The 72,089-nt window shown below is 43.5% G+C and overlaps 2 protein-coding genes across 4 annotated transcripts; one reads left to right on the top strand and one right to left on the bottom strand.

The window, feature by feature from the left end:
• Window positions 1–26,075: 26,075 nt before the first annotated feature.
• LOC130172942 (teashirt homolog 1-like) lies at window positions 26,076–63,349 on the bottom strand. Of its 2 annotated transcripts, none has more exons than XM_056381925.1 (3): window positions 63,122–63,349; window positions 60,353–60,947; window positions 26,076–30,938 (listed from the first exon to the last, which is right to left on the bottom strand). In XM_056381925.1, the coding sequence occupies exons 2-3, from the start codon at window positions 60,390–60,392 to the stop codon at window positions 27,406–27,408; spliced, it is 3,573 nt and encodes a 1,190-aa protein (XP_056237900.1). In that variant the 5' UTR covers window positions 60,393–60,947; window positions 63,122–63,349; the 3' UTR covers window positions 26,076–27,405. The 2 variants fall into 2 exon arrangements, with proteins under 2 accessions (XP_056237900.1, XP_056237899.1); XM_056381924.1 differs by lacking the exon at window positions 63,122–63,349 and adding an exon at window positions 61,152–61,290.
• On the top strand, window positions 61,842–66,763 carry LOC130172943 (prostaglandin reductase 3-like). 2 transcript variants are annotated; one of them, XM_056381927.1, is made up of 2 exons: window positions 61,842–61,971; window positions 65,506–66,763. In XM_056381927.1, the coding sequence occupies exons 1-2, from the start codon at window positions 61,928–61,930 to the stop codon at window positions 66,434–66,436; spliced, it is 975 nt and encodes a 324-aa protein (XP_056237902.1). In that variant the 5' UTR covers window positions 61,842–61,927; the 3' UTR covers window positions 66,437–66,763. The 2 variants fall into 2 exon arrangements, with proteins under 2 accessions (XP_056237902.1, XP_056237901.1); XM_056381926.1 differs by lacking the exon at window positions 61,842–61,971 and adding an exon at window positions 61,987–62,934.
• Window positions 66,764–72,089: the final 5,326 nt, after the last annotated feature.

Raw genomic sequence — 72,089 nt, 5'->3', positions numbered from 1 at the left:
ATGTTAAATGTAATGGATTTTTCTGATGACTGGTAATTATGCCTAAGAAAAACTTTTCAGTGCCTCTTTGTGTCTATTATACTGGACTCAATAACATTTTACTTCAGTTTAAGTGTTATGATTTATTAATGAAACATTTGGCAAAAGCAATTTGAACAAAAACAAAAAGTTATTAATAAAAATACATTTCAAGTTCACAAATGTTCAACAATTCAAAAACTGAAGCAGAGAGGAAAATATCATGCAGTTAAAGGTTATATTAAAACTGCAAGTAGTCTAATATGTGTGATGTATAATGTGCATAAAGTAAATTTGGCCTACATGGTGGTGACTACATACCTATACATGTCACAAACAATTCGGTTTGATGTAATCCATCCATCCATCCATCCTTCCATTATCAGTTTTTAAGTTGAAGGTGGCTGGAGAAGTTTTCTTGTAAAAATACAAAAATTAAGTTTATATTCAGGATTTCAGGATCAGACTCATTGTGTGCATCGCATCTTATCTGCTTCCATTTTTGAATTGTTGAAAATTTGTGAACTTGAAATGTTGAATGCATTTCCTTCCCTCCGTCTTTTCTTCTACTGAAGTTAGCATGCTAACCAGCTAGGCCCGGCTGGTCTCATCACTTTCCGATAGTGACTGTAGCCTCTATTCTGCCCTGAAGATGCAGGGGTCATATTATAAGCTCTTGTATTATAAAGACAATGATGGCTAAAGCTCTTGTCAAGCAGCAATCACCACCCCCCACTCCTAGCAAGAAACCACAGTCAGTGGCAAAGAAAACAGCCCCTTCAAACCTATGTCAGGTGTGTACAATACAAATAAAAAGGGTCCCACTAATAAAAAAAATTGCATCACATGCTATTAAAGGTCAAAAACTCTACATGGTACCTTTAAGTAAGTAAATAGGCCAAGTAAATAGTCACCCATCTCAGATACAAACGGATACACCTTTATTTTGATATACAACTGTCTACACAGACCACATTACAGCTTGAATTTGATCTTCAATTTGTGTGTGTAATTGCGACCCACAGTATCTTTTTAGTGTGTGTAGTGTTTTTTCTTCCCTTTCATATATATGACCACACTGATTGTGTAGTGGGCAGGGAGTGTTGCCAAATGAGGGTGACAGCACAGCAGCCCTGAAAGCTTCGTGAACAGACAGTGAGAGAGGACTGAAGCTGCACTGCTGCTGTGCTGCTGTGCTGCTGTGCTGCTCGACATAAAATTCTTCACTTGTGCCGCTAATAATGTATGTTATTATCTCCACTGAGGAACAGGTTGGCACATATAATAAGCCATTTATGTATACACGGTGTCAACTCTTATGACAACATAGGTAGATGCACACCATTTGCCATCTCTACTTCTTTACAGCAGAGAGAGATTGCTTTACAGCACATAACAGGAAGACAGTGCTGTTTTCCTGTGCAGAGATTTTTGATTCTCTGGTGACAACAGATGGTGGAGGAAGTGAAAGGCTGATGGGAAAATATTTCCACAACATATTTGTCCTCTTCATCAACTCCAAAAATTTACTGGAGGGAAAATGAGAGAACGTGGCCCTTCAAAAATGCGGATTTAAATTGAAGAATGCTGCCATGAGCACGAGGCTATACCACTCACTCCATTCAAAAATATAAAATGTAAGACCTTTAACTTCTACAACTACAGTAATTTATTTCCATTCAGTATTAAACAAGTGTACTCATGCCGCCCCGTTGGTATTGACAGTGCATTGTTGTTTACTTGTGTAAAAAAACAGATGGCCTTAACATATTTGATGTTGGGGGAGAGGGGAGGGTGGCAGCGGGTTCATGCTAGTTTAGTTTTGTGTGTGTTTCTTGTGCAGGCGTCTGGTATTTTATTTGCCCTCGTCCTTTTCTGCCTGTCTCTTCTCCCCTTCTCCCTCTCTCTCTCGGCTCTCCTCAGCCTCCAGCCAGCCTTGCTGCAGACAGGAGGTCAGGCCATGCCACTCCGCTCTGCCTGCTGTGAGCGCTGGGTCACCGAGCCAGATAACACCACCAACTGTTCAATATTTGAAGAAATCAAGCATTCTGTTTGTTTGAAATTTCACTATTTGTTTGCATCTTTCCACCTCCCCTGATAAATCTTGCATTTTATGCAAAACATTGGAGCGGTTCAAGGGTGGAAAGTAACAAATTAAGGCTTTGTGAATGCTTTTGTATTATTGTACTTTATGAAGTAAGAAAAATGTATCTTTTGACTCCTCTATTTTGCTAAAGTTCAAAACCCATTCCTTGTTGAGTACACATTTCACTGATTTTGCATTACAGACATGCTGATCATATAGTTCCGAAACAAAGCTTCAAACTTGCTGTCTTCTTGTTCATTTACATTGAAATGATATCTGCAGCTTTATGCAAACATTTACAAAAGCTGGACTTTCACTTCATGTGGATTTTAAATGTGCCATTGGAATTCGAAGCAGTATGAGATTCAGTTAAGCAATGTTGCTTTCACTCAATTAAGACATGTTGGCACATCTCTGTTGCTATTTATCATATCAATCAATTCAATATTCAAAACTGCAATATAGTCCACACATCAGACACTCAACATGCAGACCAATGAGGACGTACACTCCACCACAGCCACAAATTAAAGCTCTTTTTCAACTCCTGCCAATGTGAATGTTTGCATTTCCTCTTTGGTCGACAGTGAAAGAAACCAATGGTAGACCAATGTTGTGTAAAAACATGCTGTTTAAAATGGGAGTGCTTTCACTCCATTTCCTCCACAATAAAAAGGTGGTTTACAGTCAGGTCAAGCACAACATTTCATGGAGTCTAATTTGATTTGAAATTGTTTGGCTACATACACTATTCACAGCCAAGGGAGGAAACACCCACACAGGTTTCCCAATAAAAGGATGGGAGGCATGTCATTCCAACAACATAACCCAGAAGTTGTACATATACAGACGCAGCCTATACAAATATGTGCCAACATGCCAGCATGTGGCAACACATACAGAGAAGAGATGGCTCATCTTCTACAGAGCCTAATAATGTTATCAACTTTTCCGTCTCTTTCATTCATTTACTGCCAAAAAGTCAACCGGATTTCTTAGGAACTGTAAACTGTAAACATTACGGTGAAAACACCGTTCAGATTTTCAACAGAGGTCAGGGTTTCAGATGGAAATAACTGGAAATAATGCATTGAACCGGAAATAACTGATTTTATAGCCATTTGCGGGTATAGGGGGCACAAGCTGTAAACACAACACTGACATATCTTTACCTCTTAAGTTGATATGGTGAACTTTTGCCTATTAACAGATTGAGTGCACATGGAACAAAATTAGCTCGATTCTTTTGAGTTGTGTTTTCTGACCACCTGGCAAATTTTGGTCTCCGCTGACCTTTGAGGGAAATATCTCCCTTAAGCTGCTAAATTCAATGTTCATCAGCTAGTCACTAGCTTTGTTTTGCTGCCATTTGGTGATGGGCACTTAGCAAACAGAACAGATGCTGCTGGAAACAACACTGAGAGTGAACCAAATCTGCAGGCCGGAAAACCAATGAGCTGAAAGATGCCAACAAGACTAAGAGACTACTGCTATGCTAGCGGCTCTGCAAGGCTGCACATAGAAAAAGTGGTGCTTTGAATTGAATGCTAATGCTAGCATGCTAACATGCCCATAAAGCTAATGCTAAGATGCTGATGTTTAACAGCTGACACTTAACATGTTGACACTCTTAGCATGATCGCATGCTAACACAACACACAAAGTACACTGAGATTTAAAAGTTCATCTTCAAAAACAGCTGCGTGTTAGAACAACCAATCAAGGGCCCTCTCACTTTTATAGTTTCACGCTGACTTAGCCTCTCTGAATCTTGTTCTCTTACTGTCCTGCCACCTTTGTCCAATAAGAGAATATCTGAGTTGATAAAAATGTTGATACACTCCCCCAGGTTTTACCATGCACTCAGAGCAATCAGCAGTAGGCAGCATCAAGAAGTTATGCAAACTTTGTTTGCCCCGGGTTTTGCCTCTCAGTTGACATACAGGCAGTTGTAGCTCATTGGCAAAAGGAGAAGACTGAATCAAAGACTCTTCATGTTTTGGGGTAATATTTTTATATGCAGATAATACTTTCCAAAAAAAGAATTAACTACCAGTTAAAGACAAGGCAGTAAAGCACAGTGCTCTTTGTAGTAAAACATTATTTTATAAGCTATTAGGTATCTATAAAAAAGAAAGAGAAAATGATTTAGTGCATTAACAATACAGAGATTAACATGGCATATTTTGATATAATACTACTATTATGAAAAGTATAACCACTTTATCCAATTTTTTGTTCAATTTAAGAACCTTTGCTGATCGCCAGCATGTTACTTGATGTGATCAGTAAACTACTGATGTTTTAGGTGCTGTATGTGAGCAGGGTTTGCTCCTCACTGTCAGATGATCTCACATCATCTTCTACTTCATATGGCAGCCTCTCTCTACAGGTTCTTTCTGCCTGTCTTACTAACTCTCTCTTTCCATAATGTCCTCTCCAGACACCAGTACACTTGAGGGGTTTAAGGTAATTACACTCAGGGCTTCATCTTAGCGCTGCTCTCTCACATGTGGAATCATTATCCAGGCTAACAATTACAGCCTGCTCTAGTAATTGATCAGAAAACTGTCTCGGGGAGGTTAAAAGGTATTAAATATCACCACTTTCTTAATTTACTGCGCCTGTCAAATAAAAAAGGAGAAAGAGGGGTGAAAATGAGAGTCTTCAGCCTTTTCCCTCTCTCGGCTTAAATAATGACCCCCAATTAGAGATCTTCTCTGTTACTATGCACTGCTCTAATGCAGGTCTGTTGGCCCTGTGGCTAATTTTTGTGTACACAGGGTCACGAAGATTTTAATTTATCGTCTTGGCATTGTAGATGTGTGTGTGTGTGTGTGTGTGTGTGCTTGCTTTTGTGCATGGGTGTATTTGTAGCTGCCTGCACAGCTTGTGTATGTGCATGCATTTATTTGTGTGTTTTCTCTTATTTTTCCACTTTACTTTCACCAAATCACCAATTCTAATGAGTTGCCACTGGCAATTATTGCCCACTTTAGCGCTGACCCTACAAGATGAGGGGGTCAGAGTGTGCTACTTTGTGCCTTTGTATGCATCAAAATGGGGAGGGGAAATTATCAAAATGTGCAAAAACAAACACAAGATGTTCATTGTGGCCTAAGTGGTCCATTATGTGCACAAATCTCCCTTTGTATGCTATTATAGCACCCTCTCTACTTTTATTACAAAAAATGACTTGTTTAATGGTAAAGCAAAAGCATAAACCATATGAGATGCTTTATAGCAATTAGATCATTCTTCTATTTTTTTAACCACTTTCTTTATATCATTAGGATGATGAAGCTAATTGATGAATTATAATTTCTACTTTCACATACTGATGTGCATACACGTGCAGTCAGGTAAAAATATCAGACCAACATGTCCTCATGCTATAGGATTTTATTGTCTTTGTATCACATTGAGGAGGTCTGGTCCTTAAACAATGGAACAGAACACATATACCGTACATATGTAAACAGAACCTTAAAAACAACTGTAACACCTTTGCCTGTCTGCTTATTCCTCTTTAGCTCTTTAAACAACCGGCCAACACATCCTTTACATCTCTCTCTCCCTCTGCCAGTAAAGACAGCTTACAATGATAGGCAGACAGGGTGAGGTGGAGGGGGTGATGGGAGGAAGACGAGGGAGGAATAGAGGGATAGAGGGTAACAGCAGGGGACAGCAGGGCTAGCAGGGTGAGCGACGCTCGGTGCCTCTCAAATCAGGTCCATTTTTTCATTAGCTCATATCCTTGCCAGGCTTTACAGCTGGCTGATCAGCAATCAGCGGCCGTTTGTTTCAATCAGGCAGCACCTCCACTGTTACAGACAGGGCCAGATTACCAAGAGAGGGAACAAGGGATGGATGAAGAGGGGAGGAGAGTAAGAGGAAAGTGAGGGGGTGAGGGGAGGGGAAGGGATGCAGTGGAGGAGGGGGGGGGGGTGTCTTTACCTCGCCATCAAGGAGATGAAAGGGGTGAAGCAGGGGACATGCAAGAGCAAAATTTACAAAATGGAGAGCAAGGTAGTTGCAAATGTAAGGTTTTGAACAATAGCATGAACTGTTCTGGAAATGAGAAAATGCTCCCTGTCACTGCAGAGACAATGGAGTGAGGCTAATTTTTTTTCCGTGTTGCCACTTGTATGCTGGAAAAGTTAAGGGAGAAAAAAAAGGGAAAGCTGAAAGACTGCTATAACTGCAGAAGGTAGCCTATCTCTTTCAACAAGTCTTTTCAGTGAAGTCTTTATTTTCTTTTTGTAAAACGGTAAAAAGAATCTGTCAACGGGCAAGATAGAAATGAGAACTTCTCTTGTTTTACTTTTTTTAGATTCCAGCAGAGAAATCTGCATATTTTGTGCCACGTTTCCATGTTTGCGGCTTGTTTATAACAAGAATCCCGTGACAGGTGAGACTGCATGAGGAATTATCTCATCTCGTCTGTCCAAATTACCCTTTCATTTGGAGGAAAATAAGAGTTTACTTTTAGATATGTGATTAAAAGATTTATTGAGAGTGAGGATTTTTTTTTTCTTTGTGAGGGGAAGCATGAGGAAATAAAGAGAAATGAGAATGATATCTCTCTCATCCCTCTTCCAGTCGCCGGCCTCTCAGCCTCTCAGTGTTGAAAGGAGGGAGTGAAAAAAGATGAGAATGAGGGATGATTTAAGGGGGAAAGCCAGCACCGTGCCCAGGGAGGCCTTGTGCCTACTGAGCGTGCCCAATGAGTGGCGGAGACTGAGGCGTGTTGGATCTATAAGCAAAGTATTTATCCTGCCAGAGACCCTGAGAGATTAGCCTCCGCAATGGTGATTTATACCGACACACAGCCATCCTTTACCTTATACTACAGACATCCTCTCTCTCTCTCTCTCTCTCTCTCTCCCTCTCTCTTTCCCTTCATTCCCTCTGGATTGTGTCTGTCAGTGGGCCCTGATGCCCAGTTAGCCTCCAGCTATGATATTTGATCATAGTAACTACTGACTCTGTCACCTCCATTTCTTTTCTGTTCAGATACATTATATATAAGGCTGCTGAGACTTGGATGTATGGTGGAGAGAGCAGGAATCATATGGAGATGGATTAAAACCAGTCTGATGAATAGAGCAGCTTCAGCGTCTGACACGTTGGACGCAGGTTTATTTAGCCTCTTGACAAGCTTGGTTGTCTCTCTGTATAAACACGACAGTATGGAATATATCACCGCAATCAAATGTATAATGTAGATGTGATTAGATTGAAGTTAGTATAAAACTGAGACTCAGTTACAGAACACAATATTTAATATAAGAAAACTTTGCTTTGTTTGATATGACATATTCTAACTATGCTATTTTTTTTTTTTTTGAACTGAAATATGTTTTAGTGCCTGCTCACACCAGCATTTAAAACTGCTAAATTTGGCGGCAAATTTTAACATTGACTATTGACACGTGAATTTGCACCTTTGAGCAAAAACAAACTGTCTTTTCAGGGCTGACCTTTGAGAGCCAGAGAGTCTAAAATGGATGAAGCCATTGTTGCATTTTTTCTTTGTTGCATCACCACTTTTATTTAATCCTCTTATGTTTGAGTATAAACTGCTCTACAAAAGAGGAATGGTTTGCAGACAGTTATGAGAGAGGAGCCTGTGGTACAAATATGTTTTGTGAATAAATTTCGTTAACTTATTGTCTCATTAGCCACAAAGCTACTGCAGTTAGCGCTTTCAGTATGTCTTTATTGAATGAATTGATGTATAGTTCAGGGGAGAAAAATTCCAGGAGGGAAAAATTGACAGTAAAATGAAGATAAGCTTGGAGAGCGACCATGACTGACTTGCACTAGTCCGGCTGGTGGTTAGCCCGTCAGCTACAGTGGTTTACCAGCTAGCTAGCCCTGCGAGTTGTCACTGTCACCAAACGTTTAGAGCCACATATTTTGGGAAGATGCATGGATAAATTAGTCCTTTCTTGTGCGACTGGGCATTTACACCAGTCCACAGCTTTCCTCACAAAGAACATAATTTGAAGAAAGTTCCAGACGCAATCATGGCCGTAACATTCACCCCCAAAATGTCACACTGCAATCATGTCAGACATGCTTAACTATATAGCCAGAATTAACATTATTCAATTATGCAGTAAATATGTAATCAAATAAAAGTCACATCCGTCCAGCTGGGTGATGCTGACCTTGACCATGTGATATATTTATTTAATAGAAAACCAGTATGAGTGATCTCACGTGCCATTTTCTCCAGATTCCTTTGAAAATCTACACGACAGCTTCCTCTCAGCTGATCTGATTCACAGTCTATTGTCAAGTCTTATGTTATCAACAATGCATTACTCTCCTATTGTCAGTAACAGTAACAGCCAGTGGGATGTGGCCGATCATGTGAGCCTCTATTTGCCCCCATCGTAGCCCTCTCCCCCACTACACCACTGCTGTAATTGGCCGGGCTCAGACAAATACAGTGTGACAGCTAAAAGCAGCAGACAAGTTGGGACATTATGCTAATTATGAGATGTCATTACATCTTTAAAGGAATGGCTGGTGGGCTCAGAGGGAGGAAGGAGGGTGTCAGCAGAAGCCATATCAACACAAGCTCAATCCATTTGATGACCTGCTCCATACCCCAACAACCCTCCGCCCAACCCCCTTCCCTCTTTAACATCTCACCCTTGACACCAGCACCCTAAAGCCCTGCAAGTGTCTAGTCTGACCCATTTAAGCAAACACACCATTGCTATGACATATTATCTCAAGGCCTAACCTCAACAGGTAATGATGAAGACTGTGACTAATGAAGACAAGCATGTAATTGACAGCTTCATGGTTTGACATCAGTATGTTATTATACAAATCTAGTCATATCCAAAGCTGTGCACACTCAAACAGCATGTTTTTTTTCTTTCATATATATATATATATATGTATATATATATATATATATATATATATATATATTATATATATATATATTTATTTTTTACAGTATTTAAAGTACTTAGAATTGTGAAGCAGGAGAGGCAGCTTGTCCTGTAAGTGTTCTTCCCAATACTGTATGCCCATTTCAGATAATTCTTTAAATCATATCCTCAATGTTGCTTAACACAACGATTACCTAACAATCCCATAGGTTTCTGTTATGACTAAATGACTAAACTATTTCAACTGAAAAAATTATGTTTCAGTCCTTCATTTTGGCATGGCAGATCATGATCATCGGCTGACATTGCTTTGGTGAAGAAGCCAGCCAAATCCAAGCAGTAGTTCAAAATGCTTTGTCATAGCAGTTTGAAAACCAAATATAGCATCATACCTGTTGGATTCAACCAAATTTGACCCAGTAATAACAAGTTAATGGATTTAATTGGTTGTAAAATCAGTTTTCTCAGCACAATTTTAAGCTTTGTGATTGTTGTAGGCCCATGACTATTTATTTAAAAAAGAAGAAGAAAGGGACTAGGCAGGATGAAGAAAAAGTTATTTCATTGCGATTCAGTGATAGTCTGATTTGAAAATTAAAATATCTGTGATCTTATTTATGGTTTAGTGATTGACATGTGTTTTTAATTTTTATGCAAACTTTTCAGGTTGAATTTTTTTGCAGTGTTTAAGTTTAAAAACTTCCAAACTTCCTAATACTGTATGTTTATTTTAAATGTTATAGTTTATTCTAAAGACTAACAGTGGAAGTGTGTGTTTTAACTTGCCATTAAATGGCTTTATGAAATGGGTTGGTGGCTCTCTCTATGAGGTCACTGAAAATGACTTGACACACAGCAGAGTGTCTGCGTAGCACGAGGTAGGCCTCGATGCACACACACACACACACAATTTATAGTCATAGTAATGAAATATCTATTGAGTATGACTTAGTGATGTTTTCTTGTCTAACTAAAGTTATCATACTGTGAATCTAAGTGTATTTGAATGGCCGAATTAGAGTGTAAACTACCATGGGCATTGATAGTGTTATTGCAGTGTCACTGAGGCAAATGAGACAATATCTGATATTTTCTCCCACAGTGACAACAGGTAGTGTGGGTAATCAGCAACAGCAAAAGCATTCACACTCACACGCACACACACACACATGCGGACTCGCACATTCACACTCAGGCATAGAGCATTCATCTCTCACTAATCTAACCACAGGGATCCCTCACAGTTGTGGCCCCTAATAGCAGGAGCTGTCAATATGGACAAGCTTAGTGAACCCAAGGCCATAACAAGCCAGACCCCCACTACCCACCGCCATACAAACACACACACACACGCACACCCAACATCTACACAATACACACACTACCTGGCTTTGAGCACATACATGAACATCAGGAATATAATTTAGGAGTAACAGACAAAATAGCGATAAATTTGTTGACTGTACACGCCGTAATACACCTCAGTCTGGTGCTAATTGAATTTTATCCATTATACTCCACAGTGGTATAAGGCACAACATGGCAAAGAATTAACCATTCATTTCCAGCAACATAATATTATATGGATGTTATCACCATGCCTCTATCAGGGGACTTGTATTGATGAGCTCAGTAAGCTCATCAGGACTAAAGATCTGAATTTGTAGAGAAAGTGCATATCTATAAATGTTTTTCTCTGCCCATAATTGAGATTAAATTTGAGTAAAAAAAAAAAAAAGTCAAAAGAAGAATCATCAAGCCGATAATAGGATTATTGTTTGTTGTTTGTTTGTTATGGATGGCGGATTAAAAAGAAAACCAGGGTTAAATGCAGGAAAGATTAGCACAAGCTGCGCAGTTATCGCCCTGCCGTTTCATAAAATTAGCAAACGCAACAGACTGAGAGCTCATTTGCATGAGGAGATAACGCTGGCATTGTTGTACGAGTGTTGCTGCTAATTAGAGGTTGTGCGAATACTGTTATGATGAATTAAACCCTTCATCATTAACACTGAGAAAACTCACAAATGATTGGACAGAGGGGGGGAATAGCTGAAACAGGAGCTTGAAAGAGTATTTACAGGGTGTCAAGTTGACTGACACCCCCTACCCCAAAAAGCGCCAAGGGAGGGGAAGCTTTCCCTTTCGAATATTATCAAAGTCGGTAAAGCCCCAGATTGAAATATTATGGGGTTTAATAAGACTTGGAGGTGTGACCTGCTTCTTTGCAATGGTTTGTGTGTGTGTGCCTTCTGGATGTGGTTGGTGTGTGTGTGTGTCTGTGTATGTGTGTGTGTGTGTGTTTGTGTGTGTGTGTGATGTGTATATGCGTTTCTGTACCATACTGTATGTGTGTTTGCTTTATCTAAAGTGGTTAATTAAATAGCAGAGTGGAATTGTCATTTAGTTTTAATTATGTGCCATAAATGAGGAGAGCAGCCGGCTCGCTCTCCCTCTCTCTATGAACTGGTCCTTCAAAAACATCAGTGAATAAAACCTAATATACGGTTCAGTTCGAAGTTATGCAATCTGATGAGGGTTGGGGAGGGGAGGGGGGGTTGTGGAGAGTGGGGGCGGTGGAGGGGAGGGTAAAAAGGGAGATGGTGCTAATTAAAGTCAGCTCTCTGTCAGTTCTGGTGGATAAACACTTCAAGAAGCTTTGCAGATAGACGAGAGATGCCTTTGTGTCAGGGAAATCTCTCTTACGTGGAAACGTACTCCGCAAAGGGTGACAATCCCCAGGGAGAAAGCGTCTGATAAGGACCTTGTCTCGGTTTTTAAAAAGCCAGAACAGGCCTCATTAAGGACCAAAGTCATATAGATATGCCCTTCGTCTGGTTTCTGTTCTATAACCAGCAACAAAAAACAATTAAAACACTTGGATTGAATGTTCCCAACAGATATAAGGTAGGTTTTGCCAGTGGAAAATATATATTTGTTTAATTTTTTTTGGTGAATATTTACTACATGATGATAACTAATCTTTTTTTTTTTTTACAAATATACATTTTTTTCCTGCAGAAATCAAACAATGACCTTATAATTGCCCTAAGATGGCTTCTAAAAGCCTTCATGTTACACTTCGTTCTAGCAACATGTTGCAACTGTTCAAGAACACTGAATCACCACCTACAGGTCTTATTTGTTCAGCACTTTCGGCACAAATTGGACTGATGCTCAAGAGACAGTTGACCAATCAGAGCTATGTAGGCAGCATTCGGAATGGGCTAGCCAACTAGCGACGTAGCTACATCCATAAAAATAGTGACTGATGGGATAAACTCGACGCAGCTGTACAGGTTGGTGTAAGCTGAATATTTAAAAAGAACTCCTAAACTAGCTTTTTGGCTGCAGCCAGATACACAGCCAAAGACAACCACTACCACAACTTCTGTGGTAACTACTGGCTGAATGACTGCAGCAAAACAAAATTACAATTCAGTCTGATGATCAGACTATGTTTCTTGATTAGCAACAGGTATGAAAAATGTTGTTTGTAGGTGGCCAAAATTTTACATTAAATTAAACCCAAACTGGTTGTTACTGTACTAATGATAAATGTGTAAATATTTCAGAAATGTAACGTATGACGCTGTATTATGGTCTCTCGCAGCAGTTGGACCGTGGCTACATGACGTGTAGCGCTCCTTCTCATACTGCTTAAATGAGCACCTTTTCAAGTGTTACCAAATATGTTAAAAATGTCATAAATGTCCAAACACGTACCATCCTGGGTTAATGGCAAAGTAACCTCTTTCATTTTGCGAGCCGTTAATCCTGTCCTCATTTGTCTGCTGCGGTTTGCTGATGTTATTGTGTTACTTCCTGGTCAGCAGATCTGCATCTCTGTTCTTGTAGATGTTGGTTGAGGGTCGAAATGAGCGGCTGCCGCGGCTCCGAGGGGCCTCCGTGCCTGCAGGCAAAGCTGACCCCGCTGTCCTCCTCCGACTGTCTGCGATGAGACGGCGATCCTCGCTTCAGGCTACAAACATACAAGGGGGGTGTGGGAGCGAGGGAGGGAGGGAGGAGAGCAAGGCTGCATGGGGCAAAGGCTTAATTTGCCTGTTTTGTCAGTAAATTTTAAAAGGGAGCTGCTTAGAAGTGTAACATTTTACACTGTGTTTAATCCCACTCTGTCATGGCAAACAAGGGGCTAATGGGGAAAAATGTGGTGAGGGAGTCGGGGGGTGGGGTGGTTAAGAGGTTTTCCCTGAAGTATGGGGAGCCAGTTGACTTGTGGTTTGCATGGATATTTTCATCCTCTACGCAGCCAGATCAACACCTGATTATTACATTACAAGCACATTTAACTTGTAACTGAATGTACTACAGATGTAGTGTAATAACCTGCAGACTTCAAATCAGGAAAATCAATGACTGATAATTTATGCATCAGTTTATTTATGTTATTTTCTAGGAATTTCATAACCAAAAGAATGACACATTGGTTGTCTGCTCAGAAGCTTAGAATGACATATGCTTACAAGTTCCTGGCAAGCCGCCTTCTTTTAGCAGCTAAAGGCTAAAGATGTTTGATGTTGTTTTACTCCCACAAAACTTCATAAGGCAGTTTACATACACAGTTAGCACTGATTAATTTCAACTAACCTTAACCAAGTGCTTTTAGTTTTCATCACCTAAAGGATCATGACTCATCCTAATATGTGGTGGTATAGGAATATTCATATGGATGGGTTTAAAAGGCACTGACAAACAACCCATTTTGTCATTTAGGTCGTGTATGAGGACTTATGTACGAGTGTATACTTAGGCTACGATTTCCGTCCTGACGATCGTTTTTAAGCTCCGTATCAGAAATATAAACGTGAGTGTGTACGTCATTGTTTCCAAGGTCTCCGTTATTGCCCATCCACACTACAACGCATCCCCAGAGTTTTCAAACGAAGACGGGGCCAGCATTACCACAAGTCTAAGATTTAGGCGCACACATTGTGCATAAGCTTGAGCTTTGACCCAAGACCCTACCACCAGACCGATGACGTTTGACCTTGGACCAATCGAGAGAGTATGCGAAGACAAAGAAGAGGCGACATAAAAAGCCAATAAAAAGGTATGTGCTCTTTTTTATATTTGGCTGTAGTTTTTACAATATTGTATAATGTAGCAAGCGTTAGTGTGCTTATATACAGTCTATGGGTGTTACACTTAGCACTCCCCGTAGAGGCCTGCAGCACTTCTGTCGTGTTGTCTGGATATTGCATATGTTTTGGGGGTCCGTGTGTTTACTGTTTTGGCTTCCTGCAACATGTTTTTTCATTCGCAGCACATATCCGTTGTTGTATTCCTTTTGTATTTTTGTTTGTGTTTCGTATTTACAATCTTCATCGTTTCTGAATTGGCAGCTCGTTTCTCCTAATGGAAGTTTTTTGGGCTGATGCAGCGCGGGTGCAGGTCAAACCAGGATGAGGTGTTTTGAGGAAAAAAACTGCAGTAATTATTCAGTAATTGTTTCTTATCCGTCTGATTACTTTACTCACCTTTTCATATACTACTGTGACAATGTGTCTCACGTTCTAGTGGCTGTGAAAAGGAGAGATAGCAAACAAAAAGGTATTTGGTGAAGGGTTTTTTTGGAACTACACCACATATCTCTTTGAGTGACAGCCAGCAGTATTTTCAAGGCTTTCCTTCCTAGTGAGGCCCGGGCGACAAACTGCACATCACAAGCTGGCCAAGATGGCATCCATCGCACAGCCCTGCCACTGATCTCACCGCCATCGGCCGCCAATCAGACTCATCACATAGCTGCCTTCTGCTTGCTGACAGCAGCCAGGGCCAAAAAAGTTAACTCTTCCTCCACCAGTCTGGACAAAAAAAAAAAAAAAAAAAACTAGAATAACTGGCTCTTTCTTTCGTCTCTGTTTCTCTTTGTGTCTGGTCAGATATTATCTGCAGAAAACAGGATTGAACCACAGCAAGCGATCACTCTCTCCAGGATCCACCTCAGCCTTCTCACTGTCACCAGGACAGCGAGGCAGCTGTGTTTTTTCTTCTCCCTTGTTTTTTTTTTTTTTTTTTTTTTACAGCTAGGCCAGCCTTATCATCTCAGTTTGCATACACAACACTGTGGTAAATTATTGTGTGAATGTGCATAGTGAACATCTCTAACTTAATTGGGAATATTGAATAGCAGATAATTAGATATTTGATGTGACACGTGGCGTCTAATGGGCTTGATGCAGTGGTCTCATGTTGTTCCCATAGCGAGAAGGATTTTTGATGTGTTGTCAGGCCCCAGTGTAAAAATAACTGAAGTGACAGCAGTGACTTGGTTGTCAGTGTTGTCGAGGCTGGTGCGGATTTTCACAGCCGTGGGTCCTGTGTATGTGTGTGTGTGTGTGTACAACTGTGTATATGCATGTTTGTGTTGTGTGTGTGTGTGTCTGTGCGTATGTGCACGCTTGTATACGTGTGTGTGTTTGTGCACGGCAATGTTGTGGGTGACAGTGCTGATCGCTGTGTGATGACAGCCTATCATTGTCGCTGTGCAAGAGTGAGAGTGGCAGGGGGGCCTTTTTGGCATGTGTTTTCTCCACGCCTTCATCTGTGTCTATGGCACTGCGAGCTTGGCTTAACAAAGGAGAAGCAGGGCGGGGAGGTGGTAGGTGGGGAGGGGGTGTACTGGGTGCCGGATGTCGGAGGCTGGGTGGGGCTAGCCGTGGAGAAAATGTGTTGGTAGCACAGTCACATGGCGTCACCTCCATCTACGGTTTAGGAACAGGAAGCAGAATTCACAGACTCTGTGGGGCAAAAAAGTCACCATGGCAACCAGCTTCTTTTTAAACTCTTCTTGTATGTTTGCATATTGCCTCAGTAAAAGCACAGCTTACTGATGTTTAACTATCAGTCATATTTAAAGTGTTTGCAGTGATTACTTGTGTTGCTGCAGGTTTATCAGATTAATTTTGGCGTCTGTGAATCCAGAAACCAAATCAATTGCACCAAGACCTTCTCTACATTTTTTTTTTTATTCTTATTTTTTTTGCACTGGTTTAACCGTGCTTCACGTGGCAAAAATACCAAGCATTCCTGGCATTTTCAACAAGTGCCACATGGGAGCTGTCATATCTTTCTCTGGTCAGAAACTTAATATGGGGAAGAACTTTTTAAAATAAAAAACTTGCCTTAAGCCATTGTTCGCTGTGTGTTTTAAGCACTCAGATCACATGAATCTCTGTCTAAACCAAACTCTGGAAGGCAGGTTTGGAAAAGCCTCTTTCATCTTGGTGTTATTACTGTGCTCATTTTTTGACAAACAAAGCAAAACGGCAAAATTTCTACTGCAAAAACACCCAGAGAGAGTGGCCTTGGTATACTTCTGAACCAGCCAATTTCATTTGAAATCACCCATAATAGACATACAGTGCGCACACATACAGTATGATGCACACACACGGACACACACACTCACACACACACACACACACACACAATGTGTAAAGTAAAATTATCTTGGTGACGTGACAAGGAAGTGACAGGCTGTCCATTAAGTCAACACCCAGGAACTGCAGATCCCTACCTTCCCACCACCACAGTGATGCATGGCCATTAACTAGACTGTCTGCCCATCTGTACTCTCTACATTCACCAAAGCATCTATGCATCTGCAGACTGTGACCAGTAAATCACTTTTCATACTTATATAATATATTTTAAAAGTGAATTTTTTTGTCTTTATACTTGCTCCTTCCTTACCCCTCATTCCTGTGCTTTAGCTTGATTTTTTTTGTTTTGAGTTTTCATTCTTCTTCTCAGTTATGTATACCAGACATACTGTGGCAAAACCTGTCATTCACTCTTTTATCAGAGCAGAAGACAAACTTTTTCAGATGCATCAGAGAAAAGCCACTGCATGTTGTAAACTCTGAAGATCGTGAGAAACGTACGCTTCATAAGTGTGGAGGCAGTTAACCTTTAATAAACAGATGGACAACTCCAACTGGCGCTGTGAAATTAACAAGCTCGAAATAACAACGGGACGATTACATGCAAGCTGCCTACAATGGCAGTCTGCTTCATTTTCCATTAATTTTACTTTTGTTTCTTAAAACTGACACAGTCGTGGTCTGGGGTTCTCAAGCTTATGTCTGGGGGTCCTCAGCACAATGAGGAGAGTGTGACATTTAGAGAATATACAAAAATCAACTGTGTTGAATGTAAAAAAAAAAAAAAAAACCCTGGGGCCTTAGTTGTACAGGGTCACATACATTTTTTAGATCTTATCCACAAATTAACGCTTATTTATGGTTTACACATGGAATCAGAAATAACAACCACAGCACTCATTCCAAACTGTTATTTATCACAGCAACAAAAAGGCCTCTGTTGTTACTCTCCTGTTATCATTGCAGTCCAAGAAACCCTGTCAGCAACCTCTGACTAGAAAAACGTGAACCAGTAATGTTAATGGTGGGTCACAAGGGAGCAGTGATAGAGCTGGGCAAAGCAGGCAAACTGCTTCCAAACAAACACATTGCAGTTCTTTAAAGAAAGGGAATGAATGTACAATACATGCCTCTTAGGTCTGAATCCACTGGGAGATGATCAATTTATACAAGTCTTGGAAACAGCATTTAGGCTTTAACAGGACACTAAAACTCTCCATTAAAATCCATTAGAAAAAAAAGAGCTGTCATTGCAGGTTTTCCAGACTGTTGAAAAAAATCCCTCACACAGCAGTGGAATTATTTCTGCAGCCATACATCTGATCTTAGAAATATATTAATAAAAACATATTGACTAGTTGTGGTCAAGGGAGAAACCACCATCAGCTCGCCTGCATCCTGTCCTGTGTAAGTTAATGTCTTTTGTAACACAGGTCTTGCACTAACTGAATATTCTGTTGTCGTTCGACATTTTTTGTATTCAGCACAAGAAAACCTTTATTTTGCTCTCACCACTTTTACACACTTTAAAAAAAAAAACAACTGCATCTTTGTAGTAGTAGCCCAGATTTAAGTCTAAACCCGACAGCTAATTTTCAAAATTCCTTACACTCTGATAGAACAATGTACCAATTGACAATGTGAATGTCACTGCCTTTGAATCACCATTAATCATATATTTTAAGAACTCATTATGAAAAATTTCACTGAGAGCAGCTCCTCTTCCCACGTGATGAGCAGTGATGAACTTCATCAAAAACTAATTTGAACTCATTTGAACTTTCTTGGTGTGTTGTTCCATCAGACATAATGAGATGCTGATTATGTTTTATAAAGTATGGACCACATTTACCACCTGGTGAATTTTATAAAGCTGCATCTCTTTTTTTTCAGATGTATGAATACTGGATGGTGTCAATAGAAAATAACTTTGCTTTTGCATGTGATATCAGTAATGTGGTGAAAGGTTGTTTGAATTCTTACCTAAACCTAAACCCTGAAGTTTTTTTCCTTTCTAGAGTGTCTGTGCATGGCAACCTCGATATAGATAAGATTTGGGAAATACTGCGGTTATGACAAAGGGATCGTCCATCGAATGTGAGTGTAATCCCTAAGGTGTGGGGCTGTAGCGCAAAATTTACAAAAAAAAAGTGTCAAGACTTAATAATGGACATTTGATTGTGGAAAACACATAGAGATGGAAGAAGAAAAAAAAACTTCTTTCCACAATAAAAGTCTGATCTTATATCTAAATTCCATGATGTAACATGATATTACATCTACCTGTATTGTAGAGTGCGGTGCGTTACATCTCTGCTGGAGGTCATGCTCCAGATAAATGTTGACCAGGCTTGTCAGATCATGGCTGTGTGGTTGAGACATAGGTGTGACCTTGTTTTGAAGGTCATGCACAGAGTTGCGGAACGCATCTTTAACAGGGAGACAACGAGACACAGGTGTACCGCTGAAATGTGTGTTAATCACACACAAGCTGCAATTGACCGACAAGATGCTTGTTGTTGTTTAAATTTCTTGATTAACATGACCCAAACCTAACCTTAACTAATTCAATGGTCTACACATTTTTAATCAGTTAACCTCAACCCTGATCAAGTTTACCTCTATCACTTGATGGACAATAAAAAAAAGCATAATTTGTATCCAGCTTTATGGAAAGTGGCAGGACAAGATGCAGGACAGGACAAAATAACCTCATAGTGGTACAGGACCTTCCTAACATAACAACACATTATAATTCTTTTCACTGTGTCAGTCTGTACCCTTGCCCGTTTTTCCTAGATCCCTCAATAGCCCTTAGGGTTTGTGGCAACACACTGAGCTGAACTGAAATTAATATTTCCCATCAAGCAGCAGCATCAGTACAGTAATATCAGTGGACAGGTGACCTACAGGCCTATAGGACCTCCGGATCCTCATTCATGCCTACCCAGGATCAGGCCTGTCCAGAAAAAAGGCCCTGAGGGCCCATACTGTACCTCACAGTCATGTCTAATCTGGTTACCACGGCAACGGCAGGGATTAGGAGCATGATGAGGGAGGGGCTCCTCTAACGAGACTGGTCATATGCATAATTCATGTAAACGAGCCAGGGAAGGAAGGGGGGGGGGCAGGAGTAGTTGATGGTTGATGAGCGTTCCTCGAAGACACACACACACATACACACAATTCACAAATAAAACGAAAAGCTAACCATAACGTAAGTGATATCTTATTAAAATGTTAATGTACACATTTCGATTTGTGCGACACAAACACACAATCATTCCAGGTTCCAGTTCGACCAAAAATTCACCCGTATGTCCTGTAGACTGTGTCCTTTAAAGCATTTACTGATTTACAAAAAAAAGACAAAAAAACACACTCAAGCACCTTTACATGTTCATCCTCAAATGCTTCATTGAGTCACTGAAGCAAAAATGATGTGAACCTGATGATATGTGGTGTCACTGCAGTTGAAGCCTGGAAAACAATCACATGCGGTGGAATGACAGCGGGTCATTTCAACATTGTTAGTCATTTTCACTCATGAGCAGATGTCTTAAGGGACAAAATTGTGGCTGTGATGTCACTGTGACTCAACATGCATATCACCAAAGCCTGAATGAGCTCGTGTGTGTGTGTGTGTGTGTTAGTGTGGGTATGAGTCTGGGTGTCGGCATTAGTGAATCTGAATGCACTTGTTTATGTATATGTTGCTTCTCAGTGGACATGACAAATGTGTCGCCCCTTCAGTGTGCGCTACACCAACATGCCGCCTTCCACCGCCCCTTGAAAGCACACACACACACACACACACACACACACATCCTGCCACCTATTCGCCCTTACCCCTCTCAACACCCCCACCACCCCACCTGCATAATAACCCCCCCTCCCTCTGTCTTCCCTGCCAGAGCGCCCATGTCCAAACCAAACACAACAGATCAACAACTCGGCATGCAGATCGTGTCACGGGATAAATTATGCGCAGCGTGTCAGCTTCATACGTGGGCTCTCGGCTGGCTGTCCGTGACATGTGTCAGGGTGCCCCTGCATCTCCGACGCACAACGCTAATGACGTGACGCCGGGTTAGCCTCCCATGCACCCCACCCCACCCCACCTCTCCCCCTGCCCTCAACCACCCCAACCCCTTCTACCCCTTCACCCACCCCTCTGCAACCCCCACCCATCACGCGACGATGAGACAGTGTGTCACCTCCAGAAGGGCGGAAGCGAAAAAAAAAAAAACCCCACTCAGGTTGTAAGGGGATAAAGATGGACAACAGTGTCTGGTCCAGTATGAGACTGTGGTGGCTGATGGTTGGGGGCCTTTAGGGAGTTGAGGGGTGGAATTTTATAAAAATGACTAACTGTCACTCAACATCTTTAATATCTGTCCATTTGTATGCGGAAAAATACATTTTCCCTCCAAAGTGATGTTTGTTTGTTTATTTTTAGAGTAGGAAAATGAAAACCAATCAGGAAATAATAATTAGATAATAGTTAACGATGTAAATAATAGAGGTTGTGCAATAAAAATTCTGGTTTACAACACTGAAGCAAATGCCAAAGGCCAGTATCAGCAGTGTATATCGGTCTAAACCTGCTACATACGCAATATGACATGTAAGACCTTTTTAAAAGAATTTACCGGTCTCCCCTTCCCCTTCCCCCTCCCCTCAAATCTCTACCTTCTCTTCCAGCTCAAGATGGTGCATTTTTTATTTAAGCCCCCCTCTTTTTTTTTTTTTTGTTTTTAGTCTTTGTATGCAAATCCTGTCTGACTTGTCTGAATTATGTGTGTCTGTCCGGGAGCCTCTGTGATTCGGAGTGACTGAGGACTGCACACACGGTGATTGCATCCACTGGGCCTACTCTGAGCCTTGCATAAGTAATTGAGATGTCAGTATGTGTTCTCATATTCCCACAACAAAACTGTAGGAAAACATGCACTGTTGAAGGTCATTTGAATAATTCCTTAATGGAAGGGAGGCCTTGTTTTTCGGGATGCATGAAAAAGCAAATGTCAATGATCAAAATCAAGCAGCATCATATCTCATGGAGGCAGCACTGATTCCTGGAGCACTTCACCCTCTATCTCCCTCTCTTTCTCTCTGAAACGATAGATAAGGGATAAGTGTCTTTGTGCATATCAAACACAACACGAGCCACTATTTCTCAAGGGTCTTTTTGAAACACAAATTGGTTTTGAGATATTTTCTAAGTTGACCTCTTTGATTTGAAATAGGAAATGACAGGGACATGGTAGTTCTCATATTCAAAAAAAAAAAAAAACCCCTGAGAGGTCAATGCCTAAATCATACATATACATGCTGGATAATGGGAAATATGTCATTAATCTTTCATATATGAATTATTATTGTGGCTATAGACATGTCCCCAGGTGATCAGGCAAATAGAGATAGATTAGCTGCTACACAGAGAAGGTGTGCAAAGAAAAAAACATGTAACAGATACAGCGTGTGTATGTGTATCAGATTAAGATTAAGAATTCATATATATATTTTTTTTTTTTCATATATATTTCATATATATATTTCATGGAAAGGTGCATAGTTTGTAATGTATATCTTAATGAAAGTCAAAGGCACCATGAAATAAAGATACAGAACAACAAAAAAAAAGAAAGAAAACAAGGGGGAAAAAAGTATAAGGACAGAATGAATAGGTATCGTATCTTGTTTTGTAAAACCACATCCCTCATCCACCAAGCTGGAGGAAACATTTCATCCCCCGTATGCTTTTGTGTTTTGTCCGGGCTTGTGATGGATGGAGGGCCCGGCGACACACACCTGCACTTCTCATCCACCACCACATCGTAACTAAAGGCTTGGCAGACTGAGATGATCTCCTGCATCCGTTAGCCTGCCGCTGTCAAACACCGTCATTCTCCACAGACAACTCTGTCACATCAACACTCCCACCGCAAAATAAACCCACCTTGATGAAAGACTGCCGCGTGTCCATCACAAAAACACAAATCCACCGCCGCTGACACCGGCTGGAGCGCTGCACTCTGTCACAGTGACATGAGAATCGCACTGCAGTGCCTGGCATAACGGGGTATAACTTTAATAAGTATTTATTTATTTATTTTTTATTAATCTTGTGCAACATTTCAGCTTCTTCAGTGTATCTCAATCGATAAGATCCAAAATACTGTAATGGACGTCATCAGGCTACCTGTATATCTGATCCTGTAGCAACAGGAGGGCTTATGCTCTGATCTGTTAAAATATTTTGAGGGGAAGAAAAGGGTGGTGAAGGGGGGGTGTGCCAAGTTGTTGATTATGGGTCAGAAATGTCAGTCATTCGTAGATGCTTTTACTGCACCATAAAAGTGTTATAAATGTAAATTCAGGAAAAGTTTTGCTCGAGGCACTTTCTAATAGAAGCCTATGCATGACCTGTATGCAAAATGATATTAAAACATTTGGGCCAAAATGGGCACGGTTAGAAATGAAGCATTAAACCTTGTAATCTTTTCATCTTGTAAATTGATTTAGTGTTAGTTACCAGACATGGTTTTGCTTTGATAACAAACTAAATCTACATTTAAAAAAAAACTACTTGTTTTGATTACACTGTGAAAATGAAATGTTAAAGTTGCCTCAGTGCAGATGACATCAGAAGAATGTGGACTTCAGGTTCTTAAATGGATGTTTGCAGAGCTCTGGGGGCACAAACAGAACTTGCTCTTGCACTATACTGAACCCTGTTTGGTAGGTGTGTAGTATGGAAGGTAGAATTGTCACATCCTGCACATTTTACAGTATGATGCTGAGCAATATAATTGAATCAAGTCCCCAAAGTGACTTAAATCAACATAAAAATAGACTGAGGCAGGTATCTCCTGCAAAACATGAGCACTGATAACTTCTTCCTCAGTGCAATTTCCACAATGAAGCGTTTTATCAGGATCCAAACAGATTTCTCCGACTTTAGTTTCTGATCCAGTACAAAGGCTCTCAGTCGTCGTCGCTTTGTTTGTTGATTCTCTGTCAGACATTGTTTGTTTGTGTTGAGGTATTTCGGAGGGGTATTAAACCATACGTCGGAGTTGTGTGCAAAGTTGGAGGGTTTATAGGCGGCAGATGCACGCCGGGATCCTCAGCAGGAGCTTCGTCTTTGTTTCATGGATGACAATGATCTTTGTGCCGCTATCATATACAAACCAGGAACAAAAAAAAAAAAAAAACGCGAACATATGAAGCCGAAGAAAAGACTTGTCAGGAAACCACATGTGTGAGTGTGTTTCCACTGAGCATACATACATTTGAGGTAATAACACACCTTGAATCTTTAGAGGTGAACCTTTGAGAAAAAGATCAAACATCACGAGCGGTGGGATCAACATGCCCTCTCTTATTTAACTTCACTTGTGTGTGACTCCTAACCACGGACAGACACCTTCCTATCACTGTCTCTAACAGGCGAGGCGAATATATACAGTATGCTCGGTGTAATGTACAGAATCGGAGTGTGGAGAAGAGTACACACGCTGCCATGCAAACACCACTACATCCCTGCTCTATCTAGGCAGAGGCAGACGCGAGTTATGGAGGTTAATACTCCCTCCCCGTGTTCCCACCAGCCCAGGTAATTTTGTTATTCCATTTGTGCCCTCTGTCTACACCCACCCCTGTCTGCTGTACATAATGGTCCCAGCCCTGAGAGGAAGCAGGCATTTACTTATACAAAACCTTGAGGAAATCCCTACCAATCCTCAGGGCTCACGTTCAGCAGCGCCCAAAACACAAAGGCTATGCAAATCTGCCCAGCCTGCGTTTATCTATCCTCGGTTTCCGTTTGCACCACGGGAACCAGTATTGTGCCGTGCGTGGCGATTATCGCATGTAATTTACATAGAATACGCACAGGAAACAGTGCACTGATCTCTAACAAAGCAGGAAAGAGTCTCTATCGGCTCAGCAGCTATCTGACGGCACAGCAAAATTACAGGTTTAGCTGTGGGGTATTAAACCTACAAGGTGTTTTTTTATTTCCGGTGTGCAGGGAACACTATCTCCTCCAAATGTTGCTTGTTTATCTGCCTTGTTTGTTTTATAACCCAACTCTAGCAGCCCCTTCCCGAGGAAGCTGCATCTTCAGCCGGGCTAATCTGCCCTTTGCCTGTGTTTCCTTTGTCACTGAATCCATGTATCAACACAGCGAGGTGCAGCCAGATCGAGGAGGTGTGTAATTGCACAAAGACACTCATGATAATATAGCCGGGGAGGGCGAGTGTGTGTGACTGACTCAGCCAACACGAGACACGTTGTGAGTGTGAGGAATGGAAGTCATAACACTGCAGCATGGCTTCATCCATACAAAGGCTGGTTCTGTAAGTACTCAATCAGAAACTTGAGACATAAGGGCGAGATGAGAGATCAAATTCCTGACGCGGACGCTCTACCTGCGGGGGCCGCCCGAGGAAGAACATCCCACAAACTTGCTGCTTACCTTTGGCTGGGGGTGGGGGGAGTGAGGGGTCATCTTGAGGTCACTTTAGATAATGAATCACATTCAGCTCTTGCTACAACTGAATCTTAAGCCTGTGGTACATGAAATGAAACCAGACCTGAAATATACAGAAAATACAACAGCACACAAAACAGGAGGGAAAAGATGCAACCACGGCGGCGCAACAAAAGCGTCCGGACTCTTGATGAGCAAAGGGGCTGTTTGATTTGTCAGAAAAAGGTGCAGAAATCCTCTGTCATTTTGACTGAGCTGGCTGTGGAAATCGAAGCCAACAAACTTGTGACACAGTGACGATGCTGAAGTGACACTTCCTCCTGCAAAGATGTTTGTTTTTTTGTTTGGTTCTTTTTATCTGAACCAATCTGCTAAAATAGGTAGGAATGACACAAACATGGCATTTACTGTACACTCATGGCCACCAATTGACAAGTATGTCTCTGAAATGTCAAATTGAAGTTATAATTCAGTTTTGATTATAGCCTCCACGTTAGCAAGTCATGCCTCTTAATTATGGCAAAAGTCTATGTCGTGTTTAAATACACAGCGCAAAGATATGCAGTGTGTTTTCTTGTTAGCAGTATTAACAGTTGATCAGAGAAAAAGACAGCTTGCTGCTCGTGTATCATCTGAAAAGCTGTGTTAATTTTTGGGTGGTTGAGTGTGGCCGGTCAGGAGGCTATATCAAGCAGAACAGACACCCATCTGATTTTGTTCCAACAGGCAAAAGTACACTGCCATCATTAATATAACACTGATTCTTTCAGAACGGGCCCTCCGAAGGCCAGTCACAAGCCTAGCATGGGTTTCTCACAGTACAATAGGCACCCTTACAGGCTTATCATCCCCGTCATCTTCATCATTATAATAATCATCGGTGGTATGATGTGGCTCAGTCATCAGTTATGTGTATGACACCAGTGACTTTTTCTTTTTCTCCTAACATTTTTGCAAACATAAAAGCAGGCCTGTTAGTAAAATATGTACAAGTAGCGAGATAAGGGAATTTCAAAGTGTAGCTAAAGAAATAAAAGAAATCCTATTTCGTCCGGCCGAGGATTGGACCTGAGTGTGACTGCTTTAAGTTTTATACACATTGAGTTTGGTGCACCGCCATGACAAATGAACACACAACCACAAATATATGACTGTTAACAACTGCTTTGGGGTTTATTTTACAATTGAGAAAGAAATGAAACAAACTAATCGGTGCTAAAAAGTTTTTTTTTTTGTTTTTTTTTTTACAATATTGTCGATAAAACATTGAAATGTATAGTCATTGTGCATCGCTTATTTATTTTCCACACCATTTCATGCATCAAATTGGATGCAAGTATAATTAAAATCATTTCTGTAAACCAAGCCAAAGAAGCTAAATTTGTATTTTCTTTAAAAAAGGACATTTTGTAGCTCTACAGCATATATCTATATACACCATCTGTTTTTATTTTTTTATCATTTTTGTATATAAAATGACAATATAAAAGTTAGAGAATGCACACACCTTAAGATACAAAGAATGTTGAGCCGTTTCAAATGGTAAGATATGTCTTATGGAGTACTGACATTTCACTGGTAATCATTTACATGTAACAGACTTTTCTCTTTACAGTTGAATAAAGCGACACAATTTAGAAAGAGAAAGTTGTAACAAACCATACAACTGGAAAATTGCTATAAGGTGATACTTCACAACAAGGAAAAGTTTTTTGAGCAAACTTGCATACTGACGGCCATTCATTTTCACTGATTGACTCGTACCCAAAAGCAGCATTTCAGTTTTTCCAAATGTTCACGTGATCTTTTTTTCTAATACACTGACAGATTTATGAGCAGGCCATTCATCATCAAAAACATTGCAGTGACAGGAACCCAAAAAACAAGAAGGGGGGGGGGGGGGGGGGGGGGGGGGGGGTGGAGAAATGATAATCCTTGATCTTTTAAAATCAATCTGATTTTGACAAATGCAAGATATTTCAAAACATGTTCTCTTTACAAATTCAGAAAATTCAGCTGTCTAAGGTGCTACTTCAGTCTTTCAGGGTATTCTTTCATTCTTTTGGTGTATACATTTAATTTTCACCTTCTTCATATCAAGTATTATACAGTTTTCTCTTCCACCAATTCTCTCCACTCACCACTTTTACCATTGAAGCAGTAGTTGTATTTTTGCCATGAAAAGATTAAAATCTTGTGTTTAACCTTGATTCACTAAAATACATGCACAGATCAGACAAATAGCATATAAATATATTACAAAATAAGTGTAAAAAAGCTTGGCAAAACAAAAACAAATCAACATGAAAAGACATGGTCCAGTCAGGCAGTTATCACAACAAAAAACTATAAGACTGATTTTTTTTCTGGCGGCTCAGTTCGGCCCAGTGCAGTAACTGTGAACAACGTCATTTTAGTGCAATGAAATTCTAGTCAGTTCCACAGCTGTCAGTCTCTACCCTCAGCTCGAGACCCCGCTTACACCTTCTCCATCTTGTCTAGCTTCTCCAGTTTCTCCAGAGCAGTGACAAACACCAGGTGGTCCTCTGGAGACTTGCCGTGGGTCTTGCTGAGGTGCAGTTTGACTGCGTGTTTGCTGACGAATGTCCGATTGCAAAGTCTGCACTGGTACACAGAGCCTGTGTCGTCCTCTGGCGTGGTCAAGGCTGACAGGGGGCTGCCGAATGTCATTTTGTCTGTGATCACCTTTGAGGCAGCCTGCTGCTCCCGTAGGTGCTCAGCTGACAGTTTGGACAGGTCCTTCAAGCTGAAGCCCAGGTGAGACTCCAGGTGGCTGATGTAGGAGGAGGGAGTCCTGAACTGGGAGGCACAGTCACCACAGAGGAACACAGGCTGGCACGAGTCCATGTTCTTGAGAAACTTGGTGCCCCCAGTCCGTCTCAGCTGGTACTTGACATTAGCCAGCCAGTGGGATATCGTGGTCATGGAGAGGCCTGTGAACTTACAGATGTGGACCCTTTCCTGAGGGCCCAGGTCGGTCATGGCGTAGCGGCCCTCTGGGGTCTCCCTCAGGCTGGAGGCAAACTGTGCCTGGAGGATGAGGAGGTGCTGGGGATTCCAGTTGGACTGCCTCCCTTTCCTCTTCTGCACTGGGGAGAGGTCCTCGAGGGCGTCCTCAAATGCGCTGCCATCGGCGTCCGACTTCTCTGAAATGGAGGAAGGGGTTGAGGATTTGGGCGTCAGTCTGCCAGTGAGGTTCTTTACCATATCTGAAATGTCCATCAGAGCGTTCTCTCTCAGGGGAGAAGAGACTGAGTCAGGGAGGGAAATGAGGGGTTTGTTACCATTTACACTATTGTTGGTCAGGAGCGCACTGCTGCCGTTGTTATTGTTGTTGTTGCTGTTATTGGAGGATTTATTTTTACTCAGGTCTATGGGCTGGTCACTGCTTTCGTACAACTGATAGTGGTTGATGGGCTCAGCTGGCTTGCCCTGAGGAGGTGGGTTGAAAGCTGGCTTATCCATCATGCTGTTGCTGATTTTGTAAAGCATGGACAGTGGGTCTGCAGCCGGGCTTACTGGTTTGGAGGCCTTACCCAGGTGTGTGTTCATGATTGACTGGAGTGCGCTGAGAGGGTTGATGAAAGGAATTTCTGGTGAGTGATCAGTGATGATGCCAAGACTGTTGCCGTTAGTTACAGGGGACTGACAGGCCTCAGTGCCGTTCTTTGAATGGTTGTTGTGGCCATCCACTAGGCTCTCTTTGGGCTCCTTCTTGCAGATGAGCTCTGAATCTACACTGCCTGGGCTGCTACTTCTCATACCTGACGGCTTAGAGAGGTCATTTGGAGATGCCAATTGCTCCCTCTGCTCTCTCAGTGCAGGGGAGGGGGATTTTACTAACGACGGGGGCCGGCATCGTTCCAGGCTCACCATCTTCTCCTCCTTTTCTTTCTTCACAGTGGCAGCTTTCCCTGTCACTTTCTCCACAAGCTCCTCCATGGCAGTGACATTGCTCCTGAGGGGGGTGGGGGAGGACGGGCTTCGAGGCGAGTGGATGACTGAGTTGGGGTCACTCACCAGGCCTCGTAGCCCGCTGTTAAAGATGGGCTGCATCTGGACACTCTGGACAGTTGGGGGCAGAACAGTAGCGGAGCTTTTCATGGCACCCTGCAGCTGGTAGGCTGCATGAATGCTAGGATAGCCGCCCCATGTGGGCGTGCCTGTCTGGGCCTTGCTGATGGCACTGGAAACTGTGTTCTCAAGGGATTTAAGAATATCTAAACCCTCTTTGGGCGTCTCCTCGAGATCTTCTTCTCTAAGATATTTATATGATGTGGCATCAGTCTCAGATTTTTCACCTGAGTCGTCTTTCTCCTCCTTAATTTTTTTCTCCACTGACTCACCACAATCCACCTTTTCATCCTCACCTCCCTCCCTCTTTTCCTCTGAGCCGGAGGAGAGGGCGGGGGACACAGGCTGGGACTTAACACTACTGGGGACAGGGAGTCTGGTGGTGGTCGGTGGCAGTGGGATAGACTGAATCTTCTCTTCCACCACTGGATCAAAGACCAGCTGTTTGCCCTTCTTGGATGCAGAATTTGTGACCTTCAAAAAGTGACCTGTAACCATCATGTGGGCAGTCAGCTGTTGCAGTGTATCATGGGAGCTCCCGCACTCCATGCATTTGAGGATCTGGGCTTTACGAGCTTCAAACTGCCATGTGTAGCTGGCACCGTTCTGGTAGCCGTAGCGGTTGTTTGGCGTAACATAGGGGTTAGGTACGGCTTTTGTATCTTTGCCAACATCCCCGAGGGATACGCCGCCACCACCGCTACCAGCATGGAGAGAGTCCGGGGAGCATGGGGAGACTATAGCGTCTTGGATCGCTCGTTTTTTAGCTGAAGTGGGCACCAGTTTAGTGGCCAAGGCTGGCACCGGTTCTTTGAGAGGCACTTTCTGGTAATGCTTGGTCTTGATCATGTGAACGCTGAGATCTTGCAGAGACTCAAACGAGTGGCCGCAGTACATGCACTTCAGCACCTTCTGGGCATCCTCTTTCCCCTCCATCTCCATCAGGGAGCGCTTGCGCGGTTTGGACCAGCGCTTCCCCTGATCCTCCTCTTTGTCCTTGTTGTCGTCTCGATAATGGCCCGTCTCGTTCATGTGGACCGTCAGACCCACCAGCGTGTCGTAGGCAGCGCTGCAGTCTTTGCAGCGAAACTTGCTCGCACCGGTGAAAACAGAGCCGTACAGCTTGTTGTTCTGCCGGTAGAGCTGCACTGTGCTGAAGAGGCTGGGCTCTGGCAAAAGGTGGTAAGGGGTCTGCTGAAGAGTTTTGGCAAGTGCCGCCTGGTGCCAGTCGTAGGCTACACCGCTACCATTGCTAGCCACACCGCTGCTGCTCCCACCGCTGCTGCTGGTTGCACTATGGCTGCCAACAGAGCTGGCTGCTGTGCCATTAGTATTGCCACTTGCGCCGCCTGTGTGGTTGACAGTGGTGCTGGAGCTCCTGCCATTGTGATGACTGCTAACCATGTTGACCCCACTGCTCTTGTTTATGGTTGTGGTTGTGGAGGCAGAGGCAGTAGAGGCGGGCTCCGGAGTAGTGAGGGCACTGTTGACGCTGCCCGCCGCAGCGGGCTTAGATTTCATGATGTCCATAGTGATGCTGGACCAAGAGGCATCTGAGATGAGGTTTGCATAGACGGCTTTCATCTGCGCCAGGCTATCCTGGAAAGAGAGGCCGTTGTTGGGGCGGAAGGGCAAAGCTGCGCCTTCCCTCTCCTGACCATCCGTGGAGGAGGTGCTCTTGAAGTCCGTGAGTCGGTCGCTGGCATCACTGAGTGGAGACCCATATCCGGCGTCAGGATTAGTGCCATTGCTGAGTGGTGAGTCTCTGTAGCTAGGTGGCTGGCCTCCGTCCACATCTTCCTCTTCCTCGTTGCACAGGAACTCATTGTCCTGGCCGTCTAATGAGAGGCCGTCATCCTGCAGGTGCTCTTCCTCATCGTGAGGGGCTGCCTTAAGCTCGTCCTCGGGCATGTACGCTGGAGCACAGAGAGAAAGAGGAAGAGAAAGAAGATAAAAATAAAAAATAAAAAAATAGGGGGAGACAAGAAGAGAGAAAAAGAGGTCAGCTCAGTGAAATTAAAGATTTACAGCACACTAACAGGACCACTGTCAAAATAACATGGAATGAATACTCAATGATAGGAGATGTAAGCTTTTATTCTCATCCAGCGAGTGTGTGTATGTGTCTGTATGCATGCATGCATGAGTTTGTGTGTATTTTACACACATGTGGCTCTGAAAGCCAGTGGTGAAAAAAGCCTCCAAGGGAAAAATAAATCACTGAGCTTCTGACAGTTGTCCTTTTCCTTCCCAACTCCCTATTCCTCCACACATGCCTCATGTTCCCCAGGAAATGACTGGCTGTTTGGCCTTGTTAGCCAGCTGCATGCTTACATGTTCAACTCCCCCTTTCTCTTTCTTTCTTCCTTTCTTTCTTTCTTCCCCAAGCTTTATTGCTTCTCACTCATCCAGTCCATGAAGTTCAGCTCCTCACATGCTCAGGTTATGTAACTGATCGGGGAGGGAAAGAAACAAAACGCTAATCTGGAGATATCACAGCTTTTCCTAACCCACTCTGATGAGCGGAAGGTAATTTTCATTTGAGCTAATAAGCAGGAACTGGTAAAAAACAAAACAAAACAATGGTACTTGGATTGAGAATACCACAGTGATTGTTGAGGGAGGGACTCTTGGGCAGACAGTTTATGCATTTGCAAAAATGTGCTACTGCTCTGTGATCCAAAATGGCATGCACAATGCTTAACAAGAAGGCAGAAGAAAGTGAACACATGATCAAAGATCGAGGTGTGGGGAAAGGCAACTAGAGAAGGCTGAGATGTAACAGGTTTACCAGTAAAATATACAAAGGCATATAAGATACAAGGCTAGGCCGTGTGTGTGTGTGTATGTGTGTGTGGGTGTGTGTGTGTGTGTGTGTGTGTGTGTGTTTGCATGCTAGGGAGGACACAGCAAGCATCAGTAAGTAGGAGAGACAGGAGGTTGTTAGGGGGAGAACAAGTGAATGAAAAGAAAATGTAGGGAGGAAGAAAAAGTGAGCAGGAGGTGGTGGGTTTGGTGGGCGGGGAGAGGGGCTGTAAGAGAAAAGGGAGAGAGAGAGAGAGAGAGAAAGGGTGAGGAAGACAGGGAGACAGGAAAGACGGCCCCCTAGCTTCTTCCTTTATCTCCTTCCTGCATGGTGAGATGTGTGTCCTAGATGCCAGTATCAGTCTCTCCTGATGAAACAGATGTGCTGTCAGCTTCAAACGGCACGCTAACCTGTCATATCATAATCTAAGTGGACATAATACCTGATATATATACACTGGCACCATTTACTGCTGCCTGAGAGGAGATGGGTGGGGGGGTGGGGGGGTGGGGGAGGTGAGCAGCTGCACCATGGATTGTGACTGTGTGATGATGTGCATGCGTGTGCCTCAGTAAGTGCCGCTGTTTGCGAATGCGTGTTTGCTCGCGTGCCCACCTTCCCGTGCCTATGTGTGTACTTTACGCACTCTGCTCAGCTCATACATGTTTGCTCTTACAGTGCAAATCCGAACCCACCGACCATAATATTGCCTATAAGTCTGAGTTCGCTGTGTGCTACTGATACACCCTTCTCCAAATGAGCAACATGCTCCCCTAACGCCTGACAGGATTTCAGTGAAATGAGAGCACTACAGGAGAACCTGGCTGCGCTTCAATCCCACTGACAGACTGAGACCGAGACAGTTTCTAAAACTCCTGAAAATCCCTAACACAGCAGATTAGCATTATGTGCTGTACTCTCTACAACACATCTGCAGAGTGTCTTCTGTTACAGTGCCTTCCCCCTCGCTAACCCGCTTCCAGAACAGGAGGCTATCAATACATATCAGCCATTTAATATACAAAGCATCCTGCAGAACGGCTATCCATTCTTCACAAGCCCACACGAACAGTGCAAACATACAGTAGGAATTACCTATGTGAGTCACTCTTGTCGGATGCAGCCAAAAAATAGCTAAACCCCAATAGTTGGCAGTGCTTAATACATACATATACACACACACACACACACACACACACACACACACACACAGACAGACAGCAGGAATGAGAAGCAGCAGATCAGAAATATCCCTGGGTGAGTGACAAAACACAGACTGCAGCAGGGAGGGGCTTCCAACGATGAGCAGGTCGCCAGGGAACCCTTTGACGATCCCTGTCAATCAATGCCTGTCCTGCCATGTTGTCATGGAAACAACAAAGAGGGAGATATCAAAAGCACACAGACAAAAGACTGGCAGAGACAGACATCTGTAAAAATCACAGGCAGCAAGTGGACGGTTTCGCAAGCCATAAATGTACAATATTAGTAATGAAATGTGGCTAACATTAGTCTGAAATAAATGAGCTCTCCGTCTGTTTTGAGAGGCTGCATCTATTCTGACAGGATGCTAAAATCTGGAGCACGAGGAAGGAAAAATATTAAGGGCTGCATATCAACACTATCTGTTTAATCACTGCAACTTGAAGATGTGTGATTCTGACTGGCGACCAGATTAAGCTCCTTCCCTCGCCCCGGACGCACATATGCGGAGCAACACCAGCAGCAAGGGGAAGGCTCGGGAAGGGGTAGGGCTGGCGTGCCGTCCCTGGCGGTTTGGTTTGCCGAGTGGGTGATGGCTGTGAGCAGGGCCATCTGCACGGGCGCCAAAGCGCCTGTCACTTTTGCTCGGGGACGTGCCGCCATCAAGGAGACAGGCGGCAGCGGCCAGGATAGCACTGCAGACTCACTGTCAGAAGCAGCAGCGATCAAGCCCGCACCAGCCACGCCAGATCACCAACTACACACAGCAAGGACGCAAGGAGTGTATCACTGATCTCCCCAATACCTACACATACGGTTAATATAACCATTAATAAAAATAAAAAAAAGGGAACATAAAACAGGTGGAGTACTAAAAAGGGTTTGTAGTAGCCCCTTTGGATGTTATCAAGAGCCCTTTTAAAAATTCATAATGCAAATTGAATTGACATACACACCTATGGTGCTGTAAAAGCAGGTGCTATCAAAGGTTTTCATGTCTCAGGCTAGCAAATATACCTGTGTAGGTGTGTGTGTTTTGTTCTCATCTCATTTATTATTATTCTTATTTAAATGAGAGTTCCTGAAGGACAACCCTAAATAAAGTACCAGTGAAGCACCCTTGACTCTGATTTGTACCTAATATTTTAAGATGAAAGAACGCCATGCGTCATTACGGGTTTTGCATCTGCACTCTGTGATCAGGTTTGCACATTTGAACATCGGTTCTCAGGGACCACACCAGAGCAGAGTGTGTGCAGTCCTGTTGTGCGGAACAGACAGGCAGTTTGATATGATATTTTTCTGATGAAAAGACTGTGGTGAACGCCCTGTATCCTGCCTCAGCACAACACTGGGCCTCACAACGGGACAACATGATTGACCTAAGTACAGATCATCTCTAAAACATTTTTCCCTCACACGCCGCTTGACGTTGTGTATGACTTGATTTTTGTAAATGAGACCAAATGAAATACAACCATCGGACACGTCAGAGTTTTGGCACGGAGTGAAGCAGAAACATATCACTCCTTTTCAAAACTTTGCTATCTTTCTCTGCCCTACCCATTTCTCTTTTTTTTTTTGCCTTCTCCCTTTTCTTTGCTGAGAGTCTGCTGGTTGTTAAATCAATAAAACTCTCTGTCAGGCTCGCGGAGCCTCACCATTTGGCCGCTGTCAAAGCCAAACAAACCAGATAAGAAAGGCAGAAAGGCGATGAAATGAGAGAGAGGGAGGAAAAAGAAGGGGATGAAACCAGTCAGCCTCCCCTCACCAACACCTCCACCACCAGCCCCATTTCTCCAACACCCCTCCTTCTATTTATTTACACACATTTCTTTATTTATTTGATGTGAGTTTGGGAAGAGGGGGCAATCACGGCAGTCATTTGCGGCACTAATGTCCAATCACAGGCCCCTTCACTCATGTGATTTAGGCAGTGCAGGAGTGGGTTCGCGGCAGAGAATGGTGGAGGGGGGGGGGGGGGGGTAGGTGGTGGGTGGGGATGGGGGGGCAGAGGCCGTTTAGGCCGGCCCCTAATAGGAAACTGGCAGTCTTATTCCTTCCCCAGATTCTGTTTGTCACCCTGCTCTCCATTACGTGCCTCTCAACCCTGATGGCTTTGGACAGGAGCTGATCAAAAAGCCATCGCTTGACCTACACGCTGTGGCAGAACGAGACTCGCGCCCTGCACAGGGAGAGGGGGAGAGAGAGAGAGATGAGATAGAAGAGGAGGGGGGGGTATGTCAGTGAACGTGTAGAGAGGAGAAAGAGTGCGGCAGTGAAGAGGGAGGATGGAGGAGGGATATGTGGAGGGAGAGGAGGGGGGGGGGGGTGATAGCTCTCGGACCGGGACAAGAGGGCTGTAAATAAAATGACATTATTATTTCCTCTGTCCCGTCATGTAGAAAAGCCAATTATGGTAATGCTGCTGCCGGCGTGTCAGAGGGAATGCTGGGATGTGCTTCCCGTGAAGCGGCTAACATGAGAGCAATGCCCTGATCAGGAACACAGGCCTCAGTTTGACAAGAGACTGTACAGATAGGGAGAAGGAGAGGGAGGGGAGGAGAAACAAGAGGGAGAAAGAGATATGAAGCTAACAACAAAGCTGTATATGGGCCTTTTTTTTCTTAACAGATAAATATTAAGCTATCTGCAGGGGAAAAGATTTTTCAAAAACTCAACCCATTACAGCTGACAAAACAAGGTTTTGGGTTCCAGGGTCTGACGAGGAGGAAGTTTATTTTCTCCGGTTACTTGATATTATCCTGATCACGTTTCATTCTCACTGCTACAGTGATTTCTACAACATTTAAGTTGTACAAATCACTTTTCTTTTTTTCTATTTTATTTTATTGAAAAATCTACAAATATCCTTACAGAGGTGTGTCATGCAAAATCTAATGAAGCGCAGCTCCATGATATGAAAATGATTGAGAAGCCCTAACCTAAGAGAAGCTATCAACCTGAAAAGTTCAGGAGTTCATGAATTATACTCTGTCACACCTCAAAATTTGACGAGATGAATTATGCAAAGACGGCGGTGAAAGAGCCGGATATTGAGGGTGAAGGCGATCATTTACTTTAGAAGCTAATTCATTCTCATCTCATCTCAGGCTTCTCCCGGTATTCCGTTCTTAAAATTCCTCCCGCGCTTGATAGGGGGGCTCTCCTTAAAATAATTCCTCAGCTACCTTTCTCCTTTCACTCCCCTCCATCACCCCCTCTTTCTCTCTTTTTCTCTCACCCTCCTGCTCCTCCTCCTCCTCACTCCAGCCTTGCTCACATGCCCACATGGGCCCCTCCCAAGCGGAATAATGGGAGCATATGGCCTAGGCAGCACCTACAGGGCCTTAAATAACTGCTGCAGCATTCCAGCTCGCTGTACCAATTTATCTCTCACCCCCCTCTCCACCCCATTTCAAAACACTTCTAGCCTGAGTTGAGCTCAGCAGACAGCGGCGGGTGGGACATGTTGTTCTTCAGACACATAGCTACATAATGGACTGACGTAGAAAGTGGTGTGAATGTGAATAAGTGCTGTGCAAACAGGATTAGTGTTGAAATTCTGTATTATTGGCAGATATTCAGTGAGTCAACCATCAGCCTTCCTGGTGATCATTGGCGCTGGTGGTTCCATGCAAACACTTTAAGTCATGCTGAATTACAGTAGGCCAGTAGCATTATGTTAAGTCACAGCGCTGATCTTCTAGAGAGCACTTTGTTAGTGTGTTTTGCTTTGCTAGCAGCAGGGCATGGGAATAGCAATGTTGAATTGTCTGTCAGTCAGGTTCAATGTGAATATGAGCTAATGCTGTTTTAGCAACATTTTGGAGAACATATTGATCAGCTACTCGCTCACGCCACCAGTCACTAGCATCAGCTAAATACCTAAATGTGCGCACTATAGATTGACGTGGGAGATTCGTCTGACTAGGTTATTGTTCTGTAAAGCGAAGTGGGGTCGGAGGTCAGACAGGTAGCCAGTGCTAATCTGGTACAGGTCATGCTCCCATGTAAATATGTCAATATGTCCCACAGACATCCTTCTGTCTGACCTCTAGAGACTGAAACATGGATTGATGGGATGTGTATGATTGTGTATGGGCAGGTGTAAGATCCAAGAGGCATGTGGCCAGGTTTGAATTTGTGTGTGTGTTTGGTTGTGTGTGTGTGTGTGTGTGTGTGTGTGTGTGTGTGTGTGTGTGTGTGTTTGGTTGTGTGTGCGTGTATGCGTGTATAAGTGAGAGTGAGTGTGAAAGGTGCTGCTGTTTTATTTATAGAGCAAGTGCTTTTTATACCCAACTCAAAGATCAGTTCAGAGAAGCAGCTTGTGGGCCACAGCCAAGATCACTCTCCATTACTGTGCATGCACAAAACCTAAACACACACACACACACAAACATACGCACACACACACACACACACACACACAACCAAACACACACACTCTCTCTCTCTCGCTTATATGCAAGCTAGGACTGTAAGCACTATCGTCTCTGCTTTTTACACATGCATGCAGTAACAACACGGGGAGACATTTACAGTATATCCAACCGTGTTAGTTGATGAAGGGGTGGAAGGTGCACGGGATGGGAAGAGGGGGGTGGGGGTGAACCCACACTGACTGACTGAGTGTTCTTCATGGAGTACAGCAGGCTTTAACATGCTGGGGGATCAATACAGTGAACCAGCGCCAATCGATTGCAATTCATCTGGCTTTTTTTTTTTTTTTTTCAAATTTCATTCTCACCCACTCACACTGCGCACTGAGCTGCTGCTGCTGCTGTCCTGCGAGGCAATACATAAATAAACATACACACATATGCATACACATGAACACATAAACACAATAACACACACACACACACACACACACACACACACACCTGAGTGGCTGGAACGATTGCACCCTCCATGCAAACACGAGTTCAATAAACCCGTATGGAATTTATTTATTTTTATTGAGCATATCAGCCCATCCTGGTCTTCTCTGCATAACAAGGCCTGTATAATTAAACCATAAATTTCAGTGCGCTCCTTTAATTACCACAGACAATGTCAGGAGGCAGCAGAGTAAACAAATGGCTTTGAAGTGAGCAAGAAAAAAAAAGTGCTTCAACACAGCAATGGAGAAGCTGTTCATTTTGGTGGGGATGTTGTTGCACTTGAAAAGGATGAAATGTTCAAAAGAGTGTACGTGCATGGGGAGTACAGTATGTTGTTTTTTTTTGTTTTTTTTTTCTCCCTACCGCCTTTTCTACGAATGCTTTTTAGGGATGCGGCTTTGCTGTAGAGTGAAGAGAGGAATAATCAGTGTAAGTGTATCACTGCGAGCATGACGGTGTGCAAATATGTATATTTGGATGAGCATGGCACGTCTGCGACAACTAATGAAGTGTGTTAGGAAGTGTGTGTGTGTGTGTTTGCATGTGTGTTAAAGCATTTGTTTTTCTAACACACACACAAGTACAAATACACGGTGCAGAAGGTGTGTTTGTCTATAATTTATTGGGGTCCTTGTCCTTCTTGACCATGACTGGAGACGTCTACAAAACCTTGTCTTACTGTATATATATGAGTGTGTATTGTGTGTGCGCATGTGTGTGTGTGTGTGTGTGTGTGTGTGTGTGTATGCTTTAGGTCAATGTCAATACACAGACCTGCTTCCCAACAGCTTAGCTAATTACACAAGAGCCCTGAAGGCCACTTAGAACAGGTTAGCTAATTAACAAACAGGCTGATTGCAGATTAATTGAGAGGTGTTCCTAATCTTCACCCCTAAATGCAATGACAAATGCTAACGGGTGCTAATTAGGCCGGTATGAAGAGCCGAGAGTGGAGGTTGTATTTACAGTTACCGCGGCTCCTATTGACGTGTGGCCTATATCCAGCTGCCTTTTACAGATCTGCCAACAGGTTAAGTAAATAAAACTTCAGTGAAACTACTGCGATGCAAAACTGTGAGGCAGACAGCTTCATCAGCAGCCTTTCTACACCGTTCACAGTCTTAACAGTCTGGGTACGTATTTCTTCATTTTATTTCTAGTTAGTTTGTGAATTGTGAATTTTATATTCTTATAATTTTTACAGTTATTATCAGTTATTATCAGTTTTGACAATAAACACAAGTGAATTCTAAACAATTTACAGCTTGTAATTTTAGTTATTGAAGTTATCACAACTCTTCACACACTTTCCATGTTACCAAGGTTGCTTGTATACTGTCATCACTATTGTAATGTCCTCTCATTTTGGCATTAGAAATATTCAGTAATCCCTCAGTTATAATCACCTGCACTTTCTTTGAGAAGTCCCTCTCACATGTTCACTGAGCGAAGTGTTAAGGCTATAATATTTGCAGTTGACCTTTCAATGTGTGTGTGCATAGGGTGTTTTTATGTGTGTGTGTGTGTGTGTGTGTGTGTGTGTGCGTGTGTGTGTGTGTGTGTGTGCCTGTGGGGGGGGGGGTGCATTCACGTCTGCTAGAACATGAATGCCACGCTTAGATCGTGAAACCTGAAACGGCGTCAACACAATGGGTTACGGTGGATCACAACGGCAAAATGAAGAGAAATAGGCCCCTCAGCAGGGATCTGAACCAGCACCCATCTGTGGAACCATCACCTGCCAATAGAAAAACGACCCCCACCCATACACACACACACACACACACACACACTCACAAACACCCCCCCCCCCCCCCCCCCCAAACACATACACACATACTCAATCTTGCAATTTTCACAGCCACTAAAACTACTCCCCAAGGCCCGACTTCTTCCAACTTCCATCTGCCTGGATAAATTTATCATACAGCTCCCCTGTCTATCACACACACACCTGTGCCTTTTAAGCTGTCCGCCCCTTCCAAACACACACAAACTCAAACTCCGCCTGGCCTCTTTCAACCTCTGACCCCACCCTCACCCAAGCCCCCCCCCCTTCCCTTAATCCTTCCCTCCATCCATCGACTCTTTTGCTTCCTTTTCTTCTACACCACCTGCGCTTTTAAATCCCCACATCAGGATGGACCACTTCACCTGAACACACACACACACAGTGCCAGTAAATACATGCAAGCACCCTCACCTAAATCCCAGGGAACACACACACACACACCCACACACACGTATGTACAAACACATATACACACACTCACATGCACTGTCTCTGACAAGACAACAACCAGCACCAGCTGCTTCCATCTCCTAGCAACGGCCAGCCTGATAGATGACCCAACTATGGATAATTACCGTAAATCACCACAGCTCACACACTCAAGGAGAGAGAGGGGCGAGCGAGTTTGAGAAACACTGAGAAAGACAGAGAGAAGAGAGAGAGGGAGACTGGGGACTGAAAGGGATCAGAAATAGAGGGCCGGGACTGGTCATGTGTGCACTAATGCACCTTGATGAGCTCAAATTCATCTGCCTTTTAAAGCACACACACACGCTCAATGTTGAGTGTACAAGTGAACACTCATGTATCAACACACACACACACACAAATATATATATATGCACAATTCATACACTGCTGCACACAAAATAAACCTGTGTATATGCACAGGTTTATTATTGCAATACTCAAAAAAAAAATGTATGATTGTGCGTGTGCACTTTGCCGTGTATAAAACCCACTCGACTCGCAGACACACATTGGCAGCATTGTGGCTGTAATCTGAAACCGCAGGCCCCGCCTCCCTACAGAGGCGCTTGTCTGTCACAGATTCACCTCTTTTACACAGAGGCGCCAATCAAATGCCAGACGGTGCTGCAGGGTGGGTCTAAACACCACTGTGTCGAGCACGGGAAGTGTTTTACTGCTGAAAAAATAAATAAATAACACAAACCTGCCGTCTCACAAAATACCACTGATTTTTGATCAGTGTCATAACTCTTGAATTTTAGATGCTGAATAATAATCTGCATGAAAGTTCCCCTTATGTGACTTCAAAATGACCATCTGATGACTTTTCCATAATCTTTTAACTTTCCATTGACTATTATAAAACACATTTACATAAAGCCAACCCGGCTGGCATGTCATGTATTCTAAATTTAGCGACATGACAAACTACCTCCAGAAGTTTTAATAATTGCTCTCTGAACAAAGTTTACTCCAAATTATCAACAGATCTTCGATATGCACACGCAGCTGCTCCACTTACTTCCCCTTCATTTTCTGCTCTCCCAGACATGCAATCTGTCCCTCTCTTTCCCTTCTTTCTTTCACTGCTCTCCCTCCCTCCCTCCTTCCCTCACTCCCCTCCCTGTGCGAGTCCTGGCTGCTGCAGACATTTGATCTGGCTGCCTTGTGATAGATTGACAGGTAATGAGGAGGTTGAAGGGGCGTTGGAGACAGGAGCAGGTGTTCACCACAGTCTTTTTGGCCAGCGCTAAGCTGCCATGTCCTTCACTGCTGCAAAGCACCACTCCGCTTCCTCCCTCTCCCTCACTCATTCTTTCTCTCCCTTCTTTCCTTCCTTCTTTCCACCATCCCCCCTTTCTCTTCCTCAGAGAAGAGGACTATGCAATCCATCACGCGGTGACACGGTCGGACATAGACTGTCTTTATATGGGGAAAAACGCATGGGCCGTGGAAATAAATAGAGAAACGAACATCAAGTCCCATGCTGGCAGCAGTAAACTAGGCCTCGGACTGATCAGTCAAACTGTGTCGAGGAGAGGATGAGACTGATTTGGAGCAGCCTGTGCAGAAGAGACCGATAAGGGCTTTTAAGATGCTGATACTGGCGCCGATATGACTTTTTACACATGCTAGAAAAGATTCCACTATTATGTTTTCCCCCTCTAAATGTATTCTTTTGCGGTTAGAAAAAGCCTTTGCAACAGCATTTCAACCATCACACAATTCTGGAAGTCTCTCGAAAGCCAAACTAATAATATTATTTTAGATTTAGCAGCTCCACGAGGCAGAAAGTGCAGGTTTCACTGCAGGATTTACACACTTGAGGTGGTGAGTAAATCCTCCCACACCTAACTGAGGTGCATTTTCTGGTCAGCCACCTGAAATAAAAAAAAACATTACGAACACACTCATTTTCACCTGCTGTAGTAAGGCAGAAATTCTGCCTACATCATATCAGAGGTGGACAGCCTTGTTTGGCTAAAACCCAGCAAGAAGCCGATCTCAAGAAACATACAGTGTGCAGTGTACTGGTCTGACACTACACCTATCTGAGTCACTCTACACTTTGACCTGATACAATCCTGCTGACAAAGCGAAGCATCACTGTGCATCATACCTCACAAAGTAAGGAGGAGGAAAGAGCAGAGAGGAGGATGATGAGTGGGAAGACAGAGCAGGAATCTGAGGAAGAGGAGAGGTAAGGACAAGCTGAATCCAATATGGCTGCCAGTGGATACGAGTGTTTTTAAACGTGCAGTAAAGATCAGCTGCTTTGGTTCTTAGGCCAAATAGTTGCTTTGCTGTATGCAGGCATTGTTTTGGCTGCATTTCAAAAATACAATGTCAAGCAAACCACGCACACACACACACACACACACAAAAATCCATCGACAAAAGCCACAAGGGAACTTCATTTGCTCCTTTGGTGGGGATTTTGGTGCAGGAAAAGGTTTTTGTTCTGGGGTTGAACTTGTCGTTGACCTGCAATTCGTGGCAGGTTTAAGCCGAAATGAGAACAGCTTGCTGCAGTTGGGCTGGATCATGTTTCAATCCAAACAAATTTCCAGTGTACTGCGAAACTTCCTCTGTCCAGCTTCTGTGTGACTGCCAAAGTTACTTCTGTCGCTTTGAAGCCACCTGAAATTCAGTAAGGGTGGAGCGTGTATTGTTGTCATAGGAGCCAGCGGACAGAGACAGTAAGGGAAAAAAAAAACAAGGCTTGAGCCTATAAATCCAACCCTCCAGTTTACTGCCCAACATTAAAGGACATGTCACCCTCCTAAATCAGCGGGCCGGGAGGAGACAGCAGGGCTAAAACAGGGAGCATTTGCATGTTCCCTCAAAACATTCCTGAGAGGTGAACAAACCACTCAACCGCCATCCTCCAGTTATATCAACATCACAGTTCAAACAATTTGAGATTACGCACGACATGATGGATGCCATCATGCTTGCTGTCATGACGGACCTCTGTGAAGCAAAAAGAAAGGGTTCGGATACAGAGGAAAGCCTGCGAATCCCGTTATCAGAGGTTTGTTTTTATCAGCATTCTTACAAATGGACTTAAACACAGAAATCCAGCACCTGGTCAGAAGTCTGACCGGCTTTCTTTATTATTCATAGCTACAAAAACAGCTTCACCTGGGACAGTTTAATTATTCAAAATAACACTAAGATAAGAGTGTGTAGAATTAAAGAGGAAGCTACCAAGCTTAAAATTAGCCTTTCCCAATTGTCACCCTACTCAAAGAGAACCTGTTTTCTGAAAAAAAAAAAAAAAAAAAACGTCACTGACGCGCAATCACATTCAAACACACTCGCCTGTCAGTTTATAACTCTCCTACTCTCTCTCTCACACACACACACACACACACACACACACACTCTCACACACACACACACACACACACACACACACACACACACACACACACTCACACACACACACACAGAGAATGACACACACGCACAGACCAAACGTCGTCCAATACACAAATAGACACCCACACATACACACTTTTTAAGCCCTCGCCTGGCATCAGCTGTCACACAACCTGTCTCGGAGAACTAAGCAGAGACAGACGCTGTCAACTTAGAGTGCCTCAAATGCCCACATCCAGCCAGGCAGAGGAGAAATCAAGCCTGTCTCCCAGTATAATTTGCGCTAATCCTTCATGGGAGATAGTAAAGTCTATGGCATATCTGCCTAATAGCATCAGTCACCGGCAGGTTCTAATCTCATATTTAGACCCATTTCCATCACGGACTGACGACAAAAGCACCAGCACAAAGTGTGATTACCTTCTTATTTTTTACATTTCTGCATGACTTGACTCCTGATAATGATGGTGGTGGTGGTGGTGGTGGGTGGGGGAGGTGGAGGGGGGTTTAAAAACAGGAGAAGCAAAAACTTTGAGGTTCTTTTCTCAGTGGAGGAAGAAGAAAGTCATTTCAGACAAGGACAGAAGACAGGTGGACAGAGGAAAGCGAGGAGTGAAGCATGTGGCGAACTGTATCAGGAGAGAAAAAGTGGAGGTAAAGAGAGTGAAAACCTTTCAGTCAAGAGCCTGCAAACACGCACGCACACACACACACACACACACACAGACACACATTCGCCCACATCTACATTTACATATCCTCATACACACCTTACACACACACACACACACACTCCTTTTGAAACCGTTTACAACCTGTGGTGTTTGTCCTGCTCTGCTGGCTGCTTTACCACGTGCATTTGAATGCCGACTGGAGTGCATCCCTCTCTTTCAGACAGCGCCATAAAAGACGACACACACAATGAGGGCTCTTTTCAGCCGAGTGGGGCTGCCTGGGGGTAGGGAAGCACCTCCAAAACCGCCACAGCACTTCAACTCTCGGGGCACAATGAGGTGCTAAGCCTTGATGAATAATAAGAGATTATTCATAAAGATGACAAACAGAACAGAAACAAACTATACGAAGTGTTGGGATGAAAACTCCTTGAGTCGCAGCCTTCCCCTCTACAGAGTGTGTCTTGTCTGCGCGTGAGTGTGTGTCTCCAAGAGTGACCTGGCGAAAGGAGGGAGACAAAAAGAAGGGGAGGTAGCACAAGGATCCTAATGAAGCCGTAAATCAGAGTCCGATGAGAACAGACTCTGAAGGAGGATCACATCACCGGAGATCAATGTAGACAGCTCCACACACACAAACAGACACACACACACACACACACACACACACACACACACACACACACACACACACACACACTGATGAGAATAAAGATGAGAAACAGCCAGGCGCCAACACAAGCCAGAATTCCCAAGTGATGCCGACTTATGACGGGTACACGCAAGTACATGAGCATAAACACACGCGTTCATTCACACGCACACTCTCATCTACAATCTATTAAACTTCCTCCACGCTTGCCCCCCACCCCCCAGAACCCACCCATGGGCTCAGGAGTCCCACCTCCTTGTTCAATCCCGCTCGTCTGAATAATATCAGCCGTGATGAATGGCGCCATAACTCTGATATCCACAATCAATCTCTGCTTTAAAGACACATCCATCTTCTGTAATGCTGAGGGGGAGGAGGGGGAGGAGGGGGGGGGGTGCTTGCCTGACCTCCTAGTTGGATGGGTAAGGTGGCGGGTGGGGGTGGGGGGGTGATGGTGGTTCTGGGGTGCTGTTAGAAGAAAGAAGGGGAGAGGGAGGGGTGCACTGAGTGATGTCTGTCAGCTCACATCTGGCTGCAAAAATAAATGAGGCTTATGAAGACAAATGAAATGGGGTTGTCTTCCCAGTCCTCCACTTCTCTGACACAAACACACATATTCTCACACACATACACATACAGACAGAGAGGCAAAATGCACAGAGCGGATAGAGTGAGGTGAAAAGACAAAGAAGAGAGAGGCTGAAGAGATAGAGAGCGTTCATTAATGTCATCACGTTACAAGCAGAGTTTCTCTCTTCTCACTCTTGATGTCCATATAAACCCTGGAGTTGTTGAATACACACGTCAGTAAAGTCAACACGAGTTGAGTCGTCCATAGGAACAAAAAAATATATACTTCAGAGGTGTAGCAGAGCTGTTTAAATATGACGTTTTTTTATCATGCTGTAGTGAAACTTTGTCTGCACACTGGCAGGGAAAATAAAGGTATAAAAATGGCCACTGCCTGACTACAACTCCAGCCCTGAACTCATACCTATGTCTTTGTGCAAAGGCAAGGGGGGGCGGGGGAGTATTTAGCGGAGTGGGGAGGGTGGGTTTAAAGAGTGAACTATCCATGACCTGTTGGAAAGGTCACCCCTCAGTGACACCGCCACTGAATATTCTTCTTAATGATGTACCACGTCTTTTAACCCCCGCAGACAAAGCAAGGAAACATTATACTGTCAGAAGGACTCCCCCACTTCTTCTTTTCTTTTTTTTTCTTCTTCCACCTCACTCACTCTCTCCCTTCTCTCTGTCTGCTCACCACCTCGTGTTGCCCCGAGTTGGATTTTTAATTATTAACCAGAGAATTTCACCGAGAGTTTTTCAGCTGCTCTTCAAGCTGTCTGATCTGCGAGGACCTGGCTGGATTCTGCAGCGACCGCTAGAAGTAAAAATGTACTCTCTTTAGTCGGGAATTAGAAAGCAAAAGTAAGCAAGTGGGCACAGTTTTCAAAGAAGGCGCACGCTCCCAAGATGCATCAGAATTGCATTTATTTGTAGTGCCTTGAGAGAAATGTCCTTCTGCATAAATTTCTGTCATAACCTATTGAAATGCATCTAATATTTGGAGCCAAAACCTGCTTGTGTTAACTTAACAAAACACCGCTCTAGAATTATGTGATTTATTTAGGTATAGTTTGCTAAAAAAAAAAAAAAAAAAAAAAAAATTGATCTTTGCTCATGAATTGGACACAAGAGCATTTCAAGTTCTACAAAATAAGACATCGCACAAACAAGGCCCACACAGGTAAAGAGGCAGATCACTGGGTTAAACCTCCGGCCTCTCTAGACGTCTAATCTGGCTGTGGTGGAGGGAGGGGCAGGGCACCCAGGTGAGATAGTTTATTGATTCTGGAAGTGGCTGGGATGGAGTTAACCCTAGCATGGGCTGATGATGGGGGTGGGTGAGGGGCTGGGATGAAAGGTGAGCCGATGATGGATGAGAGGAAGCTGGAAATGGAGTGCACGCGGTGAGGTAAGACGTTAACACAAAAAGTTGTAGATAGGCATGTCATGACTGGACTGACACAGCTTGCTATTGTAACTGACACGTCGGTTACAACAGGCGTTCCTATGTACAAGCTGTTCTGCAATGTAATGCGTTCTTAAACGGGCCCCGAGCGTTCAGTGCCGTGACCCCGCAGACCTCCGACTGGGGCCCGACCAGCCGCGAGAGCTGTAATCTCTCCGTCAAACAACTCTTCAGTAGCAGGTATGGAGAGTGTACTGTGTGTATGTGTGTGTTCGTGTGTGTGTGTGTGTGTGTGTGTGTGTGCATATAAATGTTTCCAGACCACTAGGAAATAAAAATGACAGCAAAGTAAGTAAAGAACGAGATGGGAGGAGTGCTATCAGCTATGCTCTCATGAGGCTGCAATAACAATCAGAAAAATAAAGGCCGTCGTTAACCAGATCATCAACAGCCGCCCTGGAGGCGCATGACACGTACACACACACACACACACACACACACACAACACACACACACACACACACACACACACACACACACACACACACGCCAAAATTCACTAATCCCAGTGGCGAGGTAAAGTTGCTGCATTAAAAAAGTATTATTAATATGAGCATTGAGTGATCATGTCATGAATGACTGTATAATAACACTGTGTAGGTTGTTGAACCGTTAGCTTACAGGGAACACTGCTTTTGATGCGTTTTATTCTTTCAGATTTTCTTCAAAGTTGGACTGACTTTGGCTTTAAGGTACAGCAACTGCCTGTACTCAGTGGCGTAACCTTGCATACACAAACGCACACTTGTACACACACACACACACACACACTGCAGCTGTGTGTGAGTACAGGGAAGACAGAAAACATTACACGGCCCTTTTTTTGGCACCAGGCAAAGTGAGTGGGGAGGTTGGAGGTGGTCGGGGGTGGGTGGGGGAGTGTGCAAGCGGGGGAGGCAGAGAGGAGAGAAAACGAGGAGGAGAGTGAACGGCGGGGGCGGGCTGGAGGAGTAGAGATGAGTGAGGGAGGGAGGGAGGGAAGGAAGGAGGGAGGGTTGAGCGTTGGAATGAACTCTCTCAGGCTTTGTGGTGCACGTTTCCCAAGGCCCCCGCCTGGCCCCTTTGATAAATGACACATGTCATTCTGTCAGCTTGTGACACTGCAGCTGGGAGGCCCTGTGATGTATGGCTCTGCTGAAAAAGGAAATCAACTTTTTTCCCTTCTCTCTCTCTCTCCTCCCGTTTCTGTCTCCCTCTCTCTTCCCTTCTTTCTCCCTCCCTCCTTCCCTCAACCCAGGCTGAGTGCATGGCCTTTTTATATGAGGATTTAGGTTTCCTCTGGTCCAGTAAGCGCCCCCCCACCACCACCCCTCCCCTACAGCGATAGACAGGCATGCATCCAGCCAGGTTGCGGCTGGTTTGTTCTCCCACACACACACACACACACACACACACACACACACACACACACACACTCGCGGTGACGTAGCTATTATGATCGTGTACAAAGCCGTAACCCGAGGAAAAGGGGGCAACGCCACATCGGAGGTGGATCCAGGATTTATGGCTAAGAGCCGAGGAAGTAAACAAAGTATGCACTTTTTAGTAGGCAAGGGGGGGCAGGTGGAGAGGGGCAAGATTCCGGTTGGGCAGGATGGCTGGTGTCTCCCACTGGGTCATCTGTCATCCATGTGTCTGACTGGAGGACGAGCACACACAGCTCTGGAAACATTGCGCATACGCACACACTCCCACAGGAACTGGGATGAACTAAGAAAAGTATGCCACACACACACACACACACACACACACACACACACACACACACACACACACACACACACACAGTTACGCGGGCACATACAGTACAGATGCAGGCAGATAAATATTCACACTCGAAAAGAGATTTCAGAGCAAATACCCACACTATCAATCTTCAAACGACGAAAAAAAAAAGAAAACAAAGACGCGATGAGATTTTATTTCACAGGGCAAATGAGTCTAGCCAATGAGCTGCTCCCATGAGGCCTGCCCTAGCCCTCCCTTCCTGGCAGATTAGCCTATCACGGCATCCCATTGACCCCTCCACTCCATGCGCCGCCCACGCAATGGGTGAGCCAGCATAAAGAAGACCAATCTCTCTCTTTCCCTTTTTTTTCCCTCTTGCATACACACTTTCTTACTGTCTCTCTCTCTAATCATATCCTGGTTCTTTCTCTTCCTCACTCTACCCCCTCCCTCTTTCTCTCTCTCTCTCTCTCTCTCTCTACACCCCTCCTCCTTCTCGTTTCTCTCTCAACGGCTGACCTGTTATCAGCGCTCTGGAGATTTAACGGCCAAAAAAAACAGCCGAGCGTGAGTCAGGCATGACGGAGGGACGTTTCCCAGTGTCGCCTCTCAATCTTCATGGGATCTCATACAATTCACACACACACACACACACACACACACACACACTACAAGACTAACACACCAATCCGAAAACAAGCAAATGTCCAAACATCATCACTGACGGTTACTCAGTCCGGTTAGGTAAAATCCTGACGACTTTATGGATGTGTTGGTATGAAATTACAGGAATGAGGAACAGGATTCAGGCCATTCAGCAGGACTGCATACACACTAATGAGTAAGAGTTCACTATGTGTTGCTATGGGGACCAGGGCTACTTTGACTAAAGGAGAGCAAAAGAGCAAGAGACACAGAAAGAGACAGAAAGAGGAGAAAAAAGAAAACAGCATGAAAAGGGAGGAGAAGTTGGTGAGGATCCAAGAGACACAGGAGGAAAAGAAAGAGGAGGGTCAGACATATAAATAAATCTGTTTGCCAGTATTTACCATTTTTTAAAAGATGACCCATACCATAGGTCTAATGTTATCATGTTTATTGTGAAATCTAACACTACACTGTTGTCTAAGGGAAGCTCTTTTAACCACATTTAATAGTAATGCCACATTTCGATTGGATTAAACAACAAGGCAAATATTTTTAGCGTTATTATTATTGTCAGTGCTATTATTATTGGCTTATTGGCTTAGAGCATTTTAGTATCACGTAATTCTGGTTGAAACACAAAATGTTTGGAATTTTTGGTGCCATGAAAATTGTCAAATTAACACCATGCAGCATTATAAATATCAGCTATCTGCACCTTCCAGCACCACAAACACTGACATTCGCTGTAAAAGGCTCATATCTGTTTGAACCCAAATGAGAGAGAAAGCGAGCCAGAGATAGAGAGAGAGAGAGAGAGAAAGAGAGAGAAGAAACAAAAACATGTAGAGGATCGCAGCTATCGGCCGGACTGTGGCCACCTGGGGGTCACGAACTGCCGACGACCCCATCAGATGTGCACTCTGGCCGGGATGGGTGTGTGTGTGTGTGTGTGTGTGTGTGTGTGAGTTGGGGGGAGACATCATTAGGGCTGAGTGATGAGTGGTGGCCATGTCTGACGACTGCAGGGTAGAGCTCCACTGCAGGACCGACACTGCATTTATAAATGCCAGGAGGCCTTCACAATGCCGTCAACAGCACCAGTGCAACAACTGTGTGTTATGTGTGTGTGTGTGTGTGTGTGTGTGTGTGTGTGTGTGTGTGTGTGCGGTTAGAAGAGGGGGGTAAACCACCACTGGTATGATCCCCCCCTGTTAACAAGCTGTCTCTGTGACCCACAGGATATTGCTATACACATGTAGACAACAAACACATTGAGAACACACAGCGTCGCTGCCGCTGCAATAACATTCCTGTCACTAATGTCCATCTACTTGAATAGAGTAGCCACTGTAGCCATTTTGTTTTTGTTTAGTCTCCTTTTTGCCCAAAGTTTGGTTTGAGTGGTTTGATTTTCTCTTTTAATCACAGCAGGATGAGAGGAAGAAAGAGGCATGAGGAAATGAAGGAGGTGATATGACAAGAGGGGCAGTGTGTGGAGGCAGGATCCTGGGAGTGTGTTGTTGGCATGTGTGTGTAAGAAGGCAGCAGTGTTGGACTCCAAGGTCAGCCGATAAACACCACATTCACAAGTCAGGAGGGGAGGTAGGTGGAGAACCTGCAACCTCCCCAGTTTCCCCAGAATCCTCCGATTCAAGCAGAGCACTCGCTTCAATTAATCACTGGGATTGTTACACCATGGTAATACCAAAAACAATCTCCATGATCACACGCACAAACAAAATTTCAAATTGCTATCATCCATCTCACCTGCCCCCGTTAAAAGCACAAGAGGGGTGGGGGGGGGGGGTGGGGGGTGGGGGGGGTTTGGAGGCCTCTCTCTCTCTCTCTCTCTCTTCGTTTCTAAAGGTCTGGCCAGTGAGATGATGGTGAAAAATTAACGGCAGGCAGCCAAACAAGTAAAGGCACCGGGGCTAGGGGGATCAATGCGCGGCATCCGCGGCAGGAGCAGCTATGTAAAACACTTGCCTTAAGTCAGCCGCATCCGGTTAATATTTAATCCCCCCATCCATCTCCACAAAGAGCGTTTCCCTTTTAGCTTTAGCTGCCGTTTACTTTGATTACACACAACCGTTTGGGATGGAGGGGCAAAAGCAGGAACGATAAGAGAGCATGGTGGGTGATTTGCATGGGGATGGAAAATATTCTCAGGTTTGATAATCGCTCAGAGCAGTATAGTGCCAGTGTGAGACAGAAGAGATGGGGTAGGCCTGAAGAAAGAATGAAAAAAAAAAAAACGATGGAAAGAGAGAGAGATAGAGAGAGAGAGAGAGGTTCGGTTTGTGATGAGGAGAAAAAAAAAGAAAAAAGAAAAGAAGAGATGATGCAGAATGAAGCTCCGAAAAACAAACCGAATTTCACTGCGAGGGGTTGCCTTATTTAAAACAAGAGATATGCAAATAAAGCAGGAGTAGCGAAATAACACTGATATTATCTTCCCCGGTTATTTTCTGTGGCAAATGATTTCTAGGGAGGAAATCCAAAACTGTAACTCCCAAGTGAACATGCAAATCCATCTGTGTATTCCTGGGGAGCCTTCTGCGCTCACTCTCATGTTGCTTTTTCTCGTTGCTGTTTTTGCTTCCTCCTTCTACCGACTGAAGCTTCTCATGTTTATTCTGCGCTGCCACTGAAAACTGCATTTATTACAGAAGCCAAGTAATAACTACACAGTGTCAACAGTGTGGCACATGAGCATATAATAACTTTAAAATTCATATGACACATGTGCATGTGAGGCTAAACTATGTGATGTATAATTAGAAATAAAGGTATGTAACACGGCATGTGCATCTTTATCGTTCACACACACACACACACACACACACGCACACGCTGTCAACGCTTTGGCCAACTAGTCTCATAATGCCTTTTCTATTACAGTGTAACAATTAAAGGGAAATTAAAGTGCAAGCCACCACACTGATTTAAACCCCTAAAAATTGAGAAAATATGGCAAATAGAGAACACACACCGCATAAATTTCCCCTTTTTTTTCCACTGTAAAGCCAGAAGCATGACTGCCGACCCCAAAATGCGTTTATCAGCCAGCGGGTTTACTGGAAGGGAGCCTTTGAGAGGGGCAATGGCAACTGTTCATTTTCTCACTCATTGACCTCAGCTCCCCACTTTACAATGTGGAACAAAATGGGCCCTGTATTAAGCCAACAGGGCGAGTGAGGGAGGATGAAGGGAACCGGCATCTAGATTAGTCTGCAGCCGCTGCTTTGGAGAAGGCGAACACACACCACGGACCGCGTACGAACGCACCCAAACGCACCCAAACGCACACATCTGGGCTTTTTTTTTTTTTCACCTGTAGAATACAGTTAAACACCACACTGCAGCCCAGTGTAAATCTGTGTGACAGAGTCATGGCGGGGTCTCATAAATCAACGGTTTTAGATGCTGATGTCATTCCGCCTTTCGGGCGATGTTCGGTAACCTGAGAGCAGGGTTGGCTACCAAGAGTTTGTACTGCAATAAAATGGACAAAATTGGACACCCAACCCCCCACCCCATCATCCCCCCCAAACACCACCACCCAAAACGTCCACATACAGACACATCCCCATGATCACTAATACGCCGAGCTATTGATCAGCGGGTGTCTGCCGCCGGCTGCAGTTTCAAAGGGGGAAGAGAACCGGGACTGCAGGGCCTGTGACAACACTGACAAGGGTAAAGTGTTATTTCTCTCGCACACCGACAGCTGGACAAGGGGGTGGGAGGTGGTGGTGGTGGTGGTGGTGGTGGGGCGGGTGCTGTAGCGACGGAGGGGACGTGTGTGTGAGTTGGGAGGGGCATTCGGCCGGCCGGGCAGTAATTCTTAATTGACACCTGTCAGGATAATGGCGGCAGTCACAGCTGTTGCGGGAGAATTTGTCCATCGTCCCGTTCATCTGTCAGCTCTAATACCCGTCCTAAAAGCTGCCCCCCTCCCACACTGATTCCACCCCACCAACCCCTCCCCTCTCTATCCATCCACCCCCATAGACACCCACCCACTAGCACCTCCTTCTTTGATGCTGCTGTTGGGCTAAACATTGGTGCCCACTGCCATCATCTTCCCATCTCTCTCGATTCTATTCAATTATAGGAACGAGAGAACAAATAACGCCGAAACAGACCTATTTCGTTACATAGCTGAATGCATTCAAACCGTGTTGAAATGATTCGGTATTTGGTGAAAGAGAGCTTCAAAAATATCAAGAATGCAACTCTTTCACTCCTTCCCTCATTTGTTTCCATTTCAGCTTTTCATTTCCCCAACGATCTCCACCTAACTTTGTCTGATGAGGTACAACCAACAGGATAAAAAAAAAGAAAAAAAAAAAAGAAAAAAAGAGGAGCGTAGTTTAAAAAACATTTTTTGTCATCCCCGTTTTTCATTCACCCCATCGCCCCCTCCCCTCCCCTATCACCAGCACTTCTGTCTTTTTTTTTTTTTTTCTCTTTGCTTTTGAGTGGTAAAAAAATGAGTATTTATCCAGAAGAGAGGGGGATGTGAGATGAGAAACATGCTGGTGAGGGGAAAAGAGCAAGAAATAAAAGGAGAGGGAGTGCCGAGAAATGAGAGAAGAGATGAGAGGTATGTGAAAGAGACGGAGAGAGAGAGAGGGAGAGAGAGAGGTGGAGAGGCATAGAGGAAGAAGTGATGGAGGAGAGGGAGGAGTGTGCAGGGGTTGGGTGTCCCTGGATAGGGCTTTTGCTCTTCTGTAGTGGGCCCATCTCGTTTGTCTTGTTTGTTTGTTGGCATCAAAGAGCTGCCTCTCACTCCCCCTGCTAACTGATGTAATGAGTGGGTAAGCTACATGTTTTTTTTTGTTTTTTTGTTTTTTTCCAGCGCCAAGGAATTCAAATACTTATTAGACAAAATATTCTGTAATTGCTCATCTTTTATTGATAGAAGTAACATGTTAAATTTGGCTCTAGCAGACTTTCCCATACCCTCTCGAGGAAGCACGGCGCTGATCAAGAGAGCAAATTTACCCTCGGCAAATGTAATACTTTACTTAAGAAAATTTGAGATGTCAATTTTTGGCCTTAAATTTTGCACGACTACTTCTCTTGAACGCTTCCCCTCTTATCTTACTCATGTCTCAAATTATGTGCCGGGGAAAAAACAGAAAACACAACATATCAACAAATTTTCATTAATGAGCTCTTAAGCCTTACATCCCCACTGTGGAGCCTGAACAAAATGTAATTACTCAGCACAACACAAATATTACATAGTAATTAAGCACACTTAACACAAGGCTGATAACAGCAACAGCACGCTGTTTATCAAAGCTTTGAGTCCAATCTGAATTTCACGAAAGTTAAAAAAAAAACGAGTTTGTTATGCTGCTGCAACATTGAAAAATGAGAACAAAAATTCTTTATTTGGGGGGAAATTGTTTTTCTATGGCAGTCAGGAGTAAGACTGCTTGTCAGCCCAGTCCCAGAGGGCTGCTTTCTATCTGTTTCAGACTTGATTTTCTCAGACTTAGATTTTTTTCTTTTTTGGATCCCATGACTTGCTGCTGTTTTTATGTGCTGCAAGGCAGGCAACAAAGCACATCTGGCTGCTTTAATGATATGATTTCCCATCATACTAAGCCACCTCCATTATGACCTCCCACAGAGACATGCTGGCTGCACTTAAGCATTAGGTGTAGGTGTGTGTGTGTGTGTCTGTCTGTCAGTCTGACTGTCTGTGTTTACGGTTGACAATGTGTGTGTGTGTGTGTGTGTTTAAAGTGCAGCGAGGGCAACACACAGCTAGTGATGGTAGCAGCGTGCCCTGAGGGCAGCTTTTGTTGAGAATGCCCCGGAAAGAATCAGAGAGAAAGAACGAGAAAGAGACAAGGACAGGCATTAATGCTGTGGTGTGAAATATATCCTTATCTACGGGAACAGGAAAAGCTTCACACATGCTGCTTAAACCTTGCTAATACCTTCCATTTGATTATAGTAATTCACCGATAATCGATACTAAATGCAAACCTTTCATGCTGATCTTGAAAGCATTTTTGGTGATGAGAATGTAACGAATGTTTTTGTGCACAATGCTTGTGCATAAGAATGACATTTTGCAAGGATAATAAACGTAACTAATGCATGTACTGTAACTAGGAAACTAATACCACACACACACACACACACACACACACACACACACACACACACACACACACACACCAGGAGCACTTGTGGTGACTCGGAGCATTAGAGGAGCAAGCTGAGCATGTCTGACCTTTGACTGGCTCAAATCCCGGATGTAAATTTAACTATTAGTTTCGGAGGGTGGCGCAGGAGCAAAAGTGCCTATCGACGGGGTAGATCGATGCCACCTGCTAACGACACCGCCGTTCCAATTAGCGTAACCTCTAGCTGAGTCCAAACACACACACACACACAAACACGCCAAAGGGAATGGCTAGGAAGCATACAGCACAACTGAAGGGGGGGGGGATGAAACAGGCTGCTGTGGATCAATATGTGTTCCTGCTCCGTTTGATATCCCTGCTTTTTGATTGGGAATAGTGAACAGATATGACAGTCAGAAGTGAGAAATATGTGGCGCTTCTGTTAAACGTTGTTTTCTGCTCCTGTGGGGGGACGGAGAGGGGATCTGAAGGCAGGCCCTGCTAAAGAGGATGACTAACATGGCGTGGTTACCGGTACACTCGTTCAAGTTATTCATTCCAGGAAAACTAACACCGGTCAGCGCTAAGCGACAAGCACACACACACACACACACACACATATACACGCGCTCTTTCTTCACCTCTGTGTCTCTCCCCCTCTTTCTCTTACGCACACACACACACACATGCACACAAACAGACACATACACACACTTTTGTCATCAAATTCTAACATAAACTTCTCATTTCTCAGAAGCTGTGGAGCCTTTAAGCCATCGGAAGTTATAATCCGCTCCAACTTTCAGGCCAAAGACACTAGTTCCTTTGCTGAAAATCAACTTTTCATCAAAACTAGACTAGCTCTAATTCTCAGAAAGGAAGGTGTTATTCAAATCCAGCAACATTAAACCTGGACAAAAAACAAAACAAAACAAAAAAAAAAACACACATACACACACCTAGAGGTTGTACACTACTGTGCTCGCCAGGACGCTGGTTCAGACAGAGGAGTAGGGGGGCACATAAATCTCAACATGCTGATTATTTCGGGGGGGGGGAGAATATCACATAACAGTATCGCCAAGTAAGAGCACAAAGGTCGCTGTGTAATCTTAGCTACCCCGGGCATGCAAAATCATTAATCCCTGGGCACTGTGATTCTCCTGCTCGGAATAAACTGGAGGCCTTCAGCGAGGCGGCTAACACAGCACTGAGTTGGGAGGACGTTCAGCCAAAGTGCACGGAGACCGTGTTATGATGTGGCGGTGATTTAGGAGCAGGGCCGTAACACATGCAAAAGTGTAAAAACTTCAACAGAACGTCGAGGTTTTAAAAATGGTTCCTGGGATTACTTTGGAGTGCTGATACATCAAGCGGTTAGAGCGGGCCTGAGCCGTGTCATTAATATAAAAATAAATAAATCTCTCGCAACAGTTCAAAAAAAGAAATCTCCACCCTCACATTCCAGCTGAAAACATGAGGGGGAAACTTGTACGGCTACTTTGACTCAAAAATTAAAGCACTGAGAGAAAACAAAGGAAGGGGATGATAGAAAATAAAAAGAGAACAGAGGGAAAGGTTGCGTTGTGCTGTAGCTGGTCCGGCTTGCTTTATTACAAGGTTATAAGAGTGGTGGTGGTGGTGGTGGTAGAGGGGGGGGGGGGCTTACCGAGGTCATTAACTGGCATTGTCTCCTGACGTGATTAGTCAGGTAGCAAAGTCCATTTGTCACCTGCACAGGCAAATTGAGTTGGTGCTGCACTAGGGGCTATGGGGACTGTATAATATCAACTTGATTACATCAAGGCAGCTGCGGACTTGACACCTTACTGAATTTGTCAGCATTAATCGTTAGGGCCTGTCACAAATCCATCAGCTCCACAGATAATTAGGGCTCTCTCTAATGAAGCCAACGGGAAGCAACCTTACCCCCACCTCTCTAGACGCACACACACACACACACACACATACACACACACACTGTCTTTCTTATAATTAACCATCGTGCTCCACAAAAATAACAGAGAGTATCTTATCTGCCCTTCTTCCTCGTCTTCCTCCTGTAAGACTATCTAAGCCTTCCTCGGATGAAAGACGGCGTCACTCCATTCTGCCTGTTAATGGTTCCTACCTTCCCTCCTGTCCTCATCACCTTTAAATGGAGTCGTTTTATGATGAGCTGAGGCTACAAGTGTAATAACACACACAGGAGCATGCATCTGTGCACAAAGAAACACATACTGCACATGTATATTCACACACCTGCTGATGCAGGGTTCTTTTTTTTTTTTTTTTTTAAGTTTCTCTCTCTGCTTTCTTTCCTGTTTGGATTCCTAAACGTGAATTATATCTCGTGGGAAACATGGGAAATTATATCTCACATCTTGGCCATTTTATGTGGATCTTAAACACACATACACATACACACACACACACACACACACACACACACACACAAAGCTTCAAAATAATACTGAGAAAATCCTGCAATAATCAGATTTATCTTCATGGAACTGTAATATTTACTTTCTTTTTTTGAAACTCAAATGTACTCAGTAATTTAATAAAAAATATAAACATATACAATTTTAGCAATACAAAAATCCTGCTCTCATCATAAAAAGCTGCCTAAAAAGTATAAATGATAAGACAATAAACTGTAAAATTTCCACAACTGACTGTTAAACTCAAAGAAATCCACAATTAGGTCTTTCACTATTTCTGGTGTAGTGGGATAATTGTATGCAGGATTTGGCTTTGAAAAGACAAAAATAAAACATAGCATAACAAATAATATTCTTCCAAAAAGAGATACAAGGTGAGAAATGAAAGGGAGCCAGTCCAGACAGATCTGCTGCTGTTTTAATTGTCTGACTTGTGATTTCCATGCTCCGTCCCACCATGAGCAATTTCCTCCCAGAGCAGCAGCACAGAGAGGAAGCCACAGGTCAGTACCAGCTCCCAGTGGAGCATCAGGCTACCCTCAGAGTGTGTGTGTGTGTGTGTGTGTTATTTGTTGCTATTGGGAATGTAGAGTGGAGGGCGTTATCTCTTCATGTTCATGGAAGAATGGAAAACATCCCATCTGCCAAGCTGTGATTGACCATTACAACCCATGATGCGCATGGCACTCAGTGGACAGTGTGATGGATCAATTGTGTTTGCGTGTATGTGTGTGTGTGCGTGTGTGTGTGCGTGTGTGTGTGTGTGTGTGTGTGTGTGTGTGTGTGTGTTGAGAGAGGGAAGGGGAGGGAGGGGTCACAGCGATGTCATGTTTTCATGCCTCCATCTACATGCAGAAACCTAACAGGAGTCACTCTGCTCCCACCGTGGCTGACCTCTTCCAGAGGGACATTTCACCAAAACATTAGCCGTAACTCTCTCTCTCACACACACACACACACAACACAACACAACACAACACAACACAACACACACTCAGGAGTACAGCGAGGCTCCAGATCTAAATCTAAATCCTTGTGGGCCCAGAAATCATGTGAACGCTGCTTTGCTAGAAAGACGAGCGAGAAAAGAAAGAAGAAGTCAACGGCGAGCACCGGTTGAATGTTACCCATCCTACACTCCTTCTCATCTTCCTCACCACCACCACCACCATCACCAGCTCCCTGCTTAAAATGATAAAACCTGCTGAGTTCAAAGTCTTCGTCGGCTGGCCCTCCTGTTCGACCCGCTTTGCACCTCATATTTCAAAATCTCTTTAAAATTCTGTAACTGTCTTTTGTTCACTCCAGTTGTTAATGCCTAACTTCAAAGGCTCGGCCTCATTAGCACAGAGGTAGAAACCCCTGTCACTCATTTACATTTGTTTAAAGGCTGCAGGGAGACGAGAGGAAAAAGGGGGAGTCCAAATCCAAACCACTAGAAGTCAACCTTGTCGGTCCTCTGCCAACACCTGGTTTTATCAGTTGGTCACATTGCAAATATTATACTCCCCTCCAGCAGTGGATATTGATTTCTTTACTGGACTGATTCTTACAGTGAATGTGGGGTGAATTTGGATGGGAACGCGCAGAAAAAAAAAAAAAAAACCTCAACATTTATCACCAAGGAGAAAAAGCCAGGAAGAGACTCAAACACCTGATTTAAAGAAAAAAAAAAAAAAGAGTTTCTTTTTTTTAAATGTAATCTACTCAAAACACACACACACACACACACACACACACACACACTCCTTTCATCTGCTTTGAGTATGTTCACGGAAAATAAAACCGAGATGATTCTCCACCATGATGCACAACTTTATTTGCTTTTCAGTGCCTCGCTGAGACAACAGGAGGGTTGTGTGTTTGAGTGGTTAAACCTACCAGAGGCATGCCTGTCTTCATGGAGGGATTTATTGATGTTTATCAGGGATGAATAGATCAAAGACTGCCACATGACAGGCGATCAATCACGCATCAAATCAAGGATGGCAATCCTCTAATAAAATAGAAAGAAGGAAAAAACCGGCTCTCACCAGTTTTCTCCCCCTTCTTTCCCAGTCAATTATTCATCATTACTCACTCTTGAACCTCAAAAGCTCCCTTTTATCCCCCATAACATGCCATTTAGTTTATCTCACCATTCTTAAGAGAACTTTCCTGGCAAAGGAGGGTTTAAAAGAAATTATAATAAAAGTGGCATTGCACAGATTTGTGCGTCATTTGCTTGATTAGACACATTTTAAACACAAAAGTGTGGGTCTGGAGGTGAGTGGCGCGCTGTGTTAATAACACAACAAATTTAATTCAAGCAGAGTAGTAAAAGAAATGGCAGCATGCAGCACAGCTAAAGAATGTGGTGTGGAGTGGATATATTTTTTCATGTGGCACTTGTGAATAAAAACTAGTTAGCTACTGGGATGTGAAATGGTCGTAATGGAGGGGCGGGTTATACCTGCTGATCGCCGCGGCTCTTGCTGCTTTCTCCTCGGCATAGTGACCGTCACGTTCCACGGTGCTTCTCATGCAGGAATTACAAACGAATCAAGTCTATCAGTTTTGAGAAATCATCCCGTTTTTCAGGGCAGGGGTGAGGAGGGAGGGGGGGAGGTTGATCTCGGGTTGAAAATGTCAGTCTTCTTCTCAAACTGGCTGCTCTTTCTGGGGCTTAATAGCTGGATCGGCTTCAGAGAGAATAAGCTCAAAAATTACGAAGGGATTCGGCCAGCTCCTGACACCTTCATGTCCATCAAAGATCATCTTCCTTCATCTCTCTCGTGGCAAGGTAAAAAATAAAAATAAAAAATGAAGCAGAAGCAGCAAGCGAGCACCTTGAAACCCAAGTTTTCAGTTCACTCCCCCTGGAAAAACCCCCTCTAATCTCCAGTGCTGTTTGGAGGGGGACGATAGTTTGCTGCGCCTTTTACGCACAGCAAAACTAAAAAATAAATAAACTCTGGCAGTAACCAAACAAATAAGTCCCGTGTGATCGCAGCGCACAGCTCTGATAAGTAATGTATCCTTGTGTTTCCTCCTCTTGTGCCTGAGACCTGAAAGAGAGAAAGGGGAGAGGAGAAAATAGATAGACAGGCATTAGATGGGTTAATGTCAGTCCCGTCACCACCACGCCACCTCAGCCCGGATCCAGCCTCACCAGTCCGGCGGAGACTTTTTCCTCCCTCCCCTCCTTCCCTCCTTCTCTCCCATTGAAAAAAAAACATAAATGGGACGAGCAGGCGTTCTCTCTTACTTACGTTTTAAGACTCGTGGAAATGATTTCCACCGCTCATCTCATCGCATCTTGGACAGAGTCGGGTTTTTTTTTTTTTTTTTTGGAGGGGTGGTTGATGCGGTGGAGAGGATATCACTTGAGAGAGAGGGGAAACAAACAAGACGCAGGCGCATCCAAGCTCCGCCAACAACAGATCAGATCATGGACTAAAATATTTGTCTCTTTAAAAAAGCAAAGGGGGGAAAAACTCCAGGGACTGATCCGAGGTCTCCCAAAAAAGAAAAAATGGAAACGCGGTGGATCCAGAAGCTGTTTCAGACAGTCTCAACTGATAGACAGACGCATCGAGTGGCTTTTCCTGCTACATTTTTACTCCTCCCCTCTCCACAAGCGTCACCCCTGACAGAGGAGCCTACCTGTCAATCTTTTTAATTGTCTTGTTTTTCCCCCCTCTCTCTTCCTCTCTCTCTCTCTCTCTCCTTCTCCCTTTGCTTTTATATAAAAAAAAAAAATCCCAATCCTCCCGACAAAGAGAAGGATTCTTTTCGGAACTTATCGGGACGTGAACTAAAACCAAACTTAGACGAACATGTTTTGCAAGCCCACAACAAGTATCACTCACGAGGTTTCACACAACTTGCATGTCATCTTGAGCTCACAAAAGCGAGGCACTGGCAGAGCACGAGTTCGGGCTTTGACTCCCACTGGGGGTGGGACGAGGGTTCAGCGGTCCGGTGTGTTGTGGTGATAGTGGAACATTTTCAACAAGCCAGATGCTTCCAGAAAGACGACAGACCGATGACAACAGCGGAGAGCGCTGCTACATGGAACGTGCAGACGGAGTGCGACGCAAAACAACACACTTTCACAGATCGCTAACACACGCGCACACACACACACACACACACACACACACACACACACATACACACACACTGTGGTTACAGGTGTACATGCGAGCATGAAGCTCGCGCGGCTACAGCGCTCTGCAAATAAACACGCGAATTAAACGGGAGCGCATTTACGCAACACGCTACATGATTATATTTTGTGTTTGTAGACGCTTGAAAGGTTCCGCGGGGGTTGATGTTGTTTTTCGTGGGAGGAAAAAAAAAAGGGCTGAGGATGTGTTAGGAGATGAGGATTGATTTGTTTCACCTTACTAGGAAGTGAGTGTTGTGTCCGGGAAGGGGAGGGACTCCGACGACAAGTCTGGGGCGCTGCTGTGCTACTTACAAGGCTGCAGCAGTGCAACGTTTTAATCCCAAATACTTGATTCCGTGCGTGTTGTTGTTTTGTTTTTTTTGCGTAAGTGTCCGAGAGTCACGCAACAAAGAATCGAGGCTTTTATTTTTGTTTACAAGCGCGTTTGGCCCGGTTCTCCCCGGCCCGGCCTGGCCTGCACGCTGTGCATGTACATGTGCAGAGGGAGCGCCTATAGCGCAGGCTAATGGCAGTCGTGCTTACTACTGCCACTACCACACGTCAAGTTGTCCGTGAACTTTGTCACATTTCGGAGCCATGTCCAGCCTTCTGTTGGTGCGGAACTGCGGGAGAGCGGTGTCGCTAATCCGCGGGGGGCGCAGAGGCACCGACGCACTTTCAGGAGTTCATCCGGTGGCGCGGCGCTTCATCATAGACATGTCCTACTCAGCGCACTTCATGGATTTTAAAGGATCCTCCATACCGAGCAGTATGAAAAAGCTGGTCGTAACCAAGCTTAGTCCTAATTTCAGAGAGGCCGTTTCTATGCAAACCGTTGCGGTTCCGACACCCGGAGACGCGGACTTGCTCGTCAGGAATCGGTAAGTTGTTGTTTTTGAAAGGTGGTCAGAGAGAGAGAGAAAGAGAGAGAGAGACTCCTGTGTTATGTGTGCGCGGTCGGAATAGCAATAGATGACCCAGAGCGTGTTCCGAGTCTATTTGTGGATCATTATTTCATGTCGATCTATCACTATATTGTTGAGAAGTTGTAAAAAGGGCTGCGCTTACCTCGATTTACCCATGTCCAGCACCTGCGATCATCATCATCATCATCACAAGATGGCAAAATACGTGAGGAATAAGCGTTGTACTGTAATTCCAAGTTCCGCCCTCTCTGCATTTGTCTATCAATCCATCTCGGAATCTCTCTCTCTCTCTCCCTCTCCCTCTCTCTCTCTCTCCCTCTCTCCCTCTGTCCTCCTGTCTCTCTCTCTACGTCACGAACCTGCAAACAGAAAGTCATGGGGGGGCTCAGACTGGCATCAAGAGATGGAGAAGGAGATGCAGTGTTACATGGCGCGGGAATTGCAGCATCATTTCTCTCATTCACAGCAGCAGAGCCCAGCAGTGTGTTCACGCTTAGAGTAAACCCACCTGAAGTCAGCACACACACCTTTTGTAGCTTCACACAGTCTAAATGACCATGACAGAAAATCATCAAGAGCATTGAATTCAATATTTCATATTTATTAGGTGTAAAAAAAAATTTTTTTTAAATAGTTGGATTTCTGCTTCTATTCTTGAGCCCAGCCAGAGGTGACGTCTTCTCCTAATTTGGATTTATTTCTGCATAACTGACTGTATAGATGCCTGATCTAATAATAAACGTGAGGCTAAATCATCCTTACACAAATGCACCTCAGGGTTTATTGTGTTATCTAATAAACTGTAGTTTTTCATCAAAGAGAATGTAAAACATAAATGGCTACATCAGTGACTTATTGCCTTGTAAGATAGTAATCAGTTGCTTGTGAACTAAGACCTTTGACCGTTAGGTAGGTGTGTGTGTGTGTGTGTGTGTGTGTTGTGTGTGTGTGTGTGTGTGTGTGTGTGTTTTAGTGAGGCGTCATAGTCATGGGATCTGGGAAGATGCTTTAACTAACAGGGAAAATAAATATTTGTGTTGGTGCAAACTGAGAAGCACTCTTCAATCTTCATGAAATATAAATATGAAAGTGTTAAATGAGAAAACCCAGAGTGAGAAATTGATAATTGAAAAAGATCATGAGTGCAGCGGGGGAAGCGGATTAATTCACAAGAAGGGAAGGAGACTGTTTTCTTTATTATATATTTTTTGTTTGAGGTGAGCCATATGTTTTTAATGTGCAGTAAATCCTTAAATAGCAGGACTCCTGAGTGGTCTTCAGCAGGACGTGTGATCCATGTCTGCACTTTTCACTCCAGCTTACATGTAGTCACATTAATGTAGTGACCTGCGCATGAAAGACAGAGGTGGCGTCAGATTGTATGATTCGCTTTTTATGATGCTTTTCGAGCTGGACCATCAGTGCTTGGTCCAACATTATAACATCTCAACACTATAACTATAACATTCTCTTTTCATTATTATATTGAGACAATCATAAGACAAAACAATACATTTGCATAAATTTGAGTGTCACTTCTTCTATAAATCAAAAAGTAAAGGCCATGAGACGTTAACAATTTAGTTAGTATTTTTCAAAGTGTAGCATTTGTCATCAGACACGTATCAATAGCACATTCATAGTCACTGTAACAAGTGTGGGGTTTTTAAGTTTGCTGTTCTTCATATGGAGGATCATTTTGGTGAGTGTTATCAGTTTCAAAAGTTTTTCAAAAGATAATGTTTTTTTACTGATTATGACTTTATTGCCACAAATATCTTATTTTAATTTGTTTAAACTCAAATAGTTCAATATTTGTAGTTGTGTACTCTGAAATAGTTGTACCTTTTGATGATAACATCGTATTTCTCTGTGAGGGAGCTGATTCCATAGATGTAAAGTAGTCAAATCAAGGTATTTTGTTGTATCATCGGGACCCATCTATAAGCCACAGAAGCATTATCTACGAGCTCAGCGTACATGTGTGACATGCACAGTAATGAGGCACAGCATGCGTGCTGCTCTAAAAGACAGTAAATGATTTATTTATACATTCCTTTCTCACATATTTGTTTCCAACATGTTACCAAAGTAAGATGAAAACAGCCGTCTTCGTGTTGAGGCAAGAAGCAACTATCTAAGATTTTTTTTTTTTTTTTTTTTTTTTTAAAGTGCATTTTGTTGTGGGTGTCTCTGAAGACAATGAATCATGACATCATGCAATGTGTTTTGTGATACAAGCCTTTCCCTGTCAGAGCAGGACTGTTCTCCTCAAGAGAAAAGGGAATCATTGCCAAAACAAACCAGGGTGTTTATGCCCCGTGCAGACGTGTCTCGAGAAGGAAGCTGAAGTCTTGACCTTCAGACAGGAACTCAGGAAATATGTGCTTACACTAATGACCATACAAAAGCTCTTGCATGCCATTGTGAATGTTTTGTATACATTCTCTTCACAACTTCATCATGTAACAGTTTTATTTTCTTGCCTTTAATCTGAAACTATTGTTCTTTTCTGTTTGTTTCCAGTTTTGTGGGAATCAACGCCTCCGATATTAATTACTCTGCAGGCCGCTACGACCCCTCGCTGAAGCCCCCCTTCGATGCCGGTTTCGAGGGTATCGGTGAGGTCGTCGGCCTCGGCCTTAGCGCCAGCTCCCGTTACACCGTCGGGGACACTGTGGCCTACTTCAGCAGCGGTGCGTTTGCAGAGTACACGGTGGTGCCAGCCAAGGAAAGTGTGCCCGTCCCCGCTGTGAAGCCAGAGTTCCTCACCCTGCTGGTCAGCGGCGCCACGGCCTACATCGCCTTGAAACGTCTGGGCGACCTGGCCGAAGGTGAGACGGTCCTCGTCACGGCGGCAGCAGGAGGGACTGGGCAGTTCGCCGTGCAGTTTGCCAAACAGGCCGGTTGCCACGTGATCGGGACCTGTTCGTCCAACGAGAAAGCCGGCTTCCTTAAATCCCTGGGCTGCAACAGGCCCATCAACTACACCACAGAAGACCTGGCCAAGACTCTTAGGAAAGAGTACCCACAAGGCATAGACGTGGTGTATGAGTCAGTTGGAGGCAGCGTTTTAGAGCTGGCAGTGAACAGTTTGGCGAATAAGGGCCGGCTGATAGTGATTGGCTTCATCTCTGGGTACCAGACTGCATCAGGGATCCCACCCTTCAGAGGAGGAACACTACCGGTCAAGCTGCTTCAGAAGTCGGCCAGCATTCGAGGTTTCTTCCTGCCCCACTTCTTCAGTGACTACAGGGAGGCCCTGGGTAGCATGATGCAGATGTTTGCCAAAGGGAAGCTAGTGTGTGAGGTGGATTGTGGGGATTTGGCGCAGGGGGGGAGGTTTGTAGGCCTGGAGTCAGTCTTCCGGGCTGTGGACCACATGTATGCCGGGAAAAACCTGGGCAAAGTGGTGGTGGAGGTGGCACCACCCGCTGTTAGTAATAGTAAGCTGTGATGTCACAGATTATTGATGCACTAATGAAAGTAGAAAATGATTGTAATGTTTAAAATGACAAAATGTGAATTAGGGCTTTAAATAATAATCTTTATTTTTGTAAGATGATTGATATGACATTAAAGGTAAAGCTACACGATGCGTCTGTGAATAAATAGAATTTAGCCACTTTATTTTCTGCTATATCTTACTGTGGAAAATATGTGCAATAACATACGTGAGGCTTCGGTCATTCTTAATTTGCAAGAGTGAATTTGATGTAAAACAGAATCTGTAAAGTAAGATATCTTATATAACAAATATTCCGATTAAACCTCAGAAACAGTAGCCTCCGTCATTTTCTGTAGAGAATATCTTGACAGTGTTGCCTAATCTTGTGTGCCCACCCTCTTGTAGAAGTCCACGTCTGAAATAATTTTAGACCTGCTGCCATAATGTGCCAGCTTTTAGCACTCTCAGGCACTTTATCTACCATAAATGTTTTATGATAGACTTCATTGTTTTTCTAATAGGGGCTTACACTGGTATGTGCCTATCAAAAGTGAATGCTGCTCCAGGTGTGCTTGGTATTTCATTGCCTGTTTGTGGCTGACAGAAACTGCATTCACACAATCAATCTTTTCATTCACATGCCCCGAAGCTGCACATAATAAAAAAAAAAAAAAAAAAATTAGTCCAGCTAACCAGGAGTTGGACTAGAAAATGCCATTACTTTTCCCCACCGTGAGTAAAAAAAAAAAAACTCACTCATAGTGAATGTGTTGTGGAACGCCCTTTGACATTTTTTTTTCATTTCCATTTCTTGTGTTTAATTTAGTTCTGGAAACAAGGAACAAAGCAGTGCAACATACCTTTAGGAAGTTTAGTCACATGGCGGATGATTCCTACATTTAACACAAAGATAATAATTGTCGAGACAGAAGATGGGATTTAGAGGATAAGTGTTAAAAATAGGTGAAAAGTTTCCAAGACCCAAGATAGTAACCCCATTCCCTAAAAGAAAGTAAGAATAGACATGATATATGAAGCAGTCCATGTTGTATTAATGTAGTGTATGTTGTCTAAAATAAACACCTGTTCCTACCTGGCAGGGAGGGATGTAGTCTTCATGCACTGTGAACATGTTATTTCCTCATCCAGGTGGCCACTCAAAATATAACCCAGTGTGAAATACGTTACAGGTGTGACCCCAGCATGCAAAGCTGCTACCTTCACCAGACGGTGCAGGAAATCAGAAACACACCGGGCCAAGGCCATTTTGAATAAGCCACAGTGGAGGAAGTCAGAGCAGCACTCAAAGTCTTCAACATAGACAGTGGCCATTTTTCTTTTCTTTTTTTGGGGGGTTTTAATATCTTTTAATAGCACAATTTCCTTTGTTAATCATCCAAGATAAGATAAGATAAAACTTTATTGTCCATTAAATTAGCATAAAGTGGAAATTTGTCTTTGCCAAGTAGAAGTTGTGATTATTGGCCACAAAATATGGAAATTTAAACATATTTTTTCAATTAATGCTGAAAGAAAAATCTCAGGCTGTTCACTTTGTTCCCAGCTGTCCATGTATTTGAGTTACTTTTTCCCTCCAAATACTTCAAACCTGCTTTTGTACAAGTACAACATTATGCAGTTGCCAATTTTATCAATTTTATTAACATCTTATATCCAAGCAGGTTAAATATTCATTGCTGTAGATGCTGATTTTGAACTGAAGCGACTTTGTTTTAAACTAAAATTAAAGCAGAGATGCAGTGGTGGAAGAAGTATTAGCATCTTTAACTAAGTAGAAGTACAAATACAGCAATGTAAAAATATTACATTACATGTAAAAGTCCTGCATGAAAAATCCTACTTAAGTAATGGTACCGAAGCATTAGCAGTAAAGTATTAAAGTAAAATTGGTGCTTTCACCCCTCCGACTGATACATTTTTATATATGACATCATTGGATGATTAATACTGAAGCATCAGTGTGTAAGCAGCATGTTACTGTTGGAGCTGCTGGAGGTGGAGCTGGTTTCATATATACAGTTTATCTGAGGGGTCATCAGATGATTAATGGGAGAGGAAGGAAGGAAAAACAAAGTTCTGATTCACAGATCTATTTTTAAGTTTTTGGACTTTTTCTCTAATCGTTGATTTTTGGTGAGACAGTGGATCTTTTCAACATTTATTGAAATAAAATTGAAATGTGGACCTGACTAAATACTGATTTTTGTAAGAAGTTTAAAATGTTGGAAAACACTGGTTTAATCTTGTGTTGTATTTTAGAAGCTAGTTGCATTATCCATTGTGTAAAAACTTCATCTTAACTCAAGCTGTGAAATAAATGTAGTGCAGTAGAAAGCATAACATTTCCCTCTGAAATGCACTGGGGTGGAAGTATAAAGTAGCATTAAGTACCTCAAAGTAGTACTAAAGTATAGTACTTCAGTAAATGTACTTTCCACCACTGCAGAGATGTGACCCATGAGAAATGCATTGTGTTCTTACCGACATAACAAACAGGGATCCTTAAATTATTGCATTAACCTGTGTAACACAACTGATTGCTCAGGTGTTGAGATGCAAAAGCAAGCTCTTACATGCCAGCCACACAAGAGGGTGAGAGAGGTGGTGATGCACATTGATGTTTAGATGAATTTAGCATGCTTGAGTGCTGTGTGCATCCATGTTGCACGGCGAGGAGGAGGCCAGGTTTAGCATCTCTTCAATTAACAGGAGAGGCCTCGTCTTGGTGTCCTCCAGGGCCTACCTGTACTTCCACTGATTAGTGAGCAGTCACAGCCCCAATTAGAGAACACAGGAACCTGGAGAGACAACACTCTTTATTTAATTGGATTGTGTTGCAGACGGAGGCAGCTAACTGGCAACGTATTGAAGCAACCTGGAACTGTGGAGCGTAAACAAGACATTAAAGCTAGAGAAGGTCTTCGAGAGAGGCATGCACAGACTTTTGTGTGATGGTGAAACTAGAAAATTATTTCTTAATTTTAAGAAGTGTCACTCTAATTTTAGTCAATAATTACTGTAGTACTGCTCCTGAGAGAGGATAATTAACACCAGTTAGATTTAAGTAGTTATGTGCATGTGGAAGTGATGGAGGGTAAACTAAGCTTACCATGTTTAACCTGATGTAAATGTGGATGACTTAAATACCGAGCATAGATTATAACAAGTGCTATCCAAACAGCTGCATAGAAAAGGGCACTTCATGAGGAAAAAGGTGAATGTGCCGGTTTTCATTTTCAGAAAAGCCACAAAATTGATGGTTTTCAAACAACACTTTTCAAAGCAGCAAAAAAAAAGAAAAGTTGAACTAATAAGAATTCAAACGCAACTTTGTTCAATCCAACACACTCAGGGCTTTTGCTACTACAGCCTCGGTCTGGTATGACCAGTAGCTTACAGTGGCTAATGTTAGCTAACGTTAGCAAGCTAAAGATAGGTATTACAGTCTAATTTAGCGTAGACATTGATTAGTCAGTTTGCACACTTTACTACTCTAATATATTTGTCCTACTGTTTTATTTACCATTTACCATTATGCCATAACTCTCACTTACAGCCACAGTGGCCACAGCTCAGCAAATGTTACCTGTGCTCGCTTTAAAATAAAAATGTTCTTCTCTTCTTTTCACCTTTACATGACTGGTTTAGAAAATCACAACTTTTTTTTTGTAGCTCTCCAATCCATTTCAAATTTCAATTCAAGACAACAGCAGAGTGCTGGTTTTCACTGTTGCACCTTGACATTCAGGGTAGTGAAATTCTCAAAGGTGTCTCTCTCTTTTTCTTTCACTAAACCCTCTTTTTTTTTTTTCCACAGTTTCCCCGTGCTGGAACATGTGGCACATAACAAAGACATCACCCCTCATAGTGTGGGATGGTAGTCTACCTCCAGGCGCCTGAGGGACACTGGCTGGCTGCTTGGTGCTGCCAGAATCCAGACAGTCCAGTTTCTTTCTCTGCTAGTCAGTCAGGCCCCCTCAACTCCCCAACTCCCAGAGCCCCCGTCACTCCTACCTCCGCCTAATTACCAAACCTAAAACCCCACTCAACTAATTAGCCACAGCAGACCCAGGAACTGTGAGTAAAGGTAAAGAGATGGCTTCATTCAGTCATGTGTGTGTGTGTGTGTCTGTGTCTGTGTCTGTGTGCGTGTGTGTTAAAGAGAGGGAGAGTGAAAGAAAGAGACAAGAAGAAAGGGAAATGGAATATTCAGGCCTCCTTTAGCGAGAACATTTCTACAGCCAATTAAAGTCATTTATTAAACTCTTTGCGAAACTTGAGTTGTGCATGACAGAATGATAGGGGAATGTGTTTGTTTGTGGCTGTGCATGTGTTTCTCAATACGTAGATGTGCTTGGGGGTTGTATGCACGCACATACCCACCCTCACACACACACACACACACACACACACACAAACGTCGACATCTGTCTCAGTGTGGCTGGCAATCTGTCGGTTTTTCTGTCTATCAGCGGCGCAAGAGCTCAGTGGGACATAAATTACAATATGCGGCAGCACCACTTGTGTAAGTCTCAATGAAGGGGTGGAATAACTTTCTTAATCAAGTTCCCCTGATTAATTGTAATAAAAGTGTCATCTGTAAATGTGTCCTCCTGATTGAGTAATTCGGGGCCGGAGACAGTAAGCACATCCCTGGTGATTGGGGGTTTGGACAGAGTTGGGGGGGGTGGAGGGGGGGGGGGGGTGGAAGGTGTGTGGAGGACATACTGAGACACAAATAGCTCCTGGGCACACTGGCAGCCTTCGCACAACTGACAGTTATGAAATACAATTATCAGTTGATCTGCTTAAGAATTCATCAGCGGCTTCACCGGCCAGTAAAGATGTTCATAGAGAGACAGAGAAGGAGGGAGAGAAAGAGCAGGAGGGAGGGAGGGTTAGACAAAAGGAGAGAAGGCCTCACTGAATAAATGAGATTTTTTATTTTGTCCAGCAGATTGTTCACATTATGTTACACTATTGTGAGAGGATTATCTTTTCTGTTGATTTCTTTTGTTAGAATCACCTGTTTTGTTCCACATTATCCATCTAGTCTCAGTCCCAAACGCATTCAAAATGGTTGACCTTTATAATGTGGTAACTGTACTGACGATTCGGTGTGATGCATGTCCAACAAAGTCTACGGGCTCAGGTTAAAACTGGGCAAAATTTGGCTGAAAACTGGAAGGTTTTTAGATTTCAAGGTCAGCGGTTTCCTACCTTTGTGACCTGTGGCCCTTTAATAATAAGCAGTGGCTTCTTGTGAAGACTTGACTTGTCTGAGCTGTTCAACCAAACTGTGATGTTCCCTTTTCATAGTGTTTCTTTTGAAGGTGAAAATTATTTAGTATCTTACAATTAAAAGACTCAAGAAAATTCAGATAAGATTAAAATAGTTAGAGCGAGAACTTAGAAGCATCTGCTGAAGAAAACCAAGAGATATGATCAGAAGCTCTGGGAAAAAATTGTCAAGTGTAAGTAAGTTTTTTTGTTTGTTTTTTTTGTCAAAACAAGAATAATTTCTTTAGTAGAAATATTATTTTTCTTATTTTCCATCTTATGACTCCTGAGATTTTTCTGACAAACACTTTGCAGGGCGATGTCAGCCCCTGAATTGGAAACCATTATTCTAGGTTACATG

The sequence above is a fragment of the Seriola aureovittata genome, chromosome 7 (genome assembly GCF_021018895.1).
Source record: "Seriola aureovittata isolate HTS-2021-v1 ecotype China chromosome 7, ASM2101889v1, whole genome shotgun sequence".
In the NCBI taxonomy this organism is placed as follows: domain Eukaryota; kingdom Metazoa; phylum Chordata; class Actinopteri; order Carangiformes; family Carangidae; genus Seriola; species Seriola aureovittata.
Note: the sequence above shows the minus strand (reverse complement) of the source record. Positions and strands in the feature narration are given on the sequence as shown.

What these genes read in the sequence shown, in the direction of transcription:
- LOC130172943 (XM_056381926.1), top strand. Translation starts at nt 62,651, where the DNA reads ATGTCCAGCCTTCTGTTGGTGCGGAACTGCGGGAGAGCGGTGTCGCTA. An exon ending in GACTTGCTCGTCAGGAATCG is followed by an intron (nt 62,935 to 65,505) that starts GTAAGTTGTTGT and finishes GTTTGTTTCCAG; the next exon opens with TTTTGTGGGAATCAACGCCT.
- LOC130172942 (XM_056381925.1), bottom strand. Translation starts at nt 60,392, where the DNA reads ATGCCGAGGAGAAAGCAGCAAGAGCCGCGGCGATCAGCAG. An exon ending in AGAGCCGCGGCGATCAGCAG is followed by an intron (nt 30,939 to 60,352) that starts GTATAACCCGCC and finishes TCTGTGCTCCAG; the next exon opens with CGTACATGCCCGAGGACGAG.